The following is a 72089-nucleotide window of genomic DNA, read 5'->3' on the forward strand; positions in this document are numbered from 1 at the left end:
CTAGGTTGGGAGGGTGGGCTGTAGGGGGGCGTGGGCGTAGACCTGACCAGGTAGTCACGGAGGGAACGGTCTTTGCGGAATGTGGAAAGGGGTGGGGAGGGAAATATATCCCTGGTGGTGGGGTCTGTTTGGAGGTGGCGGAAATGTCGGCCGATGATTTGGTTTATGCGAAGGTTGGTGGGGTGGAAAGTGAGCACAAGGGCGTTCTGTCCTTGTTACGGTTGGAGGGGTGGGGTCTGAGGGCGGAGGCGCGGGATGTGGACGAGGTGCGTTGGAGGGCATCTTTAACCACGTGGAAAGGGAAATTGTGGTTTCTAAAGAAGGAGGCCACCTGGTGTGTTCTGTGGTGGAACTGATCTTCCTGGGAGCAGATACGGCAGAGGTGGAGGGATTGGGAATACGGAATGGTATTTTTGCAAGAGGTAGGGTGGGGAGAGGTGTAATCCAGGTAGCTGTGGGAGTCGGTAGGGTGTAAAAAATGTCAGTGTCAACTCGGTCGGCATGAATGGAGATGGAGAGGTCCAGAAAGGGGAGGGAGGTGTCAGAGATAATCCAGGTAAATTTAAGGTCAGGGTGGAAGGTGTTGGTGAAGTTGATGAATTGCTCAACCTCCTCGCAGGTGCACGAGGTGGCACCAATTCAGTCATCAATGTAGCGAAGGAAGAGGTGGGGAGTGGTTCCAGTGTAATTACGGAAGATCGACTGTTCTACGTAGCCAACAAAGAGACAGGCATAGCTGGGGCCCATATGTGTTCCCATGACTACCCCTTTGTTCTGGACGAAGTGGGAGGATTCAAAGGAGAAATTATTAAGGGTGAGGACCAGTTCGGCCAAACGAATGAGAGTGTCGGTGGAAGGGTACTGTTGGGGACGTCGGGAGAGGTAAAAACGGAGGGCTTGGAGGCCCTGGTCATGGCGGATGGAGGTGTAGAGGGATTGGATATCCATGGTGAAGATGGGGCGTTGGGGGCCGGGGAAACGGCAGTCTTGGAGGAGGTGGAGGGCGTTGGTGGTGTCTCAAATGTATGTGGGGAGTTCCTGGACTAGGGAGGATAGGAGAGTGTCGAGGTAGGTAGAGATGAGTTCAGTGGGGCAGGAGCATGCTGAGACAATGGGTTGTCCAGAATGGTCAGGCTTGTGGATCTTGGGAAGGAGGTAGAACCGGGCAGTGTGGGGTTCCCGGACTATGAGGTTGGAAGCTGTGGGTGGGAGATCTCGAGGTTATGAGGTTCTGTATGGTCTGGGAGATGATGGTTTGGTGATGGGGGTGGGGTCATGATCGAAGGGGCAGTTGGAAGAGGTGTCCTCAAGTTGGCGTTTGGCTTCAGCGGTTTAGAGGTCAGTGTGCCAGACTATCACTCCGCCCCCTTGATCTGCTGGCTTGACGATGAGGTTGGGATTGGAGGGCTGCGCGTTGTGAGGGTGAGAGGTTGGAGTGGGGGAGGGGGGTAGACAGGTTGAGGCGGTTAATGTCCCGGCGGCAGTTGGAAATGAAGAGGTCGAGGGCATGTAATAGGCCAGCGCGGGGTGACCAGGTGGATGCAGTGTGTTGGAGGTGGGCAAAGGGGTCCTCGGAAGGTGGGCGGGAGTCCTGATTGCGAAAGTAAGCTCGGAGGCGGTGGAAGAAGTGTTCGACGTCACGGCGTGTATTAAATTCATTGATGCGTGGACGGAGGGGGATGAAGGTGAGGCCTTTGCTGAGAACTGATCGTTCGTCCTCAGTGAGGGGAAGGGCTGGAGGGATGGTGAAAACTCGGCAGGGCTGGGAGCTGGGATCTGGTGTGGGTGTGGAGCTGAGAGTGGGGGCGGAGCCTGTAACTGGAGTGGGGGGAATGGGGGTGGAGTCATGAGCAGGGTTCCACCCCCATTCCCCCAACGCTGACATCATCATCCTAGGAAAAATACTTCCACTGTCTACCTTTGTAATCCTCTAATCATCTTGTATGTCTCTATCAAATCCCCTCTCGCCTTATTCTTGCTAATGAGAAGAGTTTCAAGTCTCTCAGCCTTTCCTCACAAGACCTTCTCTCCAGACCAGGCAACATTCTGGTAAATCTCCTCTGCACCTTTTCCAATGTTTCCAGATCCTTCTGGAAATATGGGCACCAGAACTGAACACAATATTCCAAGTGTGGCTGCACCAGCGTTTTGTATAGTTGCAGTATGGTATTTCAAATTCGGAACTCAATCCCTCCACGAATGAAACCTAATACACCGTATGCCGCCTTAACAGCACTATCAACCTGGGTGGCAACTTTCAGGGATCTATGTACATGGATTAAAAGATCCCTTTGCACACCACACTACCAAGAATCTTTCCATTGACCCAGTATTCCGCCTTCCTGTCATTCTTCTCAAAGTGCATCACCTCACATTTAGTTGCATTGAACTCTATTTGCCACCTCTCAGCCCAATTCTGCAGTTTATCCAAGTCCCCTTGCAACCTGTAACATTCTTCCACACTGTCCAATACTACACTGACTTTAGTGACGTCTGAAAATTTCCTAATCCATTCACCTATACCTGCAGTGGTCCCAAAACAGATCCTGGTGGCACGTGACTAGTAACTGGATTCCAGTCTGAATATTTTCCATCAACCATCACTCGCTGCCTTCTTTCAGAAAGCAAGTTTCTAATCCAAACTGCTAAATCACCCTCGATTCTATGCCTCTGCATTTTCTCCAACAGCTTACCATGTGGAACCTTGTCAAAAGCTTTACTTTTGTCCATGTGTATCATGTCAAATGCCCTACCCTCAACTACAAGCTTGGTGACCTTCTCAAAAAACTGTATGAGATTTCTGAGACATGACCTGTGAGACAAAACCAAGTTGACTATCTGAAATCAAATTGATGTTTGACAGATGAGTATAAATCTTATCTCTCATAATCCTTTCCTAAACCTTTCCTACAACAGAAGTAAGGCTCACTGGTCTATAATTACCTGGGTCATCTCTACTGCCTTTCTTGAACAAGGGCACAACATTTGCAATCTTCCAGTGCTCTGGTACCAAATCTGCAGACAATGACAACTCAAATATCCAAGCCAAAGGCTATGCTACCTCCTCCCTAGCTTCCCAGAGAATTCTCGGATAAATCCCATCCAGCCCAGGGGACTTGTCTATTTTCACTCCTTCCAGCATTGATAACACCTGTTCGTATCTAACCTTGATAATTTCTAGTCTAATATCTCATACCTCATTCTTCTCCTCTACAATATTCTCCTTTTCCTGAGTGAAAACCGATGAGAAATGTTCATTTAGCCTCTCTCCGATCTCCACAGGGTCAACACTCATCTTCCCATTCTGTCTGTGATTGGACCTATTCCTACCCTAATCATGTTTTTATTTCTCACATACCTATAGAAAGCTTTAGGGTTCTCCTTTATTCTATTTGTTAAAGACTGCTTGTGTCCTCTCTTTGCTCTTTTTAACTCTCTCTTTAAATCCTTCTTAGCTGACCTGTAATTCTCCATCGCCTCATCTGAACCATCTTGTCTCATCAACACCTAAACCTCCTTCTTCTTCGTAACAAGAGATGCAGTTTCCGCAGTGAACCAAGGTTCCCTTACCTTATCACTTCCTCCTGCCTGACAGGGACATACCTATCAAGGACACGCAATATCTGTTCCTTAAACGAGCTCCATATTTCCATTGTCTGCATCCCCAGCATTTTACTACCCCATTCTGTGCATCTAATTCTTGCCTAATAGCATTATAATTGCCCTTGCCCCATCAATAACCTGTGGTATGTACTTATTCCTTTCCATCGCTAAACTAAACTTAACTGAATTATGGTCACTCTCTCCAAAGTGCTCACCTACAACTAAATCAAACACCTAGTCTGGTTCATTACCAAGGACCAGATCCAATGTGGCCTTCCCTCTTGTCCGCCCTTTAACATACTGTGTCAGGAAACCCTCCTGTACACATTGGATAAAAATCGATTCATTCAACGTATTAGAGTTATAGCATTTCCAGTCAATGTTGGGGAAGTTAAAGTCCCCCTTAATGACCACCCTGTTACTTTCACTCCTATCCAGAATAATTTTGCTAATCCTCTCTTCCACAACCCTGGTACTCTGTGGAGGCCTATAAAAAAAACTCCAAGCAGTGTGACCTCTCCTCTTCTGTTTCTAACCTCAGCCCACACTACCTCAGGAGACGAGTCCTCATCAAAAGTTCTCTCAGCCACCGTTATACTCTCCTCGACTAACATGACATGCATGGACCCATTGCAGAGCTTCAAACTCCATGAGGCAGCCATACTCTCTGACAGACAGACTCAGTCTGGAACCTCCTCTGTCCTTAAGACCTTATGCACTGCCTGTGCTCCTCCATTTCCCCTTGGCACGGTCCCTTTTCAACCCACCCTGCATCACTCCATGAATGGTGCTGTCAAGGGCAGAAGTCTGTAGAATACCCTCCCTAACCTTCTCTATCCTCCTTTAAGAGGTATTTTAAAATCATTCTCTTTAATCAACGTTTTAATCATCCATGAAGCACCTTAGGAGATTTGCCATTGTGAAAGATTCCATACAATGCAAGTAGTTGTTGTTATTGCTGTACATTAGGAGAATGTACAGCAAAATTCTAACAAGAAAGTCACTGACAGGTGTAGTGTGCAGGCCACCAAATAATAACATCACATTGGGATGGGCAATAAACAAAGAAATAACTATTGCCTGTAAAAATGGTACGGCTATTACCACAACTGATTGTAATCTACATGTAGATTGATCGAACCAGCTCAGTCAGGGTAGCCTTGAGTTTATTAAGTGTATCCATGATAGTTTTCTTGAACTGTTGAAATGGAATTGACAAGGGAGCAATCTATCCAGCATCTGGCCCTGTGCAATGAGACAGGAATAATTAATGACCTCAGAGTTAGGGATCCTCTTGAAAGAAGTGATCACTGTATGGTTGAATTTAGAATACATATGGAGAGCATGAAGATAAAATCTAATACCTGGGTCCTGTGCTTCAACACAGGGAACTACAATAGAATGAGGGAGAACCTGGATAAAGTAGACTGGAAACAAAGATTTTATAGAGGGACAGTTGATGAGCAGTGGAAGATTTTCAAAGGCACTTTACAAAGTGCTCCGCAATGGTATATTCCAGTGAAAAGGAAGGATTGTAAGAAAAGGCATACTCTGTGATGGGTATCTAAGGAAAGCGATCAAATTGAAAGAGAAGACATGCAAAGTGGCCAAAAACAACCTGAAACTAGAACTGGGAAAACTTTAAAGGTCAACAGAAAGCCACAGAAGAGCTATAAAGAAAAGTAAGATAGAACATGAGAAAAATAAACTAGCACAGACTATAAAGATAGCAAAATTTTATATTGAATGAGAAAATAGTGGCTAAAGTAAATGTTGGTCCTTTGGAAAAGGAGAAGGAACATTTAATTATGGGATATCACAGTGGAGGACACTAATATCTTGCCAATAATTAGCAAAGAGACAAAGATAGGTGAGGATTTGGAAACGATCATTATTAGGGAACAGCTAGTGTTGGACTGTTGGAGTTAATTGAGCTAATGACAGAAAAGTCTTCTGACCCTGATGGAATGCATCCCAGGGTAATAAAGGAGATGCCAGGAGAAATAGCAAATGCACTGGCAGTAATTTTCCAAAATTCTCTGGACTCTATGGCAGTCCCAGCAAATTGGAAAGCAGCAAAATTGACGCCACTTTTTTTAAAAAGGAGGTGGACAAAAGGTGGGGAATTATACACAAGTTAGCATATTCTCTGTAGTGGGAAAGATGCTTGGGTCTATTATCAAGAAAGAAATAGCAGGGAATCTCGATAGAAATTGTCCCATTGGACAGACAGAGCATGGGTTCATGTAGGGCAGTTCCTACTTCACAAATCTTTTGGAATTCTATGAAGACATTTTGAGCAAGGTGGACAACGGGGACCCAGTGGATGCGGTGTACCTGGATTTCCAAAAGGCCTTCAACAAGGTGCTGTGCAAGAGGCTGTTGAATAATATAAAGGTGCATGGCGTTAGGAGTAGAGTATTAGCATGGATAGAAGATTGGTTGACTAACAGGAAGCAAAGTGTGGGGATAAATGAGTACTATTCTGGCTGGCAATCAGTGACTAATAGTGCGCCTCAGGGATCAGTGTTGCGACTGCAAATATTTAGAATTGATACAGATGATTTGGAGTTGGCGACCACATGTAGGGTGTCAAAGTTTGCATATGACACTAAGATGAGTAGCAGAACAATGTGTGCGGAGGACTGTGAAACTTTGCAGAGGAACATAAATACATTGAGTGAGTGGGCAATGGTCTGGCATTTGGAATAGAATGTTCATAAATGTAAAGTCCGACTGTTTGGTTGGAGTAACATTAAAAAAGAGATTATTACTTGAGTTTTTAAAACTTGCATCATTTGCTATGCAGGGGTCACCTGAGTATCCTTCTGCATGAAGGTTGGTCACCAGGTACAACAATCAATTCAGACAGCAAATGGAATTTTGGCCTTCATTGCTGAAGGGATTGTGCTTAAAAGCAGAGGTTATGTTCCAGCTTTATTTGGGTGCTGGTGAGGCCACACCTGGAGTGCTGCATGCAGTTTATGTCTCCTTACTTGAGAAAGGATGTACCGGCACTAGAGGGGGTGCAGAGGAGGTTAACTCGGTTGATTCTGGAGTTGAGGTGGTTAGCTTAAGAGAGACTGAGTAGATTGAGATTATATTCATTGGAATTCAGAAGAATGGAAACATATAAAATAATGAATGGAATGGATAAAATAGAAGTAGAGAGAATGTTTCCACTGGCAGGCGAAGCTAGGACAAGAGGGCATCACCTCAAGATTAGAGGCAGCAAATTTAGGACTGAATTGGGAAGGAATTTCTTGACCTCTATGGAATTCATTGCCCAGGGAAGTAGTTGATGCTAGTTTAGTAAACGTTTTTAAAGCTAAGGTAACATTTTTTTAAAAGAATTAATTAATTAAGGGATATGGTGAGAACGTTGGTAAATGGTTCTGCGCCCACGAAATGATCAGCCATGATCTTAATGAATGGCAGAGCAAGCTCAAAGGGCAGGGCGGCCTTCTCCTGTTCCTAGTTCTTTTGTTGTTGTATTTTGCATTCCTCCCGCACTCTTGACTTTCAGGTGCTGGTGTTGGATTAGGATGGACAAAATTGAAATTCACAGAACACCAGGTTATAGTCCAACAGGTTTATTTGGAAGCACTCACGTTGCAGCTTCTTCCTCAGATGGTTGTGTGATTTTGAACTTTGTGTCTCACTCTTGTAACTGATAAACAGCAACAAAAGCCACAAAGCAGTGCACATGCACCAGCCAACAATGGGCCCCTGGTGGTTGATGTCAGCGGAAGACCAATGGAAAGGCAGGGGCAGAGCTGGAGGACCTGGCGGGGCATTTGGTCCTCCGACCAATCAGAGTAAATGAGGGACGGGACTAGACTATACCACGTGATCATCCTCACGGTGGGCGCGGATGTGCGGGACGTGTGGATGGAGAGCTGTTGGGAAGGAAAGAAATAAACAGCAGGAAGTGGGACGGAAATGGTGTTGGTATGGGCTGAGAGGTTTTACAAACATTTAGTGCACATCGGAAAATACAAATTTGAAACTTACAGTCCCGTTTTTGCAGTAAACTGGAAAATAACCTCATCGTGTGATTGCCGCCATCTTTATTCGGGGCAAAGATTCACTTGGCACATGCGTGGCCGCCAGCTTTGTCGGGGGCAAAGTTCAGAGGGGTGTATGTAGAGCCCTCCCTGGTAGAGAGTCATAGGGCAGGATTTACCCAGAGCACATTCAAACCCAGAGAAATTGATTTTTTTTTCTGGATTTGTTTCTTCATCCATTTAAATGATTTGGATGTGAATAGAGCCAATACGTTTCGTAGGTTTGCAGATGACACCAAAATTGGAGGTATTGTGGACAGTGATAAAGATTGTCTCAGAATACAATGGGATAATGATCAGATGGGCCAATGGGCTGTGGAGTGGCAGATAGGCTTTAATTTAGAAAAATGTGAGGTGCTGCATTTTAGAAAAGCAAATCACACTGAATTGTAAGGTCTTGGAGAGTCTTGCTGAACAAAGAGACTTTGGAGTGCATGTTCATAGCTCCTTGAAAGTAGAGTCACAGGTAGATAGGATAGTGAAGAAATTGTTTGGTATTCTTCCCTTTGTTGGTCAGAGCATTGAGTAAAGGAGCTGTACAGGACATTGGTTGGGCCACTTTTGGAATATGGTGCGCAATTCTGGTCTCCCTGTTATCAGAAAGAGGCACTGAAACATGGAAGGCTTGAGAATTGATTTTGTAAGGATGTTGCCAGGGTTGGAGGATTTGAGTTGCAAGGAGAGGCATAATAGGCTGGGGCCATTTTCCCTGGAGTGTCATAGGCTGAGGTGTGATGTTGAAGAGGTATATAAAATTGTGAGGAGCATGGATAGCGTAAATAGACAAAGTGTTTACCCTGAGGTGGTGGAGCCCAGAACTAGAGGATATAGGTTTAGGGTGAGAGGAGAAAATTCAAAAGGTGCCTAAAGGGAAACCAAAATTGTAACATTTAAAAGGCATTTGAATAGGAAGGGTTCAGAGGGATGTCGGTCAATTGCTGGTAAATGGGAATAGTTTAGGTTAGAATATCTGGTTTGCATAGATAGGTTGGACTGAAGAGTCTGTTTTTGTGCTAGACATTTCTGACTGTGGGATCATAAAAGTGAACACTGCTCTGATTCACCTCTGGGCTCCTTGATGTCCACTTGTTCGTTATCTAGCTTCCTCAGTCTCACATGAGTGTATTTTTGCCATGTTTAGTATTTTACTACTACGTTCACAGATCTTTTTGTAAATGGATTGTCCACTGCTGCCTGACTCTTGACCGTATGCTGCTCCATTATCAGGTTATTTTTTCCACAATATCTTTGACAGTCAAGAATTCTTTTTTCCAATAGTGAGTGGATTTTTCTTCCATTTCTGACAGTCAAATTCTGCACCGTTTTCATTTCCTATAATTCATATTGCACTCCCTGAAACATCATGTGTATTTCTCCTTCCACAGATACCAGTGATCATTACCAAAGCCCTGTTGCCTGTGGAGAGGGTGATGTTCGACTTCCTTGTACAGCTGCAGTTTGAATGGTGAAGGCGCTCCCACAACGTGGTTGGGTAAGAGACATTACAGATTATTCACTCAGCGATAGTGAAAAGTCGAAGATATCTGTACAAATCAACATGTTTTTAATTTCACAAAAATATTGAAAACTTTTGACATAAGGCCACAGCTGGAGAATATTATGTCCGGTGACCAAAACCATTGCCAAATAAGCAATTTTTCAGGAATGCCTTAAAGGAAGAAAGCAGATGTTAGAGGGTGGGAATTCCAGACCGTGTTGCCTTGGAATCTATAGAAACAGTCACACAGCTGAACTCAAATAAACACATCATTGGGAGTCTAAACTAAAATGAGTTATTGAGATGTGAAAGTGTGTCTGTTGCATGGAGATAGGAATGATTACAGCCAGGAATTAAATCAAGTGTGTGAAAGTAAATTGTTGTTGCTTATAAATGGGAGCCTTTTGATGGATCAGCAAGTTCTAGTACAAGTGAACACTTGGGCGGTAGAGCTTTCAATATTCTGGAGATTATAGGGAGGGTGATTGTGGGATGCTGGCCAGGAGTGGGTTTAGATCATGAAATCTAGAGTTAACAAAATGAATGAATGAGAGTTTCAGTAACTGAGCTGAGACTGTGGTGAGTTCAGGTGATATCACTGAATTCGAAATAGTGGTCTTGGAGTGGGAATGGGCTATCACCCTCACCTCACCTCTGGAATTCAGCTGTTTGTCAGTTTGTGAATCAAGTCTGCAACAAGATCAGGAGCTGAGTGGCCCTGGCAGAACCCCAACTGGGTGTCACAGAAGGTTATTGCTGAGCAGCTGCGTGACAGCACTGTTGGTGACTCCTTCCATCACTTCACTGCTGAGGGAGTGTGGACTGATGGAGGGAAATTGGCTGGGTTGGCTCTGTCCTGCGTTTTTGTGTTGGAACATCCATGGGAAATGTTCCACAATGTCAGTAGGTGCCAGTACTGGACTTGTCTTGGTGGGCAGCAAGTTCTGGAGCACAGCCATCAGTATTATTGCCACAATGTTGGTAGGGCCGACAGCCTTTACACTACTTCTCCATTTCTTGATCTGATTTGAAATAAGTTTTCAACCAAGTTGATTCATATCTGTGATGTCAGGGACCAATGGAGAAGGCTCATCCACTTGGCACTGCTGGCTGAAGATTGCTGCAAATGCTGTTGTCTTGTCTGTTGCCTGGATGTGTGAGACCCCTCCATCAGTGAGGGTGGGGATATCTGTGATGCTTCCTGCAGTGAGTTGTTTAATTGCCCATCACCATTCCTGACTAGGTGTGGCAGAACTGCAGAGTTCAGATCTGATCCATTGGTTGTTGGATCACAGTTCTATTTGGTGTTGCTTGCGCTATTTGGCATGCAGGTTGGGTAGCTTCACCAGGTTGGCACCACACTTTTAGGTATGCCTGGTATTGTTCCTGGCATGCCCTGCGGAACTCTCCATTGAGCCAGGGTTGATCCACTGGCTTGATGTTAATAGTTGAATGGGGGATATACCAGGCCATGAGGTTTCAGATTGGGCTGGAGTACAGTTCTGCTGTTTTGGCCCACAGTGAGACAGAAGTTGCAGGGTCAAGAGGGCTAATTGTGTTGTATTTTCCAGTGCATTGGTAGCTGCAATGTGGTCCATACAGTTTCATTCCTTTGTTGAGACTGTGCAGTGATTAATACAATGAGTGATTTGATGGACCATTGTCAGGAATTCAACTTTTTAAAAAAGGTTTTGTGGTTTACACATGAAAGAAGTGAAACTATCATGGTATTCGAACAGATGAAAGACTCAACAGACAATCAAGGTATTTTTCAATGGATAATTTCAGTTACATCACACTACATTTTTGCTATAAATTCTGTGCCTTAGAATTGTGCCCTCCACAATCACCTGATGAAGGAGCGTCGCTCTGTTAGCTAATGTGCTTCCAATTAAACCTGTCGGACTATAACCTGGTGTTCTGTGATTCTTAACTGAGAATATGACAGCACTACTAACAGGGCTGCATGTAAACAGGCTCAGTGCAGTTAATCAATACATTCGGAAGGATTTCCTCCAAGTTTGATGACACAATATTCGTCAAATCCGTCAACTTCAATCTGCAATGTTGTTATTAACAAAAACTTCAGGCTGACACAAAGCTCCCCACCCCACTGCAATGTGGTAACTGGGCCCGGCCCAGGAATTGGAACTGGGACATTTGTGGACTGTGATCTCAAAGGAAGTGAGCAAACACAATTCTGACAGATTAGTCCTCAAAGATGAGTAGCAAGTTTGAGACAAGGCCAGTGGTATACCATCTTGCACGTAGCTTAATTGCATTTCTTATTTACAGTCGTGTTTTGCAAAGTATAAAGAACTATGTGTTTTTTTTTCATGGTTGGGGAGTTATATCCCAGTTGATCACAGTTGCTGCCTCTCGCTCCCCAAGTCAAATCATAGGATCGAAAACAAAACAATAAACTGCAGGTGCTGGAGATCTGAACCCAGAAACAAGTGCTGGAGAATCTGAGCAGTTCTGAGGGCATCGGTGAAGAGAAATAATGTTACATTTCAAGTTTACTGACTCTTCCTCTGAATGGACAAATGGTCATGAGACTTGGAGCTTACAATGTTTTCCCCCCTCAAAGATGCTGCAGGGCCTGCAGTTCTCCAGCACTGTGCGTTCTATATTGAACTTTATTTACAAACAGATCGGAAAAATACTGATCTCCAAAAGTGAAAGGTTCAATGCAAACATGAGCATAGTTTCCACACTTGAGTTACACAAGCACGTCTCGGTTTAAAAACAAGATTTAACTCAAAGTAATATTCCATCTCAAAATTAGCCGAGTTACACCAGTAATAAAGCTCATCCACCCAATGAGGCACTTCAGCACAACATCCTGAAGTGTTGCACACAGCCAATTTTACCAAAGAATGATCACATGTCACAAAATTGAAGGCCAAGAGCATGTCTCTTTAAAGGAGCTGAAGTCAAACTCTCAATTTTTGGAAGGATTTTTATTAAAGCTGATTGAATATTTAAATCTCAGAGCATAATCTTTGTTTAAAAAAGCAAAGTGTGTGGGAAACATCCCACATCTTGGTAAAGGTTCAGTTCGGCCTGATACAAAGGTCAAGCAAACATCACACTTTCCATTCACTTCTACTACATCACAGTTCTTCAGGATTTAATGTATTTTATAAATTGTTTGTAAAATCATTTGTCACATTAAAGAACTGGACAATAAATGTCATTGTATGCAATAAGAGTGAAGCCTGTGACAGCAGATTGAGCTTTGGAGGGCAGTATGTGCACTTTCTAAATTCTGGGAGCACTTTGGGAGACTGCTCCCAGATGGTGATAATGAGCATATCTGGAATGCACTGTTCAGATTTGGGAATCCTTGGGAGACAATCTGTGGTTTCACTAATACTTGGTTTGCGTTGTTGGTGTACAGTAAGCAATTCATAAAGTTACTTATGTATTGTTGTTGACTACCTGAATGGTATTCAAATCTGCCAGGTTACCTTCAATAGTGTGAATGCATCTATTGGAAATATTTGGAATATTCCAGAACTGCCCAGTGCTTGGCAAATTCAGGGGGGATAAAAAATCACTGAGTAATTTGAAATTAAGAATCCAAGAGGACTTAACCACTGAAGTATTCAATTCAAATAGTTAAATGGAGTGCTCACATTTAAATTACCTCTTATCCATAGGAATGGATGGACTGACAGAATTGGGATCAAATTCCTAGCTGGGGAGTGTGAAATGTGTTTTCATAAAGTCACCTGCATTTATCAACAATAATTTGGCAAGCTCGGAAATTTAAAAAACAATACGAGCTTCATTGCTGCTCCAGTCGGTTCCTAAGCTCTGTGAAAAAAATAACAATGTTCAGGTTTATTGTTTACAGTCTGAAACATGTGTTCCTTCTACAGATCTTGCAAGTTTCCCCAATGCGCATAGTCCATCTAAATGATGTTGCTAACTTTGGCCAACTCATTTCTTTCCTAGCCTCTATAGCCTGAAGAGTGACCAGAAGCAATTACTCCCCATATGTGGGAACATTACCAACGAGGAATTTTTCCTTCAGCATTGACTTCCATATATTCAGTGCCCAGAAAAAATAAAAAGCTTGTTACCTTTTATAGAGCAATGATTCCGTGGGAGTAAAACACCAACATTTTCTTGCTTAACAATCACGCTGCCTACATTTAAACATGAACACTTCTTAATAGTTCACTAGATCCTAATGAAATATTTTGTGCAAAACAAATCACATGATACATAGTTATTCAGATAACAAAACAAGTTTGTTCATTGAAGAACCCAGAGGAAAAGGTCATGAAATAATGTGAGTTTGATACACCTCAATCATCATTTCAAGTGCATTCTCTGCATAAATTCTCCTTTTCCTCCTAGAAGTATTCAACTTCTTGAATAATTGAGAGAATGAAGTCACAGTTGTACAACACAAAATCAGACCCTTCAGTCCAACTTGCCCATGCTGACCAGATATCAAAAATTAATCTAATCCCATTTGCCAGCATTTGTTCCATATCCATCTTAAACCCTTTCTACTGATTATCAGTTTTATTTTACTTTATCAGCACTTCAAATACTGACATTTCCTTCTCCCATCATTGGCTAAAGAAATCATAAGTTCATTCATCCAAGTTAATTTTGTAATCTTTCACAAAGAAACAAGTGAGAACAACATATAGCTGAGTGCAAAACAAAATACTACAGCTGTGTGATATCTGGAAACACTCTAAAGCTGAGGCACTGATACTGCACAAGTTTGTCAGCACGGTTTCAATTATTGACAATAATTTAGTAATGTCTTAGCCTTCACATAGTTAAGGTAAATGTGAGATATCTGAATTTCATGAATTCAGATTAAACCAAGAATAATTTTTGTTGATCAAAGGAGAAAGTGATGACCAATAAAGCTGGACATCAGAGTCGAAAAGTGTCATGCTGGAAAAGCACAGCAAGTCAGGCAGCATCCGAGAAGCAGGAGAGTTGATGTTTCGGGCATAAGCCCTTCATCAGGAATCACAATCTTCAGAAAATTAACTGGCATAAACTTATGCCAATGCATATGTAGAACGGGTCAGAGCATGTTACTATCAGATTAGAGACTAATTTCAGATTTGGTACCATTCAGTGCAACATTTTAGTATGATATTTACATATGTACATAAAAGAGAAGTTGTCTAAAATTACAAGCTCTAGAACGATTATACGATTAAACCTGGAAATAAAGCTGGTGAACAAGAATGGCAAAGTGAAGTCCCATCAGTGGCGCCTTGGGCAGTGTCAGGTAAGAATTTGACAACAGGGTTGCCACTTTGGTGTAACCTGCAGTCTGGCCAAATTGCAGCAAATATCTGTTCAATTTTATCTGCAAACTATTGCATGCAAAATCCTCCTTGCACAATAATGAGGCAGCATTTTGGGATGTCATTTTTAAAATATATTATTTTCAAAGTTACTCACAATTAAGAGTGATCACTTGGTGCTGTCTGCATAACACAGTACGAAAAGGAATAAACAGAAAAAAACATTATAACCCAAATTCAGAGTCATTGATTATTGCATGGGTCCAGCATTTATAAGTAATCGATTTTTAAAATTAATACAGATACATTTACTAACTATATTGGAGTACAGTCAAGTTTCTTACTGAACACTGACAGGATTGGACAGAGTCCGCATGGATTTAAGAGAGGGGAATCATACTTAGCAAATCTACTGAAAGAATCTACAGAGTTGAATATTAAAGAAAAAAATTGCAGGACATTTAGAAAAGCTTATCATTAAACATGGGAGACTGGGTTTTGTGAAAGAGAAACTATATTTGACAAATTTACGACAGTTCATTGAGGAGACAACAAGCAGGGCTGATAAAGGGCAATCCAATGATGTTCTGTATTTGGATTTTAAAAATGTAAATGATAAGGTGCTACATAAAAGTTAATTGCACAATTTAGGAGCTCATGGTATCAGGGTAATGTATTAGCATGGACTCAGGATTGGTTAACCACACTGGCTTTTGCTGAGTCCTCACTTGGAGTACTGTATACAATGTTAGCTCCCATATTTAATAAAGGATAAACCAACACCTGAGACCATTCAAAAAAGATTCACTTAGCTGCTTTGAGGACGAAAGGGTTGACATATCAAGAATAGATAAGCAGGGGTGATCTTATGGAAACAAGATTCTGAGGAGCTTGACAGGGTAGATGTTAACTCGATCTTCCAGCACCAGTGAAGTCTCAAAACAGGGGACATTACATAAGGGAACATTCATTTTAGAAAAAGTAAAGAATTTTTTCTCTCAGTGAATGGCTAGAGTTTTCTCGCCCAAACAATTGTGAAAGTTAAATGTGGGAGGGGAATGGTTGGGTTACTCTTCAGAGGGTTGTTCTGGCTTGTTGGGCTGAAGGGCCTGTTTCTACACAGTAGGGAATCTGTGATTCTATCTCAAATTATTTTAAAAGACGGCAGATAGATTTTTGAAATATTGAGCAGTTGAGGGCTATGCGGATCAAGCATAAAAGAGCTGTTGAGGCCTGGGTTGGCCCAGCTGTGATCTGATAGAATGGGGGAACAAGCTGAAGGCGATGAATGCCCTATTCCTGCTCCGATTCCTTGAGGCTCCATTTCATGTTTTTTTTGTTTCCCAGGAAGAGCGTTATACAATGTGCGAAAGATCTCAGATGTTGTGAAAATGGGGTGTTTATGTACTGATTCAGATGGCATTGATTCATCAATCACAGCTATGCAGTCATGAGTAGGAAGGCAATTCCCTCCATGAATAAAGGAAATCTACTGCAGAGCTCACACAAAGGGAATTCTTAGCCTCAGTAAACTCTCCCATCACATTACCCAACATATCAGCTAAAGCAGGACGCACTGCGCATGTTCTCGCCAACAAAGTGACCCGAAGTTGATTGATGTCAGCACCGGACCAATGAAAGGACGGTGGGCGGTATTGGAGGACCTGGCGGGGCGGTTGGTCCTCCAAGCAATCAAAGTGAATGATGGGCGGAGCTAAGCTAAACCATGTGATCACGAGGTAAAAACATTGACTGCAGATGCTGGAAACCAGATTCTGGATCAGTGGTGCTGGAAGAGCACAGCAATTCAGGCAGCATCCGAGGACAGGCAGTGCTGCCTGAATTGCTGTGCTCTTCCAGCACCACTGATCCTAAACCATGTGATTACCCTCGCGCGCGGCGCACAGTCGCTGTAATGAATGCTCGGCAAGATATGGAGAGAAAGGATACGGTAAGGAAAGAACTAAACAGGGAAACGGGAGAAAAACTGTGTTGCTATGAGCGGAGAGGTTTTACAAACAAATTGTGCACGTCGGAAAATACAAATTTGAACGTCCCAGTCCCGTGTTTGCAGTAAATGGGGAATTGCCTCAGCGCGGCTGCAGGCCTGAGTGAGCGCCGCCATCTTTATTCGGGACAACGATTCACTGGACATGTGCACCGCCGCCATCTTTGTAGGGGGCAAGGTGCAGCCAGGCGCATGTGCAGCCTTTCTGTTGTATAGAATCTTTGGGATCACAGCAGTCAATACTGCTCTGATTCATCTCTGGGCCCCCTCATCACCACTTTGTCAATATCTAGCTTCCTTAGTCTCGAACCATGAGTGTATTTTTGACCTGTTTACGACTGTATTATTACTATTATAGACCCTTTGCAAATGAGTTATTCACTGCGGCCCAGCCCCTGACCATGTGCTGCTCTATTATCAGATTACTTTTTTTCTTGAATATTTTTGACAGTCAAGAATTCTTTTTTCCAACAAGCAAGTGTATTTTCCTTTCATTTCTGACTATCAAATTTTGCACCATTTTCATTCCCTGTAATCCATTTTGCACTCCATGAAACATCAACTGTGTTTCTCCTTCCACAGATACCAGTGATTAATGCCAAAGCCCTGTTGCCTGTGGAGAGGGTGATGTTTGACTTTCTTGTACAGCTGCAGTTTGTGTGGTGAAGGTGCTCCTACAATGTGGTTGGGTAAGAGACATTATAGATTATTCATTACAGCAACAGTGATGATTTGAAAATAATGTCAAATCAACAACAGTTTGTATTTTTATTATCATGCTTATAATTTCACAAAAAATACTATTGAGAACTTTAGACATAAGGCCAGAGATGGAGATATTAGGTCAGGTGACCAAAAGCAGGTTTTGAGGGATGTCTTCAAGGTGGAAAGCAGACCTGAGAGGTTTTGGCTGCGAATTTCAGACCATGCTGCTTCAGCAACTGTAGAAACAGCCACACAGATGAAGTAATGAATTAACAAATGGTTGGGAGTCTCAAAGAAAATGGGTTGTTGAGGTCTCAAAGTGTGTGTGGTGCAGGGAGCTAGGGATTATCACAGCCAGGAATTAAATCAAGTGTGAGAAATTTAAATTGAGGGATATTGGCCACATGCTGGCAGGTGAGACTAGATTGGGTTGGGATATCTGGTTGGCATGGACGGGTTGGACCGAAGGGTCTGTTCCCATGCTGTACATCTCCATGACTCTATGTTGTTGCTTATGAATAGGAGACTTTTGATGAATCAACAAGCAGATATTCAGATGTTCTTGAGATTACAGGGAGGTTGAATGTGGGAAGTTGGCCAGGGAGTGAGTTTGGATAATGAAGCCTAGAGATAACACAATGTGGATGAAAGTATATGAGCTGAGACAAGGGTGAAATCAGCTTGAAATAGTGGTGTTAGAGTGGGACTGAGCTATCACCCTCACCTCACCTCTGGGATTCAGCTGGTTGTCAGGTTGTGAATCAGGGTGGTAACACAATCGGGAGCTGAGTGGCCCTGGTGGTGCCTAAAATGAGTGTCACTCAGCTGACTGTTGCAGAGCAGCTGCTGATTGATTTCCCGTTAATGACATTTTCCATCACTTTACTGCTGATCGAGTGTAGACTGTTGGAGGGAAATTGCCTCGGTTGGATTGCCCTGTGTTTTTGTGTTGAACATCCCTGGGCAATGTTTTGCATTTTTGGTAGATGCCAGTGCTGGAGCGGTACGTGGCTTGGTGGGTGGCAAGTTCTGGAGCGCAAGCTATCGGTATTATTGCCAAAATGTTGGCAGAATCATAGCCTTTGCACTACTTAACCATTTCTTGATGTTATTCAAACTCAGTCGAACTGACATCTGTGATGTTAGAAGCCACTGGAGAAGGCTGAGATGGATCATCTCACTTTACACTTCTGGATGCAGATTGCTGCAAATGCTGTCATCTTATCTGGTGCATGGATGTGTGAGGCCCCTCCATCAGTAAGGGTGGGGATTTCTGTGATGCTTCCTCCAGTGAGTTGTTTAATTGTTCATCACCGTTCACAACTGGGTGTGGCAGAACTGCAGAGTTCCGATCTGTTCCTATGGATGTAGGATCACGTAGTTCTGTTGCTTGCTGCTGATGCTGTTTGAAAGGCAGATGGTCCTGTTTGGTAGCTTCACCAGGTTGGCACTTCATTTTTAAGTCAGCCTGGTGCTGCTCATGGCATGCCCTGCTTTACTGTCCATTGTGATGGGTGAGTGCGGGATTTACAACCCCATGAGATTACAGATTGTGCAGGAGTACAGTTCTGCTGCTGTTGATGTTCCACAGTACCTCATAGATACGCTGTTTGAGATCCTACATCTCTTTGAAGTCTGTCCCATTTAGAACGGTAATAGTGCCACTCAACACAGTGGAGGTTTTCTCAACTTTAAACCAAGACTTGTGTCTCCAAAAGGAACGTGTGATTGTCGTTCTTACCGATAACTGTCATGGCCAGATGTATCTGCAGCTGGTCAATTCATAACAATGAGATCAAGTATGTTTTTTTCCCTCTTGTTGGTTCCCTCACCACCCGCTGCAGACTCAGTTGAGCAGCTATGTCCTTTAGGACCTGGCCAGCTCAGTCAGTAATTCTGTTGCAGAGCTAGTCTCGATTGTGGACATTGAAATCCTGTACCCAGAGTATGTTTGACACCATTTTGTTGCCTCAGTGCTTCCTCCAAATGTTGTTCAACATGAAGGAGAAGTAATTCATCAGCCAAGGGAGGACGGTACATGGTAATCAGCAGGAGCCATGAGACTCCCAGGGCGAATCCTCCCTGTCTGTACACCACTGTGCCACCACCTCTGTCTGGTCTGTGCTGCCGGTGGGACAGGACATATCCAGAGATTTTAGGAGAAATTGAAGACTGCAGATGCTGGAGGTCAGAGTCGAGAGTGTGGTGCTGGAAAAGCATACCAGATCAGACTGATGAAGGGCTGAGGTTCAAAACGTCGATTCTCCTCCTCTGATGCTGCCTGACCTGTTGTGCTTTTCCAGCACCACACTCTCGATATCTAGGATGGTGATGGTGGTGTCTGGTCTTTGTTTGTAAGGGATCATTCCGTGAGTATGAATATGTCAGGCTGCTTCTTGACTAGTCTGAGGTACAGCTCTCCACATTTTGGCACCAAAAACTAGATGTTAGTGAGGAGGACATTGCACCATCTAGAGGGCTGATTCTGTGGTTGTAATTTCTAGTGCCTTGTTAGATGCCACATGGTCCATCCAGTTTCATTACTGTGTTGAGACTTTGCAGTGATTAGTACAGTGAGTCGCTGGCTGGGCTGCTGTCAGGTTGGCAGGATTTTTTTTCACCATTGACAATGGTTTCATGGAAATCAGGAGATTCGTAATTCCAGTTATTTTTTTCGTGAATTCAGATTCCACCATCTGCCAAGATGGGATTCGAACCAGGACTTCAGTCGCTTGTTTTAATATTCTGGATAAAAGCTAAATACATCAGGTTTGTTCACTCATTTTAAATATCACTAACCCTGAATTTGTTTCTTGTAAAACACTGTCCATCATCCTGTCTCCTCTATCCTCCCCTCCAACAACATGAGTGAGGAGCACATGGAGTTTCTCTGTCACCATGACTGAGATAATCCGATCTGCTGCTTCCCTCCCTCCCACTAGCCCACTGAGCCAAACTGCCTCACGTAGTGTTCCTGGTTTTTGTCCTAAACCTACATCTTTCTCCAGTCTCTTGTTAAGCCTTATCAGAGCTCCTCTTTACAATTTTCCCAAAGCTCGCTAAACCACAGACTTTCCAACACTCTGTCTCCTCCTTCTCACCGATTCACAGATATTGTTCCTTGTTCTGTCTGTCTGTCTTTTCTGGTTATGCCCTTCTCTCCCCTTCTTTGAAAAACTTCCTTTTGACCTCACGGTTTTTGGAAAATCCTGCTCCATTTCCACTCTCCCTTTCCTTTCTGAATTCCTTGCATTTGGTGTCCCTCCAGTATCTATCCTTGCTCTCTCCTGTATCTCACCTACATACTGCCAGGAGTTGACATTGTGAAAAAGCACCATGTTAGGTTTCACATGGACAATGACACTGCCCAGCTCTCCCTCCCCACCATCCCTCTCCATTACTCCACTGTTACTCAGTTACCAAACTGCTTATCACATTCCCACTACTCGATTAGCTGCAGTTTCCTCCAATGAAACATTGTCATGGTTAAACCCATTGCCTTCAGTTGTTATTCCAAATTCCTTTCTCTTACTGCTGAGCCTCTCCCTCTCCCTGGTAACTGTCTGAGGCAGAAATACGTTCTTCACAATATTGCTGTAATATCTGACCCCAAGATGACCTTCTGATCAGACATCTGCACAATCCCAAACACCAGGAATTCCAATCTCTTAAACATTGTTTGTCTCCTCCTCACCCCAGCTTCATTGCTACTGAAACCCCTTACCTGCCTCTGTGTCGCCTTAAACTTGATGAATCTGAAGCAGAACCCTTGATTCCGCGACTGACCCAGAATTTGGTTCCAGACTCCCTTTTCAGTATTAACACTCGGAAACGTCCACTCAGTATTTATCCTGTCAAACCCCTTAAGAATCCCATCTGTCTCAATGAGATCACCTCTCTTTCTCCAAACTCCAGTGAGTAGTGTCCCAACCTGTTCAGCCTTTATTTAAAAGATAATCCCTCCAAACCAGGGATCATCCCAGTGAATCTCCCCTGCTGAAAAATGTGTTGCTGGAAAAGCACAGCAAGTCAGGCAGCATCCAAGGAGCAGGAGAATCAATGTTTCGGGCATAAGCCCTTCAGCTTATGCCCAAAACGTTGATTCTCCTTCTGCTTGGATGCTGCCTGACCTGCTGCGCTTTTCCAGCAACACATTTTTCAGCTCTGATCTCCAGCATCTGCAGTCCGCACTTTCTACGAGTGAATCTTCCCTGAAATGCCTCCAATAAAGTGACACATTTCCTTATCTAAAGGGACCAAAACTGCTCACTTTACTCCAGATATGGTGGTCTCACCACCACTTCCTCACGTTACTCTCAGGTATATACTCCAAACTCTCATACTGAAAACCCTCTGAACAAAACACTCCATTCCCCTTCCTGATGACCTGTTGTAACTATGTGCAGTAATCCTGCGCCAGGAGGAGGGGATGGTGTGGGTTTCTAACTTGAACTGAGAGTGACAGATTTTATAAACTTGTATTACAGGATATTACAGGTGGACATTCAGATGGTAATCTCAGTAAATGTTCTGCCAAACTCTGATTGAATTACTCAGTACATCAGGACCTGGATATTCGCATTGTGAGTATTGCATTCCAGATCAATCCCCTTTGCTGCTTAAAATTTCTCCTTTGAATCATCACATTCTCTCAAAAGGTCTCCCCAAACCATCATGTGTTATGTAATCCTTTTATGATGATGTGATGAATGTAATGTTTATTATTCGAATGTGTAATTTTTGTACAAGGATGCCTCAGAGAGGGGGCAGAATATTCTTAAAGGGGAGAATAACCATTTTGAGGGGTGGCTGTTGTTTATTGGTATCAATGACATAGGAATAGAAGAGTTCACATTGTTGGATCATTCGAATCTCTTGTGGGGTAGAATTGACCTCCGTCAGAAGGATGGATTGTACCTGCACTGAAAGGGAAGAGTTGCTAGTGCTATTCAGGAGGCATTAAACCAGTGAAGGAATGGAGGTAAACTCAAAAGAGTGAGGAAAGAGCCAAGTCTGAGGCTGGTACAGTTCAGGCGTCAAACAGTCAAGGCAGGCAAAGGCAAGGCACAGAATGAGGTAGGACTGAGCAGTTACACTGCATTTATTTCAATGCAGGAGGCCCGATAGCTCAGGGTATGGTTTTGAACATGGCACTGGGATATTACAGCAATTACAGAGGTATGACTTAAGCTGCTGGTCCTAACCATTCCTAATGTTCCAAGGTATAGATGCTATAGCAAGGATAGAAAGGGGGCAACAGAGCGGGGGGGGGGGGGGGGGGGGGGTGAGGTGGTTTTGATGAGGGATAACATTATGTCTGGGCTTCAGGAGGATATTTCTGGAAGTATATCCAGGCAAGTTGTACAGGTGGAACTGAGAAATAAATAGTCAGCCGGGAATTGAGAAGCAAATTTACTAACAGATCACTTGTCTGTAAGAATAGTATGATTGTTTCCAATACTTGACCTTTTTTAATTCATTCACAGGATGAGGGTGTCACTGGCTGGGCCTCAGGGGCAGTTAAGATTCAACCACGTTGCTGTGGGTCTGGAGTCACATGTAGGCCAGACCAGGTAAGGATGGCAGATTCCTTCCCTGAAGGATATTAGTGAATCTCATGGTTTTTTTTTTTGCAACAATCAACAATGGATTCATGGTCTTTAATAGATTCTTACTTCCAAATTTTTATTGAATTCACATTCCACTGTCTGCTGTGACGGGATCCAAACTCTGAGCCCCAGAACGTTATCTGGGTGTCTGGATTATCCATCTAGCGATAGTATTACTAGACCATTGGGCAGGGTGAGTGACTGAGGTATCAATGGGGCAGCACATCAGCACCAAATATCCCATGGTCTCCGTGGAACATAGAAAGGGCTGGGGAGGGAGATATATCCCTGGTGGTGGGGTCTGACTGTAGGTAGTGGAAATTGCAGAGGTTAATGCGCTGTATCTGGAGATTCGTGGGGTGGCAGGTGAGGACCGGTGGATTATATTCTTATTGTGGTTGGAAGGGTGGGGGGAAGGTGGAGCTACGGGATGTGGAGGATATGCATTGGAGGGAATTTTTGATCACGTGGGAGGGAAATGCAGTCCTTGAAATAGGAATCCTTTCTGGGATGTCCTGGAGTGGAATTGCTTCTCCTGGAAGCAGATATGGCAGAGGCGGAGGAATTGGGAGTACAGGTTCATGTTCTTACAGGAATATACTCAAGGGAAATCAGATGAGCAAAAAGGGAACATGAAATATCTCTAGGAAATGGTTTAAGTAGAATCCAAAGCGATTCTACAAATATATCAAGGATAAAAGAAAAAATAGACAAAGAATACAACTTCTTAAAGATCAAGAAGGCCATCTATGGAACAACAAGAGGTGGGAGAGATACTATGCTACTCTTTTCTGGAGAGTTTGGAGAACTTGATACTTAACAACAGTGATAACTTGAAAAGTGTCCATGTTACAGAGGAGGTGGTACTGGATGTCTTAAATGGCATCAAGGTGGATAAATCCCTGGGTCCTGATCAGGTGTATCCCAGAAATTTGTGGGAAGCTAGGAAAACAGTGCCCCTCCCTGAGGTATTTATATCATCGTTTGTGACAGGTGAGGTGCTGGAAGACAGGTGTTGTTATTTTAAAAAGGTGGTAAGGAAAGGCCAGGGAACAACAGAACAGGCAGCCTGAAGTCAGTGGTAGGCAAGTTATTGGAAGGGATTCTGAGGGATAGGATTTACATGTATTTGGAAAGACCAGGAAAGATTAAGGATAGTCAACATGACTTTGTGTGAGTAATTCTCTCTTTCTAACTTGATTGAGTTTTTTTGAAGATGTGACAAAGATGATTGATGAAGGTAGACTGTGGACGTTGTCTATATGGACACTGAAAGATGTTCCACAAAGCAGACTGGTTAGCAAGATGAAGTAGTGGAGGCTGATACAATTACAACATTTGAAAGGCATCTGATTGGGTACATGAATAGGAACGGTTTCGAGGGATACGGATCAATAGCTGGGAATAGGATTCCATTAGTTTAGGATTCCTAGTTGGCATGGACAAATTGGACCAAAGGTCTGTTTCTGTGCTGTACATCTCTATGACACGAATAAATGAAAATAAGATGTGTTCCTCTTTTGTAGAGAGCTATCAGAAGCACAGATAATTGTATTTAGAGCTGAGAAGGTTAAGCAGTGAGTTTGACCAGTTGCAAATTTGTGTCTTGGATATTTAATTTGCAGAGAGAAGGGAATTGTGAACAATGCCACAATTTTAGTAACTATTTTCAGGTAATTGGCAAATAATATGTGAACATGTGAACATTATTTTATTCAGTAAAGTCTGAGCATCTGGAACTGTCTGATTGGCAGCTGGACACAGACTCAGCAGTTATTCATAAACAGATTTGGAATTTTACTTTTTAGGGGAAGATTTGGGGGGCTATGGGCAAATGGGAAGGGAATTGGGACAGATGTGCAGCATCTCCAGAGGGAGAGAGTACAGTCCCAATGGGCTGAATAGCCCCCAGCCCCTGTGCTCTGTGATACTGCCCCATTCACTGTGAATGATGAAGCTCTTCCCAGGGCAGAGAGAGGGAGGATCCCACCACTCACCTCAATATGGGCCCCGATGATTGATGTCAGCGCAGGCCAATAGGGGGCAGAGGGCAGTACTAGAGGACCAGGTCATACCAGTTTGTCTTCCAACCAATTGGAGTGAATGAGGGCATCCTCAAGGCTGGAACTAAAGAAAGGCACATGTAGCAGAGATTTGAGAAACTGGAGGACATGAGATAGGGAGCGTTCTGTGGCTGGTGAGGAATTATATAAATAAGGAAGAGTTGTGAGGCTGGATGAGGTGACAGTGATCAGGAGAGTTGAGGATGGAGGAATTTAGAGTTAGTGAGGATTAGAGTCATAATGTTATACAGGAAGGAAACAGGCCCTGTGGTGCAACCAGTCCATGCCAACTATAATTCCAAACTGAACTAATTGTACCTGCCTCCGCTTGGTCCACATCCATCCAAATATTTCCTATTTATGTACTTATCTGAATGTATTTTAAATATTGTAATTGTATTCACAGCTACCACTTCCTCTGGTAATTCATTCCACACGTATATATTTTTTAAAAACCCTTATGTCTTTTCTCAAACCTTTCTCATTTCTTCTCAAAATGAATGCACCCGAGTTTTGAATCCCCCTCTCCTCCGGCTATTCACCTTATCTGCACTTTTTTTCTGATTTTATAAACCTCTAATAAGGTCACCCCTCAACCTCATGCACTGCAGTGGAAAAAATTCCCAGCCTATCCAGCCTCTCCTTAGAACACAATCCCTCCATTCATGGCAACATGCTGGTAAATCTCTCCTGAACCTGGTCCAATTTAATAATATCCTTCCTATAACAGCACAACCAGAACTGGACAGAGTATTCCAGAAGAGGCCTCTCCAACATCCTGTACGTTCTCAACATAACGTCCCAACTCCTGTACTCAAAGGTCTGAACAATGACGGTAAGTGTGCTAAGCACCTTAACCACCCTGTCGACATGTGACACAAACTTCCAAGACGTGAAGCCCTCTGTCTCTTCGTTCCCATATCACTACTCAAGGTCCTACTTTTATTGAGTGTCAGTCCTACCCTCGTTTGTTTTATCAAGATGTAATATTTTGCATTTATTCCAATCCAAAACATTTTCAAGTATAAAGGCAGCAGGAGTATAATTAAGAGGGAAATCAGGAGGCAAAAAGGGGACGTGAGATAGCTTTGGCGAATAGGGTTAAGGATAATCCAAAGGGCTTTTGTAAATACATTAAGAACAAAAGGCTAACTAGGAGAAAATAGAGATCAGCAAGGCAGTCTTTGTGTGGGGCTTCAGGCGATGGGTGAGATAGGGAAACAAGTACTTTGCATCAGTGTTTACTGTGAAGAAGTACATGGGAGATATAGAATGTGGTGAAATAAATGGTGATATCTTGAAAAATGTCCATATTACAGAGGAGGAGGAGGTGTTGGAAGGAGCTGGTGCAGGGGAAAATGATTCACATTTTTGCATCATTGTGATCTCCTCTGGAGTAGAGTTGACCTGCATAAGAAGGATGGATTGTACCTGATTTGGAAGGTGTCTAATATCTGGGCAGGGAGATTTGTTAATGCTACTCAGGAGGCATTAAACCAGTGAGGGAGTGGGTGTGATTGCAAATAGATAGTGAGAAAAGAGGTATGTCTGAGGCTGGTGCAGTTCTGAGGTCAAATAGTCAAGGCAGGCAAGGGCAAAGCAGAGAATGAGGTCAGACTGAGTAGTTACACTGCATTTATTTCAATGCAAGAGGCCTGACAGGGAAGGCAGGTGGGCTTAGGGTATGGTTTTGAACATGCCACTGGGATATCATGGGTATTACAGAAAAGTGGCTCAGGGATGGATAGGACTGGCAGCTTAATGTTTCAGAGTATAGATGCTATAGGCAGAATAGAAACGGGGCCAAGAGAGGAGGGGGAGTAGTGTTTTTGATTAGGGATAGCATTATGTTTGAGCTTAGGGAGGATATTCATGGGAGTACGCCCAGTGAAGTTATTTGGGTGGAACTGAGAAATAAGAAAGGGATGATCACCTTATTGGGGTTGTCTGCGTGGATTTCATCCGGGTTCTCTGGTTTCCTCCCACAGTCCAAAGATGTGCAGGGTAGATTGGATTATCCAGGCTGAATTGCCTGTAGTGCTCAGGGATGTGTAGGTTAGGTGACCCTGGAAAATGCAACGTTACAGGGGGAGGTTAGGAGGCTCTGAGCGTCAGTATCGATGTGATGGGCCGAGTGGTCTCATTCCACACTGTTGGGATTCTGGGATTCTCTGATAATTCTACTAGTTTTAAAATAGTTACAGAAAATAATAGACCAGATTGTCCAATTTAGAAACTTAACTTTTCAAAGGTCAATTTTGATGGCAAAGGCAAAAACTTTCATCTGGCCCCTCAAACCTGCTCTGCCATTCAATAAGATCAGGGTTGATCTTTTCATGGCCTCCGCTCCACATTCCTGCTCTCTCACCATAACCCTTAATTCCTTTCCTGTTCACAAATCTACCTTTTGCCTTAAAGGAAATAAAGTTGATAGCTCAACTGCTTCACTCAGCAGGGAATTCCACAGATTCACAACCCTTTAGCTGAAGAAGTTACTCCTGAACTCAGTCCTAAATCTGCTCCATCTTATTTTGACGCTATGTTCTCTAGTTTCACCCACCCCTGGTGAAAATAAACTCCCTGCTTCTATCTTACTTACTCCCTTCATAATTTTGTTTTTTTACCCCATCCAACCTCCCATTCTTCTAAATTACAATGAGTATAGAACCAGTTTTCTCAATCTCTCCACATACACCAACCCTCAACTCCAGGCCCAAACTTGTGACCCTCCTCTGCACCCCCTCCAGTGCTAGTACATCCTTGCTGAAGTAAGGAGACCAAACCTGTACCCAGTACTCCAGGTGTGGCCTGTACAGCTGCAGCATAACCATCCCTCTAGCAAGGAAGCACAATATTCCGTTCACTGCCTTAATTACCTGCTGCACCTGCAAACCAACTTCCTGTGATTCATGCAGAAGGACACCCAGCTCCCTCTGTACAGCAACCTGCTGCACGTTTTCACCATTTCATCATCCAGTTTGCTGTTAGTTCAACCAAAGTGGATGACCCCACATTTCCCAACATTGTCCTCCATCTGCCAGATCCTTACCCACTCACTCAACCTATCTGTATCCCTGTGCAGACTTACGGTGGCCTCTGCACACCTTGCTCTACCTCATCTTTGTATCAAATCTGAACTCTGACACCGTACACTTGGTCCTCAACTCCAAAACATTTGTGTAAATTGTAAACAGTTGTAGTGCCATCACTAATCCAAACACCCATTTATCCCCATTCTTTACTTTTTGTTGGTTAACCCATCCTGTATCCATGCTAATATATTACCCATAATGCCGTGCAGCCTTTATCTTATACAGCAGCCTTTCATGTGGCAACTTGTCGATTACTTTCTGGAAATCCAGATACAGCACATCCACCGGGTCCCCCTTGTCCAACGCATTTGTGATGTCCTCAAATAGTTCAAGTAAATGCGTTAAACATGAGCTGCCTTTCATGAATCCATGCTGTGTCTGCTCAATGGGATAGTTTCTGCCCAGATAACTCGCTACTACTTCCTTGAGAGGTTCAAGCATTTTCCCCACTACAGAAGTTAAACTAATGGGTGTTTTTTTTTTAAATAGTGGCATCACATTTGCAGCTTTCCAATCTGTCAGATACGTCCCAGAGTCCAGCAAATTTTCGCGAATTATCATGAACACATTTGCTATTTTCCCGGCCATCTCTTTTAGCCCCTGGGATGCATTCCATCACGGCCAGGCACCCTTTTTACCTTTAGGCTGTTACTTTTCCCAGCACTTCCTCTTTACTGAGAATGATTGAATCTCTGTCCATATCTGCCATTGCCTCCGTAGACCTGTAAAAATGAGACAATGAGAGTACACAGACAGTATGTTCCTGTTAAGGGCAAGGCTGGGAGGCGTAGAGAATGCTGCCTGTCAAGAGAAATTGACGCTCTGGTCAAGAAAATGAAGGAGGGATATGGCAGGTACAGACAGCTGGGTTTGAGTGGATCCCTGGAGGAGTATAGAGACAGTAGGAGAATACTTGAGGGAAACCAGGAGGGCAAAAAGGGGACAAGCGATGGCTTTGGGAAATAGGTTTAAGGAGAATCCAAAGAGATTCTAGAAATACACTAAGGACAAAGAGTGACCAGGCAGAGAATAGGGACCCTCAAAGATCAACAAGACTGACTATGGAACCGCAGGAGGTTGGAAAGATTCTATATGAATATTACACATTGGTTTTTACTGAAAAACGGTATGGAAGCTAGAGAATTTGCACAAGTAAATAGTGATAACTTGGCAAGTGTCCATGTTACAGAGGAGGATACCCTGAATCTCTTAAAATGCATAAAGGTGGATAAATCCCTGGGACCTGATCAGATGTATCCCACGAATTTGTGGGAAGCTAGGGAAGTGATTGTTGGGCCCCTCCCTGAGATATTTGTGTCATCAATAACCACAGGTGAGGTCCTGGAAGATGTGTGCCATTATTTGAGAAAGGTGGTAAGGAAAAGTCAGAGAACTATAGACCGGTGAGCCTGAAGTCAGTGGCAGACACGTTGTTGGAAGGGATTCTAAGGGACAGGATTTGCATGTAATTGGAAAGGCAAATAATTGGGGAGAATCAGCATGGCTTTGTGCATGGACATCGTTAACTCGGACTTCAGGAAGACACAATGTTCCACATAACAACAGACTGGTTAGCAAGTTCAACATCATAGAATACGGGGAGAACTAGCTATTTGGATAAAAAAAAAGGCTGAAAGGTCATTCATCACAGAGATATACAGCACAGAAACATCCCTTCGGTCCAACCTATCCATGCCAACCAGGTATTCCAGCCCAATCTATCCCACCTTCCAGCACCCGGCCCCTATCCCTCCAAATCTTTCCTATTCATATACGTATCTAGATGCCTTTTAAATGTTGCAATTGTACTGGCCTCCACCACTTCCTCTGGCCACTCATTCCACACACGTACCACCCTCTGTGTGTAAACGTTGCCCCTCAGGTCTCTTTTATATATTTCCCCTCCCACCCTAAACCTATGCCCTCTAGTTCTGGAAGCCCCCACTCCAGGGAGGAGACTTTGTTTATTTATCTTATTTATCCTGTCCATGCCGCTCATGATTTTATGTACCTCTGTGAGGTCACCCCTCAGCCTCTGACACGCCAGGGAAAACAGCCCCAGTCTATTCAACCTCCCCCTATCGTGATTTCGACCAGGAGCAGATTTGTCTCCAGGATATTTAGTTGACAGAGAGGGAAAGTAGAAGGTTTCTCACAATTTTTAGTAACTACATTCATGTAACTGGCAAATAATGCAAGGTAAAAATGAGAAGATTATTTTACTGAGTCAGTTCTGAGCATCTGGAACAGTTGAACAACAGCTGAATGCAGATTCAACAGTTACTGTCAAAACAAATTTGGAATTCAACTTTTTAAGGAAAGATTTGGAGGGCTATGGACAGATGGGAGGGGAGTTGGGACAGATTTGCAGCATCTGCAGAGGGAGAGAGTACAGCCCAAATGGGCTGAATAGCCCCCAGCCCCTATGCTCTGTGATACTGCCCCATTCACTGTGAATGATGAAGCTCATCCCACCGCAGAGCCATAGAGATGTACTGCACAGAAACAGACCCTTTGGTCAAACTCGTCCATGCTGACCAGATGTCTTAACCTAATCAAGTCCTATTTGCCAGCACTTGGCATATATCCCTCTATACCCTTCCTATTCATATACCCATTCAGATGCGTTTCAGATGGTGTAATTGTACCAGGCTCCACCACTTGTCCTGACCGAAAATTCCATGCATGCAGCATCCTCTGATTGACAGAAGTTGCCCCTTAGGTCCCTTTTAAATATTTTCCCTGTCAACTTAAACCTATGCCCTCTCGTTCTGGACCTGTCTATTTATCCCATTCATGCCCCTCATGGTTTTATAAAACTCAATGAGGTCACCCTTCAGCCTCCAACACGTATGGGAGGATCCCACCAACATGACACAATGGGGCCCAGGTGATTGACAGCAGCTGCAGACCAGTAGGAGAGTTGGCGTGATCCTCCAGCCAATAGAAGTGAATGAGGGGTGTGGCCAGCAGGCCAACACGTGACCATGAGCTGTGCAGGCGCAGTGTCACTGTGAGGGGGGGGGGGGGGGACTCTGAGTGTGGTGGGAGTGGCAAAGACTGGGAGAACAATGGATTTTGTCGGTACTGGGGCGGTTTATAAACACACGGTGTAGGCTGCTTGACATGAATTACAAGCTCCCGCTAAATAAAAACCAGAAAACACTGTGGATGATGGAAATGATGAACAACAACCAGAAAGTGCTGGAAAAGCTCAGCAGGTCTGGCAGCATCGGTGAAGACAAGTCAGAGTTAGCATTTCTGATCCTATGAATGTTCCTCAGAACTGATGTGACTGAGAAAAAAATGTTGGTTTATATGCAGAAGGTATAGGTTAAAGAGTAAATGATTGGGAATAGAGCCCAAAGAGAGAGATAGGAGAAATTGGGCAAAGGAGTGTATATCGATCTGGCTGGGGGAGGGTGAATAGCTGTTTATGGGGACTGTTAGTGGCTAATCACAGATAGTGTGTAATAGCAGGCTATGTAATAACAAGGCCTAGTGTGTGGGGTAGGGAGCTAGGACGCTAGGACGTGGGAGAGTTCAGCATCTGAAATTATTGAATTTGATATTGAGGCCAAAAGGCTGAAGGGTACCCGAGTGGGTGATGCGGTTTTGTTCTTCTAGCTTCGTTAACATGTGGCACTGGAAACGCACAGCAGGTCAGGCAGCATCCAAGTAGCTGGAGAATCGACGTTTTAGGTATATGCCCTTCATCAGGAATGTGCGGTGTGGGAAAGAGTGCTGAGAGATAAATAGGACAGTGGGGGGGAAGGGTTAGGGGGAGGGGAGCTAGGAAGGCAATAGGTAGATGCAGATGGGAGGTAATGGTGAGAGGGTGGAGTCGATAATGGGGAAGGAAGATGGACAGGTGGGTCAGTTCAAGAGGCCAGTGCCGAGTTGGAGGGTTGGAGCTAGGATAAGGTGGAGTGAGGGGAGATGAGGAAACATTGATGCTGTGTGGTTGAAGGGTCCCAAGGCGGACGATGTGGTGTTATTCCTCCAGGCTTCGGATGGCTCGATTTGGCAATGGAGGCAGCCCAGAATCTGCATGTCCTTGGCGGAGTGGGAGGGGCCGTTGAAGTTGTCGGCCACAGGGCAGTGTGGTTGGTTGGTACGTGTCCCAGAAATGTTCCCTGAAATATTCCGCAAGTTGGCGTCCTGTCTCCCCACTGTAGAGGAGACCACATCGAGAGCAAAGGACTCAATAGGTGAAATGTTTGAATGTAAGAACTATCTCTGCTGAATGTGGAAGGATCCTGTGGTGCCTTGGATGGAGGTGAGGGGAAGGTGTGGGCACAGGTTTTCCACCTCTTGCAATGGCGAGCGAAGGTGCTGGGAGTAGAGGATGGGTTGGTGGGGAGCGTGGATCTAACAAGGTAGTCACAGAGAGAATGGTCTCTGAGGAATGCTGAAAGGACTGGGGAGGGAAATATATCTCTGATGGGGTCTGATTGTAGATGGTGGAAATGGTGGAGGAGGATGTGTTGTACCTGGGTGGAATATGAGGACTTGGGGGATTTTATCCTTGTTGCAGTTGAAGGAGTTGGGTTCAAGGGCGGAGGTGTGGGAAGTAGAGGAGATATGGTGGAGGGTATTGTTGACCACATGGGAGGGGAAATTGCTGTAATTGAAATACGGAGCCATTTGGAATGTTCTGGAGTGTTCTGCCAGTTTGTATCAAGCTTCACTGGAACACTGCAGTAAGCATGAGACAGGGATGTTGGCCAGGGAACAGGCTCGTGTGTTGAAGTGGCAGGCAACTGGAAGCTCAGGGTCTTTTTTGCGGCATCAGCCACCATTTCCATCGCATCCACTGAGATGCTGCCAGACACCGGTTCCTGTTCCCTCCATTAACAGCTATGCACTCTCCCAGCCAGATCGCTATCCAGTCCTTTTTCTTTCCAAATGTTCCTTTGGGCTCTGTCCCCACCTATTATTCACTCTTTAACCCCTATCTCCTTTGCCATTGCACTGGGAGCTAAACTGCCCATAGTTTTCAGAGACGTGTAGGTTAGGTGCAAGATAAATATTTGTCTTTACTATTCATCCTGCACTGACTGTGAGTTTTGTTGTGTGAATTCATTTTATGGGATATTAATTGAGACTTGGATCTCAAAAACAGGTTTTTACAGTCAGCAGAGACATCAGGACCTGAATATAATTGGCATTTAACTGTGGAAACAGAAAGGTTTTTCTGTTCTGTCTGAGAGAAAATATCATTTAGTGGGCGGCACGGTGGCACAGTGGTTAGCACTGCTGCCTCACAGTGCCTGAGACCTGGGTTCAATTCCTGCCTCAGGCGACTGACTGTGTGGAGTTTGCACGTTCTCCCCGTGTCTGCGTGGGTTTCCTCCGGGTGCTCCGGTTTCCTCCCACAGTCCAAAGATGTGCAGGGTCAGGTGAATTGGCCATACTAAATTGCCCGTAGTGTTAGGTAAGGGGTAAATGTAGGGGTATGGGTGGGTTTCGCTTCGGCGGGTCGGTGTGGACTTGTTGGGCCGAAGGGCCTGTTTCCACACTGTAAAGTAATCTAAATCTAATCGTCAATGCTTTTGTAAAGCAAAAATCAGAGAGATGGACAAATTTGTGGCTGGATCACCCTTTGGGTGTGTGCTCTGTTCTGGGCCCTGCAGCTGAGGAAGGAGATATTGCCCTGAAAGGGAGCACAGATTTATCCAAATTGCACCTCATCTCTTTGCAGGAACTGTCAGATTTAGTCCCCAATCACCCACTTCGTAATGTTAACCTGTAAACTCCTTATTTTCAGTTCTCTGCAAGCTACCCATTAAAATTCCTTATGGACTAAAATTCCAGCATCTTTTCAGGTGGAATGTTCCAGATTGTGACAACTGAAAATGACAGGGCTGTACTGAGAGTGCTGCTTGGCTCAGTGAGTGTGTTTTGGAGTTGGGTGAAAACAATGAGGTGAGACAGGGAGAAGGTGAAGCTGAAACTCAGGTTTAGTTCAGGCCATTCAGAAATTCACATGGCCCCAATGGGAATAGCCAATTTTTATGAGATACCTGCTGAATATTTTGTAACAGATTTTAAAGTATAACATGTCAGCTTAAGTAAAGGTCGGGGCTTTAGATTATAATGGACATGCTTGAAGTGAAGAAAGGTTGCTAGCTCATTTAAGTTCTCGCGATAGGAGAACTAGCTGAATCTAGAGAGACATTGTTACAGGAGACCTCAGATCCACGGTGTTCTCCTCTTGTACAATGTGGGAAATAAGGGATGCTTCCAGTGTCCCTGGCGACAATATGTGCAGGAAGTGTGCCCATCTGCAGTTACTGGGAAACTGCTTTTCAGATCTGAAGCTGTGAGTGGACTCACTGTAGCTCATCTACAATACTGAGGATGTTATGGACAGCACGTTCAGTGAGTTAGGAAAGGGAATGGATGACTATCAGATCAAGTAAAAGGTTCAGGAAGGAAATGCAGGAGTTCCCAGTGATCATCCCGTTATCAAACAGATACTGTATCCCGCTTCGGATTCTGCAAAGAACAGGAGGAAAGAGAGTGACGGGGATTCAATAGTCAGGGGTACAGACAGGCACTTCTGTGGCCACAGACATGAATCGAGGATAGTATGTTACCTCCCTGGTGCCAGGATCCGCGATAGCATGGATAGGTTATTGGACATTGTGGAGCTGGAGGGTAAACAGCCAGTGGTGGTGGAATCCTCTCACTATGCAGACCGTGTATCATTTACATTCTCCACTGCTTCTCACTCATGTCTGCTTCAAAAAGAGGGAATCACTGAGAAACACGGAATAAAATGGGGTCAGAGTCTCTGGTATTAAACTGTTGAACACAATGCCCCCATCTTCTCCATATTGGTCATCAAGCACACATGCCCGCTGCGATCATCTAATACCTTTTTGATATTAGAATAGATGATAGATGATTGGTTAATGTTTTGGGGAGGCAAATGAGCAGAGAGGTTTAGTAGGAAATTCTGGAGCTCAGGGTGCAGGAATCTGAGTTAAAAATGGGCTATCCTCAAGGCTGGAATTACAGAAATGCACTTAGCAGAGAGATTTGTGGGGATCGAGAGTACAGAGATAGGGAGGATTGTGTGATTGGAGGATGTTACAGAGATGCTTATGATAGCAGAGATAAGGAAGAGTTGTGAAGCTTCATGAGGTGACAGTGATAGGGAAAGTTGTGAGCATGAAGACACCGAGAGTTAGAGTTTCAAAGGTATATATCATGGAAACAGACCCTGTGGTTTAACCAATCCATGTCGACTATAATTCCACCTAAACTAATCACACCTGCCTCTGCTTGGCATATATCCCTCCAAATATTTCCTATTTATGTACTTATCCAAATATCTTTTAAGTATTGTAATTGTATTCACAGCTACCACTTCCTCTGGAAGTTCAACCCATAAGTGCAAAAATAGAAAAGCTCATGTCTTTTTAAAACCTTTGTCATCTCTTCTCAAACTGTATGCACCGGTGTCTTGAATCCCCCTCCCATGCAGCCATTCATCTTATCTACATACTCCATGATTTTATAAACCTCTAATAAGGTCACCCCTCAACCTCCTGCTCTCCAGTGACAGACATCCCAGCCTATCCATCCTCTCCTTCTAAAACAATCCCTCCGTTCATGGCAACATCGTGGGAAACATCTTCTGAACCTTCTCCAATTTAATGACATCCTTCCTCTAACAGGGGGACCAGAATTGAACACAGTGAAGAGGCCTCACCAACATCATGTATAACCTCATGGCAGGGTCCCAACTCCTATACCTAAAGGTCTGAGCAATGAAGGTAAGCGTGCTAAACACCCACTTAACCACCCTGTCTACATGTGATACAAACTGCAAAGACCTGAACTCCTCGGTCTCTTTGTTCCACATCACTTCTCAAGGCCTTACTTTTAATTAGTGTAATTAATTAAATGAGGCTAAAGGAGATGTTTGTTTTATTAAATATAATATCTTACATTTATTCAAATTAAATTCCATCTGCCACATTTCAGCCCATTCACCCAATTGATCAGGATCCCTCTGTATTCGTGGATAACCTTTTGTTACTGTCTACCTTAACAGTTTTTGATGTCACCCACAAACAAACCATGCTTTGTATATTATAATTCAAACCATCTACACACATGACAAACAAAAATGGACCCAGCACCGATTCCTGGAGAACACTGCTGGTCACGGGCCTCCAGTGTGAAAAACAACCCTCCACTATTACTGTCTCCTATTGTTAAGCTAATTTTGTATCCAGTTGGCAAGCTCTTGCTGAATCCCATGGGATCGAACTTTACAACTTCGTCTCCCCTGCACAACCTTTTTAAAGGCTTTACTAAAGTCCAAATAAACAATGTCTGCCACTCTGCCCTCATCGATCTTCTTGGTGACTACCTTAAAAATCTCAATCAAGTCTGTGAGACACCCTGTTAAGTAACCATGTTGAGTGTCCCTAATCATTCCTTAACTCTCCAAATACATGCAAATCCTATCCTTCTGAATCGCCTCCAACGGCTTACCCACCACTGAGGTCTACAGTTCCTGGGCTGCTCCTTATACCCCTTCATTAACAAAGGTACAACATTCGCCACTCTCCAGTCATCAGGCAGCTCACCTGTAGTTATCGATTACACAACTATTTCTCCATGGTGCCCACAATTTCCTCTCACCCAGACTGTTCCCGTCCTATCACTTCAGTCACTTGCCCTGTCTGATCAGACAAGAAAAGGTCAGGTGTTGCTTGCTTCCTGATAGGAACATTTAAATATTGATAAAGAACATTTCTTGAACTCATTTAACACATTCTTTACCAACCAAACCTTTCACACTATCGTAATCACCTACTACTATAACCTAATTGTTGTGACTGTATATCAGAGATCTCTCTGTATATTTGTTCCTTATATTCTCCCTGATTATTGCAGCGTCTATAGTGCCATCTGACCAAGGTGATTTTTTTAAAGTTTGAAAACACCATTTTGTTTTTAAAAAATCTTTCCTCTGCGATTTAAATATAAATCTCTTTTTGTTTATTCACTCAGATGTGGATGTTTACCCTGAGGGCAGTTAGGAGTTAACCACATTGCTGTGGGTCTGGAGTCACATGTTGGCCAGACCGGGTGAGGAAGACAGTTTCCTTCCCTAAAGGGCATTAGTGAACCAGATGGGTTTTTTTCCTAACAGTCGGCAGTAGTTTCATGGTCATCATGAGCCTTTTCATTCGAGATTTTATTGATATCAGATGCCACCATCAGCCATGGTGCTACCATCTAACCGTAATCCTCGGAAGATTGCTCATTTTACTCGTCTAGCAAGAATATCATCTGGCCATTGCCTCCGTTTTTAGCAATGTATTATTTTTAAAAAAGCTCCATCATTCTCCGTGTACAATTTGAGGTAAAATTACACACATGCAATTTCTGAAGCTGGAGAGGGATTACAGAGACAGGGAGGGATGTGGGTCTAGTGGGGGATTGTTGTCCAAACATCACTGTGGTGTACATGGACTGCAACATTTCAGGGAGGCCGTTCACCACCACTTTCTCCAAGACACATAAAGGTGGCCAATAAATACTGGTCTGGGCAGCAAAGGCAACCTCCAGTGAATAAAACCGAGCAGTGACCTCTCCCAGCTGACTGGTTGTGAAGGTATAAACCGCTCGGAAATGCAGCTTGGAGAAAAGAGAAACAAACAGTGACATTTCACAGCTGCCCTCAGAGAGACCTTGCTCTCTGAGCTGCTCACAGCCGGGATCAGCTCAGTGGGTTTCAGTCTCTTGAAACATCAATTTTAGACGGTTTTATTATATTAATAGTGAGAAAGGTGAGGGTTTCTTTTTCATGTCTTTCGGTCTGTTGTTTAAATGTTTAAAATATAAAGCGTAAGCATTAAGTTATTCTCGGGCAGTATTTTTCGAGCAGTAAGACTGTGCCTTTGTCTTGGTCTGTAGATTGTTAAGGCGGAGAGATGGCCTGTTGTAGAGTGGTGTGCTGTTTCTATCGGATGAAGGAGATTAGAGAGAGTTTCAATGATCCTGATGATTGTGTCAGCAGGAAGTGTTTTTGCAAATCTTATCAGATCACATGGATTGGTGGAGGAGTGATTAAAGGCAGTGAGGAATTGACAGGGGTCAGGGGTGTGATAGGTGGCAGTCTCAGGATTGCAGGATACTGCAGATACAGTCAGGTACATGGGTTACCTCCAGGAAAGCTAGGAGGGGTAGGCAAGTACTGCAGGAATATCCAGTGGTTATCCCCAGCTCAAACAAGTGTACTGTTTTGGAAAATGTAGGGGGTAATAGACTTTCAGGGGAATATAGCACTGACTGCCAAGTTACTGCAACTGAGACTGGCTCTAACATAAGGTATATCCAGTTCCACGCAAACGATGGTGATAGGGGACACTCTAGTCAGGGGCACAGTCTGCCATTTCTGCAGCTGACAGTGAGACATCAGAATGGGGTGGTGCCTCCATGATGCTAGGGTCAAGGATGCCTCGGAGAGGGTGCAGAATATTCTCAAAGGGGAGAATAGCCAGTGGGAGGACATTGTACATTGGTACCAATGGCATAGGAAGGGGAAAGCATGGGGTCCTGATGAGCAGGGAGATTTGCTAGTTCCACTCGGGAGGCATTAAACCAGTGAGGGAGTTGGGGCAAACCTAAAGAGATAGTGAGAAAAGAGGGATGTCCGAGGCTGGTACTGTTCAGATTAGACTGTCAAGGCAGGCAAGAGCAAGCCACAGAATAAAGTGGGACGGACTAGTTACACTGAATTTATTTCAGTGCAAGAGGCCTGACAGGTCAGGCAGATGTGCTCAGGGTATGGTTTTGAACATGGCACTGGGATATTATAGCAATTACAGAGGCATCACTCAGGGATGGATAGGACTAGCAGCTTAATATTCCAGGGTGTAGATGCGATAGAAAGGGGGCAACAGTACAGGGGGACTGGCGTCTTTGATTAGGGATAACATTACAGCTGGGCTTCGGGAGGATATTCCTGGGAGTACATCCAGGCAAGTTACTTGGGTGGTACTGAGAAATAAGAAAGGGATGACCATCTTATTGGGATTGTATTATAGACTCTGTCCCAATAGTCAGCGGGGAATTGAGACACAATTTTACCAGGAGACCTCAGTTATCTGTAAGAATAATATGGATACAATGATAAGGGTTTTAACTTTACCAACATGGCCTCGGAGTGCTGTAGTGTGAAGGGCTTGGATGGAAAGGTATTTGTTCAGTGTGTACGAGAACATTTCAGATTCAGTTTGTAGGATGTACCTACTAGAGAAGGAACAAAACTTGACCTGTTTTCTTTATTCATTCACAGGATGAGGCTGTCACTGGCTCGGCCAGCATTTATTGCTTCGTTTAACCAGAGGGCAGTTAAGAATCAACCACGTTGCTATAGGTCTGGAGTCACATGCAGACCAGACCAGGTAAGGATGGCATTTTCCTTCCCTAAAGCTCATGAGTGAACCAGATGGGATTTCCCAACAATTGACAATGGATTCATTGTCGTCACAAAATTAATTTTTCCAGATATTTATTGAATTCACGTTCAAAAATCTGCCGTGATGGGATTCAAACCCACGTCGCCAGAACGTTATCTGGTTCTCGGGATTAACAGTCTAGCGATAATTTCACTCCATCACTGCCACTTAGAAAATGAGGCAGGGTGAGTGACTGAGTTATCAGTGGGGCAGCACATCAGCACCAAAAATATTGTGGCTTAGTGGTTAGCGCTGCTTCCTCAGCACCAGGGACCTGGGTTTGATTCCAGCCTCGGGCCACTCTGTGTTGGAGTTGGCACGTTCTCCCCAGTGTCTGTGAGGGTTTCCTTCGGGTGTTCCAGCTTGTTCCCAGAGTCCAAAGATGTGTAGGTTAGTTGGATGAACCATGTTAAATTTCCCATAGTGTCCAGATGCAGTATATGAGGTTTTGGGATGTGCGGAGAAATCTCTGCCTAATGTGAAAAGATCCTTTTCAGGTCTTAGACAGAGGTCAGAAGGAGGTGTGGCCGCATGTTTTACATCTCCCGTGGCGGCAAGGGAGGGTCAAGGGTGTGGAGCATGGGTTGGTTGGAGGGGGTGGGCCTAACAAGGATGTTGCTGAGGGAATGGTCTCTGTGGAACGCAGATAGGGGTGGAGAGGGAAATATATTTGTGGTGGTGGGATCAGACTTTAGGTAGCAGAAATAACAGAGGTTAATGCACTGTATCTGGAGATTAGTGAGGTGGAAGGTGAAGATTGCAGGGTTATAATCTTATTGTGGTTGAAGTGGTGGGATAAAGGTGGAGGTGCAGGAAGTGGAGGGTACGCATTGGAGGGCATTGTTGATCAAGTGAGAGGGAAATTGTGGTCCTTGAAGTAGGAGGCCTTTCTGGGATGTCCTGGGGTGGAATTGCTCCTCCTGGGAGCAGATATGGCAGAGGCAGAGGAATTGGGAGTACAGGATCACGCTTTTATACTTGAGGGAAATCAGGAGAGCAAAAAGAAGACATGAAATAGCTTCAGGCACTGGTTTAAGTAGAATCCAAAGAGATTAAACAAATATATCACAGACAAAAGATTAACTGGACCAGAGAATAGGACCCCTTAAAGATCAACAAGGCTGTCTATGGAACCACAGGGAGTGGGAAAGATATGTGAATATTTCATGTCATTTTTTACTGGAGAAGGATATGGAAACTCGAGAGTTTGGAGAAATAAACAGAGAGAACTTGAAAAGTGTCCATGTTACAGAGGAGGTAGTACTGGATGTCTTAAATGGCATCAAGGTTGATAAAGTCCTGGGATCTGATCAGGTGTATCCCAGAACTTTCTGGAAATCTAGAAGTGATTGTTGGGCCTCTCCTGAGATATTTGTATCGTTGATAGCGACAGGTGAGGTGCCATTATTTTTAAAAGATTGTAAGGAGAGGCCATGGAACAAGAGAACAGTGAGCCTGAAGTCAGTGGCAGGCAAGTTGTTGGAAGGGATTCTGAGGGACAGGATATCCATCTATTAGGAAAAGTAAGGAATGATTAGGGAGAGTCAATGTGGCTTTGTACATGCACAATCATGTCTCACTAACTTAACTGAATGTTTTGAAGTGACAAAGAAAATTGATGAAGCCAGGCGGTGAATGTTGTTTATGTGGACATTCAACAAGGTTCCACAAAGCAGACTGGTTAGCAGGGTTAGATAACATGGAATGCAGGGAGAGCAAGCCATTTGGATACAAAACTGACTTGAAGGTAGGAGACAGAGGGTGGTGATGGACGGTTGCTTTGCGGACTAGAGGCCTGTGGGCAGCAGTGTGTTACAAGGATCGATATTGGGTCCTTAAATAATTGACTTGGATGTGAATGTGTAAGGTATGGTCAGTAGGTTTACAGAAGGCACCAAAATTGGAGATGTAGTGGACAGTGAAGAAGGTTAGTTCAGAATTCAACAGGATCTTGATCAGATGGGCCAATGGAGCAAGGAATGGCAGATGGAGTTCAATTTAGATAAATGTGAGCTGTTGGATTTTGGAAAGGCAAGTCAGGGCAGGACTTGTGCACTTAATGGTAAGGTCTGGGGAGCATTGCTGAACAAAGAGACCTTGGAGTCCAGGTTCATAGTTCCTTGAAAGTCGAGTCACAGGTAGGCGGGGTAGTGAATGCAGTGTTTGGTACATTCCCCGTTATTGGTCAATGCATTGAATGCAGGTGTTGTGACACCATATTGTGGTTGTACAGGACATTGATTAATGCTCTTCTGGGATTCTGTTTTCAGTTCCAATCTCCCTGTTCTAGGAATGATGTTGTGAAACTTCAAAGGTTTCAGAAAAGGTTTGCAAGGACTTTGCCAGGGTTGGACGCGTTGAGCTATTGGGAAATGCTGAATAGGTTGGGACTATTTTCCTGGAGAGTTAGAGACTGAGAGGTGACCTTAAATGTTTATAAAATCATGATGGATCTGGATAAGGTGAGCAGTCAGGGACTTTTTCCCAGGTTCTGTGGGTTCAGAACTAGAGGGCACAGGCTTAAGATGAGAGGGAAAAGATTTAAAAGGGATCTTAGGGCATCTTTTTCTCAATGAACAGAGTTATCAGAATTTGGAACATTCCACCTGTAAAGGTGCTAGGATTTGAGTCCATAAGGAGTTTACAGGTTAACATTATGAATTGGGTGATTGGGACTAAATCTGACAGTTCCTACAAAGAAATGAAGTGCAATTTGGATCATTCTGTGCTCTCTCTCAGGCAAAAAAAGACCCTGAGCTCCCGGTTGCCTGCCACTTTAACACATGAGTGTGTTCCCTGGCCAACATCTGTCTCATGCTTAGGTGCAGTGTTCCAGTGAAGCTTGATGCAAGCTGGCAGAACACTCCAGAACATACCAAATGGACCATATTTCAAGGACTGCAATTTCCCCTCTCATGTGGTCAACAATGCCCTCCAGTGTATCTCCTCTACTTCCGACACCACTGCCCTTGAACCCCACCCCTCCAACCTTAACTCACACACATTGTTATCACATTGCCTGCCATTACACACTACCCACGATTAACCACTAATTGTCTCCGTTGACAGCTATTCCCCACCTACATCACTCCACGATTGGAGCTGCCAAGGACACAAACCTCTGGAATATCCTCCTTAACCCCCTCTGTCCTCCATTAAGATTGTTGGGCCTCTCCTGAGACATTTGTATCATTGATAGCGACAGGTGAGGTGCCATTATTTTTAAAAAGGTGGTAAGGAAAGGCCATGGAACAAGAGAACAGTGAGCCTGAAGTCAGTGGCAGGCAGGTTGTTGGAAGGGATTCTAAAGGGCAGGATATACGTGTATTTGGAAATGATTAGGGAGAGTTAAAGTGGCTTTGTTTGTGCAAAATCGGGTCTCACTAACTTGAGTGTGTTTTGTTTCTTGAAGAAGTGACAAAGACAATTGATGATGGCAGCCTGTGAACGTTGTCTCCATGGGAATTGAACAGGGTTCCACAAAGCAGACTGGTTAGCAAGGTTAGATAACATGGAATGCTGGGAGAACGAGCCATTTAGATACAAAACTGGCTTGAAGGTAGGAGACAGAGAGTGGTGATGTACGGTTGCTTTGTGGACTGGAGGCCTGTGAGCAGCAGTGTGCTGCAGCAATGGATATTGGGGCCTTCAATAAATGACTTGGATGTGCATATATGAGATATGGTCAGAAGGCACTAAAATTGGAGGTGTAGTGGGCAGTGTAGAAAGTTAGTTCAGAATACAACAGGATCTTGTTCAGATGGGCCATTGGAACGAAAAATGGCAGACTGAGTTCAATTTAGATAAATGTGAGCTATTGTATTTTGGAAAGGCAAATCAGGACAGGACTTATGCACTTAATGGTAAAGTCCTGGGGAGTGTTGCTGAACAAAGAGACATTGGAGTTCAGGTTCATTGTTCCTTGAAAGTAGAGTCGCAGGTAGGCAGACTAGTGAAGGTGGTGTATGGTATGCTTATATTTATTAGTCAATGCATTGAATACGGAAGCTGGGAAGTCATATTGTGGCTTCACAGGACATTGATTAAGCCATTTCAGGAATTCTGCTTTCAGTTCGAATATCCCTGTTCTGGGAAGGATGTTATGAAATTTGAAAGGAGTCAGACAAGATTTGCAAAAACATTGCCAGGGTTGAAGGATTTGGGCTACAGGGAGAGACTGGGGCTATTTTCCCTGAAGAGTCAAAGACAGAGGTGACTTTATGGAGATTTATAAATCATGAGGGGCATGGATACGGTGACCAGCCAGGGTCTTTTTCCCCCCCAGGTGAGGTGGGTCCAAAACAAGAGCACATGGGCTTAAGTTGAGAGGGCAAAGATTTAAAAGGGATCGAAGGGGCAACGTTTTCAAGCTGAGTGTGGTGTGTGTGTGGAATGAGCTGCCAGATGAAGTAGTGGAGACTGATGCCATTACAACATTTGAAAGGCATCCGTGAATGGGATGGGTTTTGAGGGATAGGGCCCAATAGCTGGCAAATGGGACTCCAGTAGTTTAGGATTCCGAGTCGGCATGAACGAATTGGACCGAAGGTCTGTTTCTGTGCTGTCCATCTCTATGACACTAATAAATTAAGATGCGTTCCTCTTTTGTGGAGAGCTAGCAGAAGCACAGATAATTGTCCTTGGAGCTGAGACGATTAAGCAGTGATTTGGACCAGGTGCAGATTTGTTTCCAAACAATTAATTTGCAGAGAGAGAGGAATTGTTAGCACGATCACAATTTTTCGTAACTACTTTCAGGTAACTGGCAAATAATGCAGAGTGAAAATGGGAACATTATTTCACTCAGTAAGTTCTGCACACCTGGAATAGGCTGAACGGCAGCGACACAGATTCAGCAGGTGTTCTCAAACAGATTTATAATTTTACCTTTTAAGGAAAGACTTAGTGGGCTTTGGGCAAGTGAGAGGGGAGTTGGGACAGATTTGCAGCATCTCCAGAGGGAGAGAGTACAGTCCCAATGGGCTGAATAGCCCCCAGAACCTGTGCTCTGTGATACTGCCCCATTCACTGTGAATGATGAACCTCATCACAGGGCAGAGAGAGAGAGGATCCCACCACTTACCTCACAATGGGGTCCGGCTGATTGATCTCAAACAAGTACACTGTTTCGGAAAGCGTCGGAGGTCGCACTCTCAGGGGCATATCGCACTGACAAGCAAGGTACTGGTACAGAGACTGGCTCCAATGTAATGTGAGGTATATGAGGTTCCTGGTGATCGATGGTGATAGGGGATTCTCTGGTATAGGGCACAGACTGCCGTTTCTGCAGCTGACAGTGAGACATCAGAATGGGTGGTACCTCCCTGCTGCCAGGGACAAGGATGTCTCGGAGAGGGAGCAGAGTATTCTCAAAAGGGAGTATGATCAGTGGGAGCTCATTGTACATTAGGAAGAGGAAAGGATGAGGTTCTGACGAGAGAATATAGCAAATTATCCTGGAGGATAAAAAGTAGGTCTTCGTGGGTAGTAATATCTGGATTACTCTTAATACCGCATGCTAGTGAGAGTAGGAACAGCAGGATAGAGCAGATGAATGTGTGGCTAAGGATCTGGTGCAGGGGAGAAGGATTGCCATGTTTGGATCATTGGAATCTCTGCTGGGGTAGAATTGACGTGCATAAGTAGGATGGATTGTACCTGAATTGGAAGGTGTCTAATATCCAGGCAGGGAGATTTGCTAGTGCTACTCAGGAGGCATTAAACCAGTGAGGGAGTGGGGGGTAAACCTAAAGAGATAGTGAGAGAAGAGGTATGTCTGAGGCTGGTACAGTTGAGAAGTTAGACAGTCAAGGCAAGCAAGGGCAAGGCACAGAATGAGGTGGGACAGAGCAGTTTCACTGCATTTATTTCAGTGCAAGATGCCCATCAGGGAAGGCAGATGAGTTGAGGATATAGTTTTGAACATGGGACTGGGATATCATGGATATTACAGAAACGTGGCTCAGTGATGGATAGGACTGGCAGCTTAATGTTCTAGGGTGCAATGGGAAGGATAGAAAGGGGGATGAGAGGAGGCAGAATGGCGTTTTGGATTAGGGATACCTTTATGATTGTGCTCAGGGAGGATATTGGGAATATTTCCAGTGAAGTTATTTGGATAGAATTGGGAAATAAGAAAGGGATGATCACCTTGTTGTGGTTGTCTGCGTGGGTTTCGTCTGGTTGCTCTGGTTTCCTCCCACAGTCCAAAGATGTGTAGGATGGGTGGGTTATCCAGGCTGAATTGCCCATAGTGTTCAGGGATGTGCTGGCCAGGTGGATTGCTCATTGGAATTGCAATGTTATAGGGGTAGGGTAGAAGGCTCTGATGTTCAGTGTGGATGTGATGGGCTGAATGGCCCGCTTCCACGCTGTCTGGATTCTCTGATAATTCTACTAGCTTTAAAATAGTTACAGAAAATAATAGACCAGATCTAATAGGTAGCCTTCTAATTTGGACAATTTCGATGGCACAAGGTAAGAACTTGCAAAATTTGTTTGCGGGTGGTTATTTCCAGGGAAAGGGATGGCTGGACAAAAGAGTAACCAGGCAGAGAATAGCAACCCTCAAAAATCAGTAAGGCTGTCTCTGGAACCGCAGGCGGTGGGAGAGATTCTGTAAGTATTTCACATCAGTTTTTATTGAAAAATGATATGGAAGCTAGAGAGTTTGGAGAAATAAATAGTGATAATTTGGCAATTGTTCATATTACAGTGGAGGAGGTACTGGATGTCTTAAAAAGCAGAAAGGTGGATAAATCCCAGGAGTCTGAGCAGGTGTATCCCAGAACTTTGTGGGAAGCCAGGGAAGTGATTGCTGGGCCCCTCGCTGAGATATTTGTATCATCAATTGCCACAGACAAGGTGCTGGAAGATGGGTGCCATTATTTGAGAAAGTTAAAAATCACACACTAGGTTATAGTCAAACAGGTTTATTTGGAAGTGTGCTTCCAATCAAACCGTTTGGACTATAACCTGGTGTTGTGTGATTTCTAACTTTGTACACCCCAGTCCAACACTGGCATCTCCAAATCATTATTTGAGAAAGGTAGTAAGGAAAAGCCCGGTAACTATAGACCGGTGAGCCTGAAGTCAGTGGCAGGCAAGTTGTTGGAAGGGATTCTCAGGGACAGGATTTACATGTCATTGGAAAGGCAAGAAAAGATTAGGGAGAGTCAGCATGGCTTTGTGCATGGAAGTCATTAACTTGGACTTGAGAAAGACACAAGGTTCCACATAACAGGCTGGTTAGCAAGTTCAACACCATAGAATACAGGCGGAATTAGCTATTTGGATACAAAATTGTTTGGAAGATCAAAGAGTCATAGATGTACAACACAGAAGCAGAGACCCTTCGGTCCAACCAGTACATGCTGACCAGATATCCCAACTGCCTGCACCCGGCCCTTATCCTTCCTATTCATATACCCAATAAGATGCCTTATAAATGTTGCATTCGTCCAACCTCCACCACTTCCTCTGGCAGCTCATTCCATACACGTACCACCCTCTGTGAAAACGTTGCCACACAAGTCTCTTTAAATTCTTTCCCCTCTCACCCTAAACCTATGCCCTCTAGTGCTGGGATCCACCACCCCAGGGAAGAGACTTTGTCTATTTATCCTATCCATGCCCCTCATGATTTTATATACCTCTATAAGCTCACCTCTCAGCTTCCGACGCTCCAGGGAAAATAGCCCCATTCTATTCAAAATCTATTCAACCCCCAGCTGAGCTCAAATCCTCCAATCCTGGTAACTTTCTTGTAAATCTTTTCTGAACCCTTTCAAGTTTCACAACATTTTTCCGATAGGAAGGAGACCAGATTTGTAAGCAATATTCCAATAGTGGCCTCACCAATGCCCTGTACAGCCACAACATGACCTCCCAACTCCTGTACTTAACGTTCTAACCATATGCCGCCTTCACTATCCTATCTACCTGTGGCTACACTTTCAAGGAGCTATGAACCCGCACTCCAAGGTCTCTTTGTTCAGTAACACTCCTCAGGACCTTACCATTAAGTGTATAAGTCCTGCTAAGATTTGATTTCCACAAATGCCACTCCTCAGCCCATTCACTCATCTGATCAAGATCCCGTTGTACTCTGAGGTAATTGTTTTCACTGTCCACTACACCTCCAACTTTGGTGTCATCTCACTAACTATGCCTGCTATGTTCACATCCAAGTCATTCATATAAATGACGAAAAGTAGTGGATCCAGCACTGACCCTTGTGGCACTCCACTGGTCACAGGCCTCCAGTCTGAAAAACAACCCTCCACCACTACCCTCTGTCTTCTGCCTTTGAGCCAGTTTTGGATCCCAATTGGCTAGTTCTCCCTGTATTCCATGAGCTCTAACCTTGCTGAGCAGTCAGTGTCTTGGTGGAGGGTGCTTTTAGGACTGGAAGCCTGTGGTGAGCAAAATGCTGTCAGGCTGGGTGCTGGGTCCATTGCTTTTTGTCATTTATATCAATGATTTCCATGTGAATATAGGAGCTATGGTTAGTAGGTTTACAGTAGACACCAAAATTAGAGGTGCAGTGGACAGTAAAGTTACCTCAGAGTACAATGAGACTCCGATCAAATGGGCTGAGGAGTGGCATGAAGTTTAATTTTGATAAATGTGAGGTTCTGCATTTTGGAAAAGCAAATCAGGGCCGGACTTCTACACTTAATGGGAAGGTCCTGGGCAGTGTTGCTGAACAAAGACACCTTGGAGTGCAGGTTCATAGTTCCTTGAAAGTGGAATCATAGATAGGCAGGGTAGTGAAGAAGGTGTTTAGTATCCTTGCCTTTATCGGTCAGTGTATTGAGTACAGGAGTTGTGACGTCATTTTGCAGCTGTACAGGACATTGATTCAGTCACTTCTGGAATTCTGCTTTCAGTCCTTGTCGGAATGATATTGTGAAACTTGAAAGGATTCAGAAAAGATGTGCAAAGATGTTGCCAGAATTGAGGGATTGAGCTATAGGGAGAGGCTGAATAGGCTGAGGCTGTTTTCACTGGAGAATCGGATGCTGAGGGGTGACCATAGAGGTTGATAAAATCGTGAGGGGCATGGATAGGGTAAACAGCCAGGGTCTTATTCCTGTTTAGGTTAGTCCAAAACTAGAAAGCACAGGCGTGAGGGAAAAGATTGAAAAGGGATATTAGGGGCAAAGTTTCAAGCTAAACATGATACGTATATGGAATAAGCTGCCAGAGAAAGTGTGGAGGCTGATACAGTTACAACATTTAAAAGGCATCTCATTGGATATGTGATTGGGAAAGGGTTAGAAGGTTATGGGCCAAGTGCTGGCATATGGGACGAGATTAATTTGGGATATCTGGTCAGCATGGACAATTTGGACTGAAGGGTTTGTTTCTGTGTTGTACATCTCTATGACACTAATAAATTAAAATTAAGGTAGGTTTCTCTTTTATGGAGAGTTAGCAGGTCAGACAATTCTCCTTGGAGCTGAGAAGGATAAGCAGTGATTTCGACCAGTAGTTGATTTGTTTCCAGGATATTTCATTTACAGAGAGACAGAGTGAGAAATTTTTAACGTCACAATTTTTAATGACTACTTTCAGGTAACTGGCAAATAATACAGGTTAAAAATGTGAAGATTATTTCACTCACTAAGTTCTGAGCATCTGGAACAGTTTGAAAGACAGCTGGATGCAGATTCAGTAGCTATTGTCAAAACAAATTTGAAATTTAACTTTTTAAAGGAAGGATTTGGAAGGCTATGTCCAAATGGGAGGTGAGTTGGGACTGACTGGCACCATCTTCAGAGGGAGAGAGTACAGCCCCAATGGGCTGAATAGCCCCCAGCCCCTGTGCTCTGTGATACTGCCCCATTCAATGTGAATGATGAAGCTCATCACAGGGCAGAGCCGTAGAGATGTACAGCATGAAAATACACCCTTTGGTTAAACTGGTCCATGCCAACCAGATATCCCAACCTAATCTAAGTCCCATTTGCCAACACTTGGCACATATCACTCTACACCTTTCCTATTCATATACCCATCCAGATGCCAAATTTGTATAATTGTGCCAACATCCTCCACTTCCCGACAGAAGATTCCATACACGCACCAACCTCAATGGGAAAAACAATTGCCCCTAAGATCCATTTTAAATTCTTCCCCTCTCATGTTAAACCCATGCCCTCTCATTCTGGACTCCCCCTCCCCAGGGAAACGACCTTGTCTATTTATCCTACCCATGCCCCTCCTGATTTTATAAACCTCTGAGGTCACCCCTCAGCCTCTGATGCACCTGGGAGGATCCCACCACTCGGGTCACAATGGGGCCTGGCTGATTGACACAGCTTCATACCAATAGGAGAGTTGGCGTGATCCTCCAGCCAATGGGAGTGAATGATGGGTGGGTCCAGCAGGCCAACACATGACCATCAGCTTTGCAGGCGCAGTGTCACTGTGAGGGGGGACTGAATGTGAAGGAGTGGGAGAGACAGCAGATACTGGGAGAGAGATGGAGTTAGTGTGGACTGGGAGGGTTGATAAACACTGTTTCCGTCTGCTGGACCTGAATTAGATACTACGAGTAAATTAAAACCAAAAGAACTGCGGATGCTGTAACTCACACACAACAACCAGAAGGTACTGGAAAAGCTCAGCAGATCGGGCAGCATCTGTGAAGAGAAATCGGTTCGCATTTTGGATTCAGTGACACATCCTCAGGAACTGACGTTACTGAGAAAAAAATGTTGGTTTTTATGCAGAAGGTAGGGGTTAAGGAGTAAATGATAGGGGGGAATAGAGTCCAAAGAGAGAGATAAGAGCAGTTGGACAAAGGAGTGGATAATGATTTGGCTGGCGGGGGGAGGGTGAATAGCTGTTTATGGGGACTGTTAGTAGCTAACCATAGATGGTGTGTAATGCCAGGCTATGTAAAAAAAAGACTGGTGTGTGGGGTGAGGGGCAAAGACACTAGGACGTGGGAGAGTTCAGGACCTAAAATTATTGAATTTGATGTTGAAGCCAGAGGATTGCAGGGTCCCCGAGTGGGAAATGAGGTGTTGTTCTTCCAGCTTGTGTTAAAGTGTGGCGCTGGAAAAGCACAGCAGGTTAGGCAGCATCCAAGGAGCAGGAGAATCGACATATTGGGCATGTAAGCACTTCATCAGAAATGTGGGAGTGGGGGAAGAGGGCTGAGAGATAAATAGGGAGGGGTGTTTGGGGTTGGGGGGAAGGGAGCTACGAAGAGAGTAGGTAGATGTAGATGGGGTAGTGGAATGGATAATTGGGAAGGAAGATGGACAGGTGGGACAGTTCAGGAGGCCAGTGCCGAGTTGGAGGGTTGAATCTGTGATAAGGTGGGGGAGAGGAGATGAGGAAACCGTGTGGTTGAAAGGTTCCAAGGTAGAGGATGAGGTGTTCTTCCTCCAGGCATCGGGTGGCTCGGATTTGGGGGTGGAGGACACCCAGGACTTGCATGTCCTTGGCAGCGTGGTGGCGGAGGGCATGTTGCTGAAGTGGTCAGCCACAGGGCGGTGGGGTTGGTTGGTGCATATGTCCCAGAAATATTCCTTGAAATATTCCATAAGTTGGTGTCCTGACTCCCCGGTGTAGAGGAGACCACATTGAGAGCAAAGGACACAATAGTTGAGGTGTTTGGGTGGGCAGGGAATTCTCTGCTGGATGTGGGAGGATCCTTTGGTGCCTTGGATGGAGGTGAGGGGGAGGTGTGGGCACAGGTTTTACACCACTTGCAGTGGCAAGCGAAGGTGCTGGGAGTGGAGGATGGGTTGGTGGGGAGCATGGACCTAACGAGGAAGTCACAGAGGGAATGGTCTCTGTGGAATGCTGAAAGGGGAGGGGAGGGAAACATATCTCTGATGGTGGGGTCTGATTGTAGGTGGTGGAAATGGCAGAGGATGATGTGTTGTATCTGGGTGGAAGGTGAGGAGTGGGGGGGATCCCATCCTTGTTGGGGTTGGAAGGGTGGGGTTCAAAGGCAGTGATGTGAGAAGGGGAGGAGATACACTGGAGGGCATTGTTGACCACGTGGGAGGGGAAATTGCAGTCCTTGAAATAGGAGACCATTTGGTATGTTCTGGAGTGTTCTGCCAGCTTGTATCAAGCTTCACTGGAACACCGCAGTAAGCATGAGACAGATGTTGGACAGGGAACAGTCTTGTGTGTTAAAGTGACAGGCAACTTGAAGCTCCGGGACCTTTTTGCAGCCACAATGTAACTCATCAGTCACCATTTCCACCACAGCCACTCAGATGCTACCAGGTTCCTGTCTCCTCCACTAACAGCTTTCCACCCTCCCACCAGATCGTTATTCACTCCTTTGTCTTTACAAATGTTCCTGTCTCTCTTTGCACTCTATCCCCACCTATTATTTACTCTTTAACCCCTATCTCCTGTCGTCCAAAGATGTGCAGGTTCAGTGAATTGGCCCAGCTAAATTTCCCGTAGTGTTCAGGGATGTGCATTAGTCCGGGGAAATGGAGAGTAATAGGGAGGGGAATGGGTCTGAGTGAGATGAACTTCGGAAGGTGGGTGTATAATTGTTGGGCCGAAGAGCCCGTTTCCACGCTATAGGGATTCTACTTTTCCCAGCTGTCTTCGGTTCTTCTGAAGAGTCACAGAACCCGTGATGACCCTTGGTGTGTGCAGGAGGCGGAAAGGGAAGAGTGGCAGCAGAAACCGGATGAGATGTATCAGTGTAGACTGGGAGGGTTTAGTTACACTCTGTGTAGGTCGTTAATCTGAATTAGAAAATCTTGGTCCCACGTTTGCAGCAAAGAGGAAAACAGCTGTGGGCCTCAGGCAGTGAGCGGTCCTGGGTTATGGCCGCCATCTTTATTTGGGGCAAGGTACAGCAAGGCGCAGGCACATGTCCTCTTTTGGGGAGGGGGGCGGGGTGATTTCAAGAGGAGTGTTTACACATCAAACACATACCAAGAGAAGTGTTCGCCTTCACTATTCACCTTGCACTGATTGTGAGCTTTGTTTTGCGAATTCATTTTCTAGGATATTAATTGAGAATAATTGAGACTGGGATCTCAAAAACAAGTTTCTACAGTCAGCGGAGTCATCAGGGTCTGAATAGCATTGGCATTTAACTGTGGAACGAGAAAGGTTTGTTCATTCTGGGAAAATGTCACCAATAGTTTTGTCAAGCAAAAAGCAGAAAGATGTTCAAGTTCATGGTCAGAGCACCCTTTGGGTATGTGTTCAATTCTTGGCCCTGCAGCTGTGGAAGGAGGTATTGGCCTGAGAGAGAGCATAGATTTATCCAAATGCCAGATATAGTCCCAGTCACCCACTTCATGATAACCTGTAAACTCCCGACTTCCAATTCCCTGCAAGCTTCTCATAGAATTTCCTTGTGGACTCAAATTCCAACACCATTTCAGGTGGAAAGTTCCAGATTCTGACAACTGTCTGTTCATCCAGAAACTGCTGAAGTCAATGTTGACTCTGTGGTTACAAAGGGCTGAATTGAAAGATGAGATGCTGTTCCTGAGCTCCCATTGAGATGCATTAGAACAGTACAGGAGGCTGAGGGCAATGTAGGTATGAGCAGACATTGAAAACGACAGGGCTGCACTGTGAGGGCTGCTTGGCTCAATGAGAGTATTTTGGAGTTGGGTGTAAACAGAGTGAGGTGAGACTGGGAGAAGGTGAAGCTGAAACTCAAGTTTAGTTCAGGCCATTCAGTAATTCACGTGGTCCCAATGGGAACAGCCAATTTCTCAGTGATACCTGCTGAGTATTTAAGTTTTTAAAGTATGACATATCTGCTGAAGTGAAGATTTTTTTTTTATTATAATGTACATGTTTGAAGTGAAGGAAGGTTGCTCACTCGTTTAAATTTTCTTAATGGGAGTAACGAGATGAATGTAGAGAGATGTTGTGATAGGGCACCTCAGACCCGTGGTGTGGTCCTCTTGTACAGTGTGGGAAATAAGGGACGTTCCAGTGTGCCTGACGGCTATGTGTGCTGCAAGTGTGTCCATCTGCAGTTACTGGGAACCTGCTTTTCAGACCTGGAGCTGTGAGTGGACTCACTGTGGAGCGTCTGAGAATGTTATGGACAGCATGTTTAGTGAGTTAGTCACACTGCAGGTGAGGGCTACACAGGCAGAAAGGGAATGGATGACCATCAGATCAAGGAAAAGGCTCAGGAAGGGGGTGCAGAGGTCCCCAGTGGTCATCCCCTTCTCATACAGATACTGTATCCCGCTTGGGATTCTGTAAGGGCGGGAATGGGTGGGGTAGCTTCTCGGGAAATCAGCACCAGCTAGGGTCATGCCACCACAGAGAGCTCCGCTGCACAGAGCGGGAGGAAAGAGAGGAAACACGGCTATAGTGACAGGGGATTCAATGCTCAGGGTTAGGGCAGGCACTGCTGTAACCACAGACATGAATCCAGGATGGTATGTTACCTCCATAAAGCTAGGATCCGCAATATCATGGGGAGGCTGCAGGACTTTCTGGAGCTGGAGTTAAACAGCCCGTGGTGGTGGAACACACAGATACCAACAACATCGCTAAACAGAGGGATGAGGGCCTGAAAGCTAGATATAGGGAGAGCAGAGATGCATTAAAATGTAGCTCCTGAAATGTAATAATGTCAGACTTACTCCCAGTGCCATGTGCTAGTGAAAGCAGGAATAAGAGGGTAGATCAGCTGGATGTGTGGCTGGGGAAATGGTGTACCAGAGAAAGGTTTAGATTCTTCAGGCACTGGGACTGTTTCTGGGTGGGTCCTATACCAGCGTGATCGGTTACCCCTGGGCAGAGCTGAGACAAATCTGATGGGGGCTTTTGCAGTTCCATTGGTGAGGTTTTAACTAGTCTGGCAGGGGGTTGGGAACTAAAGTGTCGGCTTAGATGGGTACGAATCAGGTCAGGGAATGGGAGGTAGAATATTAGCGATGTAGTCAGCAGCTCAGAAAGCCAAAGAAAAGGAGGATTAAACGAGGATTGAGTCCCTCTTCAGCCATCAGTCCTGCCATCTCAGAAATGTGAGTCAACAAAATATGGAGCTGTATACATGTCTATGACTCTATGTGCTTCAGCAAAATGGTGGAAATCTGCAATAAGAAAATAAATTGCTGGACATCCTCAGCAAGTCTGTCAGCATCTGAAATGGTGACAGATGCAGGAAACATTGCAGCCTTGAAGAAGTGTTTAGATGATCACACCAAGATGTTACACGGAGTGCCAGAACGTGGGACTAGAATAAATAGGCGTTTGATGACCAGCATGGATACGATGGGGCTGGAAAATTGATGTTTCGGGTCAGGACTAGTCATCCGGACTGACAAACTGTCCTGACCCAAAACATCAACTTTCCTGCCCCTCTGATGCTGCCTGACCTGCTGCACTTCCCCAGATCAACATTGTATAAACTCTGACTTCCAGCATCTGCAGCCCTTAACTATCTACACATCTCAGGACTCAGGCAGGTGACCCTCCTTTACTCTTTCTCAGTAACCAGGAGAGTCTTCCTTTGGAAAGGGGAACAAAGGTACACGCAGTACTCAAGGTGTGGTCTCACCAAGGCCCTTCCAGAAAGGGATCCCTGCTCCGGTACTCGAATCCTCTCACTAGGAAGGTCACACATCATTTACATTCTCCACTGCTTCCCACTCCTACCTGCTTCTGAAAAGAGGGAATCTCAGAGAAACACGGAATAAAATGGGGTCAGAGTCTCTGGTATAAAACTGTTGAACACAATGCCCCCATCTTCTCCATATTGGTTATCAAGCGCACGTGCCTGGTGTCATCATCTGAACACTTCTTCAAGGCTGCAATGTTTCCTGCATCTGTCACCATTTCAGATACTGCCAGACCTGCTGAGGATCTGCAGCACTTTTTTTTTCTCTGTTCTGGAGTACTGCAAGGGGGAATTTGTAGTTGAGAAATTCACATTGTATTTCATGTTCAGTTTTGATAGTTACTGGATCCGTGCCGATCTGGATATCATTGGCCTTTTCATCTGGAACGAAAGGTGTGTATTCTGCCTGTGGACGAATATCTAAAATGTCAGCGTGACTGGAAAAAGTACTGAGACAGCGAAGTCCATGTTAGCGTGGGGACTGTGGAGAGAAATTTCATTTGGTTTTTGAAAGTCTAAAAAATCATGGCACATTTCCCAGGAACAGTTAAGCCCCAGATTGGTTTTGTATGAGGACAATTTACCATGAAACCAGAAAGACAAAAGGATTCCTGCATCATGGAAAAAGCTGTGAAAATGGAATTGTTGTAATGGAGTTAATTATCGATCATGGATTGTAATCCATTGGCGGTGTCACGTCGGTTCCAGCGCCGTGGGGAAACACGGGAAATGTGATGGATGCAGTGTAGGTTTCAGTTATTCAACTGGAAAAGTGCAGAAGAAATTTACAAGGATGATGCCAGGTCTCAGGGGTCTGAGTTACAGGGAGAGGTTAGACAAGCGAGGACTCTTTTGTTTATAGCAGAGGAAACCGAGGGGGAATATATTAAAGAAGTGTATAAGATCATGAGAGGCCTGGGTAAGGTGAATGCACTCAGCCTTTTTCCCAGGGAATAAGGACTGGTGGGCATCAGTTTAAGGTTAGAGGAGAAAGACTAAAAGGGAACCTGAGGGGCAACTGTTCTATACAGAGGGTGGTATGTGTACAGACTGAGCTGCCAGTGGAAGTGGTTGAGGCGGGTCTGTTAACAACATGTGAAAGGCATTTGGAAAAATACATGGATAGGAAAGGGTCAGAAGCAGATGAGCCAAGTGCATGGAAATAGGGTTAGCATGGATGGACATTCTGATCGGCATGGCCAGTTTGGACCAAAGGGCCTGTCTCTGCTGTAGGATTCTATGACTAAGTGCATTTGCTATTTCTCCCCTTAACTCTGTTGGTATCCTGGGATGTATTCCATCAGGGCAAAGAGACTTGTCTACCTTTAGCTCCATTAGCTTGCCCAGCTCTAACTCTTTCATGATAATGGTTATTTATAGGTCCTCACCTTCCTCAGTCTCCTTATCAATTATTGGCATGTTCTTCATATCCTCACTGTGAAGCCTGACTGCTGTGTCCTCATATTCCTGACCCCTGCTGGGTAGGAATAACTAGGCACAGAACTCTGAGAGGTCTTCTTTGAATCTTTATTAATGAGACATGGTAGTTACCTGGATATTTTACGTGCAAAATGCCTCCAGGCAGCATCAGGTAACTCCCCGCCTGTCCGGTGTACGGCTCCCATTCTTCTAGCTTTGTGGTTTGTAACTTTGAATAGAGACTATCTCTCAGGATTATCTCCATGGCAACAGCAGTTAAAAAGTCGAGTTCTGTTCAGCACTTTGTGGTTAAACCACACACCCCTCCCCCACGCCCCTTTGGCTCCCTCAAGTGCCTGACAGGCGCTTCAGTTTCAGTGGGGCTGTCTATCAGGATTCTGATTTGGAGGAGCCGGGGTTGAGGTGGGATCAACAAAGTTAAAAACCACACAACACTAGGTTATAGTCCAACAGGTTTATTTGGAAATACAAGTTTTTGGAGTGTGCTGTGATTTTTAACTTGATCAGGATTATCTCTATGGTAACAGTTAAGTGCTTCAACAATTACAGAGGCCATATGTTCCCAACACAATAGGTTCCCCTCTAGCAGGGTAAACTGCTATTCTGGCCCTGGGGATAGCTACTCATCACTTTTCTCCCCCAATCCCATCCAGCTTTCTGTTGAGCTTTAAAGTTTTTCTAATCTCCTAGTTTCTCCTTGGTCTTTGCCAATTTGTATGCTTTCAATTTCAATTTGATAGACTCCCTTATTTCCTTAGCCACCCATGGCAGATTACACCATTTCCGACAGTCCTCCCTTTTCACTGATATATACTTTTGCTGAACAGTTTGAAAAATTCTTTGATATTCCTCCACTGTCTGTCAACTGTCCCACCCTAAAGTCTTTGCTTCCAGTCTACATTAGCCAACTCCTGCCTCATCCTATTGTAGTCTCCTTTGTTCAAGCACAGGATCTTGGGATTGGATTTAATCTTCCCGCTTTCCAACTGTATTCTAAATTCAACCAGACTTATCATAAGTCTTTTCATCAGATTACAAGGTGAGGCTATGTTACCTCGGTGTTTTGGTTTTCATTGTCAGAGACCTTGGCTTTGTCATAAAGTACGGGATAGATATTCTCAACAGAGTATTCTGGACGGTGTGAATAGTACGACACAGTCTAAAACCATAAATCACTGTCTCCCCTCAGTTTACATGATTTGGAGATGCCGGTGTTGGACTGGGGTGTATAAATTTAAAAATCTCAACACCAGGTTATAGTCCTTCAGGTTTAATTGGAAACACACTATCTTTCGGAGCGTTGCTCCTTCGTCGTGATCCAATTAAACCTGTTGGACTATAACCTGTTGTGTGATTTTTAACTCCCTTCAGTTTAAAATTTCAAAATCATTATCTCCTACATGCTTCCGCATTAAGTTTGGAACGCTAATCCACCTGACTATCCTGCATTTTCCGAAAATCTTCTTTGGTGAAGGTGGTGAGTTTTGGATTCAGCTTTCCAGTTATTACTGTAAGAAGATAAGCATTGGGCACAGGAGAGGCAATGCAGCCCTTTCCAGCATTTAATACCATGATGATTAAGCTCACCTCGGTGTCAGCTGGATTTTCCCGCCTGCTCTCTCTCACCCTTCATCTCATTGCAAATTAAACATCTGTATCTCTGCATTAAATTTGCTCATTGTCCTGGCATCCACCGCATTTTGAATAGGGAATTCCACAGATTCACAGCACATTGAGATAGGTACATTCTTCTTCATGAGAATAGAATAGAATCCCTATAGTGCAGAGTCCACACCAACCGAAAAATGACCATTCTATTCAGACTCACCCATTCCCTGTATTTCCCATGGTTAATGGCTTAACCTGCACAGGCATGGACACTGTGGGAATTTAGCATAGCCAATCCACCTAACCAGCACATCTTTGGACTGTGGGATGAAACTGGAGCACCTAGAGGAAACCCGCACAGACATGGGGAGAACATGTAAACTCCACACAGTCGCCTAAGGCTGGAATCAAATCCAGGTCCCTGACGCTGTGAGTCAGCAATGCTAACTATTGAGCCACCTCTGCTTAAAACCTGCTCCTCCAATTAACCACCCCACGCCCCAGTTGGCTGAATCTATATTCCTTACATCAGAAAATCAGGTTGTGGAAGCAGATGTCTCAGTAAAACCCAGTGACAGTCCATATGTTCAGTGTGTCTGAATGGGGATCCTATACACAACACCCTCCAGTCCACACTTTTCATTCACTTTCCAGAGACAGGGCTCCAGTGGCTTCATGGGGACTACAACTCCCACAATCCCTGAGGCAAGGACCACACGTGTGCGGAGAAACCCAGCATTGTACATGCACAGAATGTGGGCGGGTTTTGGAGCATGTGCTTTGGGTAGGTATACTTTGCGGAAAGTATTTCACACTGTGATTGGCTGGAGGAGGAATGCATCTGCTTATAGTATTGATCAGTTGGGGGCTCAAGGTGTCACCACACCCATGTAGGACCACTCTCCATCCCCAATTCATTGTAATGTTGGGAATCAACTAATGGGGAACAAAGAAGGATCTGACCCATTCTCCCAGACTGAAGGTTCCTCTTCTGTCCAGGATCTGCCACCTCCCTGTCTGTTTCCTTTTGTTTCATTCTGCTGTTACATTATTGACTTGCAGCAACTGAAGGGAAAGGAAGTGAACCCAGAAAGGGTGCAGAGTCTAACCAGGGACGGGAAGTGGTGGCATGGATCTGTTTATCAGCAACTCCATGAGAATGTGGAGGGTGTACATTTGGGGGTAGCAGAGTCAGAATGGTGGGAGAGAGTAAGTGGCCTGGAGGGTTACAGCTTTGAGGGAAGAAAGGAAAATAAGATATTCCAGAGAAACAGTCTATTCTGAATTTCTAATCTGTACATATTCCTTTATACAGGGTGCTAGATGGTGAAGATTTGCAGACTGAAATCTCAAAATCATGTGCCGATCGTGATTACGTTAACCAGCATTTGAAGATCCAAAGATAGAGAATCACTCGACCAAAATCCTGCAACACTCTCCCTCCCAGCATTGTCGGTTTATCTGCACCAAATGACTGTGAATGGTACAAGACAGCAGCCTACGACCATCTTCTCAAGGGTAACTAGAGATGGGGAATAAATGCTGGCTGAGCCAGTGATGCCCATATACTGGAAATGGGTTCTATCTCTAGTTGCTGAAACCCAGTTGATGTTACTGCAGGATAATGAGGGACGCTGAGTGCATCCTCCAGGAGGCAGCACCATCACATTACTCCTGCCTACACCCACACAGTAACACCGCAACATCACTGGAACAAAAGGCAGTGAAACCAAAGGAGGACTTAGATATAGTTCTTCGAGGTAAAGTCATGAAAGGGGATTGGAACACAGCAGGAACAGGAGACTGAGCTGGATGGTCAGCTGTTTCCCATTGAATGGTGGAGCAGGATTGAAAGGCCGAATAGCCTCCTCCTGCTGCTATCTCCCAGGTATGTATATAGCCATAGAGCCCGGGTAGGAAGGAGTAGGCAGGGCAGGGATTCTCCAGGAGATTGCACTTGCACAACAGTTTTCAGTGAGGGATGGTTTGATGGATTGTATTTCACATTTATCTTTAACACAAGGTTTGTAAATTTTGGTTTTAAAATGTTGTAAAAGTTTTTTTGCACAGCAAATAAAATTAAAGAAAATAAATTAATCTGTCAGAATATAACAGTTTTAAAACTTTTAATCTTTTGTAAAACAAAATCCTGTCTTCTCCCGGACACCATCACTTTCCAGTTACTCAAACTCCAGGGAAATATTCCCTCCCTTTCTGAACTTTTGGTTTGATTTAACTGCTTTTCAGTTCTTGATCTGTGAATCGTGAAGCGTTCTTTTTCCCTATTTCTCCGACCCAGAAATGTTATCACAGCAACCTTTCCGCCATCAAAATCATCATTACGCCATTTTGCTTTTGGCTAACATATAATCACCAGCAGTGCAAAAGTGAGGACTGCAGATGCTGGAAACCAGAGCCTAGATTAGAGGGATGCTGGAAAAGGGCTTTTGCCAAAATGTTGATTTTCCAGCTCCTCGGATCCTGCCTGACCTGCTGTGCTTTTCCAGCACCACTCTAATCTAGACATGTAATCACCAGCAGTAAACCATTTGTGTAACCGATAGAATATTTCCAAACAAAGCCCATTACGGGCCAAGCAAACCATTACAAGTGACAGAGTGAGAAGGGACTAAATCAAAGTAGAATTGTGCGGAGGGGGCAGCGGTGGAGATAAAGCACTATATCCCCTGCGGTGCCCACCTCTATGTAAAGGCATCAAGAGCATTGATACACACCACATGCTCCTTCTCCAAGGACACCCTGCTGTGTAGCCTTTATCCTCAATCATAGAATAGAATCCCTACAGTGTGGAAGGAGAACATTGGCCCATCAAACCCCATCGACCATGCGAAGAACATCACGCCCAGAGCACTCCATCCCTGTAACACTGCATTTCCCATGGCTGATCCACCTAGTCTGCACATTCCTGGACGCCGTGGACAAGTTAACCTTCGCATCTTTGGGCTGTGGGAGGAAACCAGTGCACCTGGAGGGGACCCACACTATCATAGGGAGAATGTGGGAACTGAAAATGTGTTGCTGGTAAAGCACAGCAGGTCAGGCAGCATCCAAGGAACAGGAGAATCGATGTTTCGGGCATAAGCCCTTCATCAGGAATGAGGAAAGTGTGTTCAGCAGGTTAAGATAAAAGGTAGGGAGGAGGGACTTGGGGAGGGGCATTGGAAATGTGATAGGTGGAAAGAGGTCAAGGTGAGGGTGATAGGTTAGAGTGGGGTGGGGGCGGAGAGGTCGGGAAGAAGATTGCAGGTTAGGAAGGCGGTGCTGAGTTCGAGGGATTTGACTGAGAAGGTGGGGGGAGGGGAAATGAGGAAACTGGTGAAATCCGAGTTCATCCCTTGTGGTTGGAGGGTTCCCAGGTGGAAGATGAGGCGCTCTTCCTCCAACCGTCGTGTTGTTGTGGTCTGGCGGTGGAGGAGTCCAAAGACCTGCATATCCTTGGTGGAGTGGGAGGGGGAGTTGAAGTGTTGGGCCACAGGGTGGTTGGGTTGGTTGGTCTGGGTGTCCCAGAGGTGTTCTCTGAAGCGCTCTGCGAGTAGGCGGCCTGTCTCCCCAATATAGAAGAGGCCACATCGGGTGCAGCGGATGCAATAGATAATGTGTGTGGAGGTGCAGGTGAATTTCTAGCGGATATGGAAGTTTCCTTTGGGGCCTTGGAGGGAAGTGGGGGGAGGTGTGGGCGCAAGTCTTACACCTCCTGCGGTTGCAGGGGAAGGTGCCAGGAGTGGAGGTTGGGTTGGTGAGAGGGGGGGGTGTGTGGATCTGACGAGGAAGTCACGGAGGGAATGGTCTTTACGGAACGCTGATAGGGGAAGGGAGGGAAATATATCCCTGGTGGTGGGGTCCGTTTGGAGGTGGCGGAAATGATGGCGAATGATATACTGTATGTGGAGATTGGTGGGGTGGGAGGTGAGGACCAGTGGGGTTCTATCCTAGTGGTGGTTGGAGGGGCGGGGCTCAAGGGTGGAGGAGCGGGAAGTGGAAGACATACGGTGGAGGGCATTGTCGACTACGTCGGGGGGGGTAATTGCGGTCCTTGAAGAAGGAGACCATCTGGGTTGTACGGTTTTGGAACTGGTCCTCCTGGGAGCAGATGCGGCGGAGACGAAGGAATTGGGAGAATGGGATGGCGTTTTTAAAGGGGGCAGGGTGGGAGGAGATGTAGTCAAGGTAGCTGTGGGAGTCGGTCGGTTTGTAGTAGATGTCGGTGTTGATTCGGTCACCCGAGATAGAAATAGAGAGGTCTAGGAAGGGGAGGGAGGAATCTGATACTGTCCAGGTAAATTTGAGGTCGGGGTGGAAGGTGTTGGTAAAGTAGATGAACTGTTCAACCTCCGCGTGGGAGCACGAGGCGGCACCGATACAGTCATCGATGTAGCGGAGGAAAAGGTGGGGGGTGGGGCCAGTGTAGTTGCGGAAGATGGATTGTTCCACATATCCTATGAAGAGGCAGGCATAGCTGGGGCCCATGCGGGTGCCCATGGCTACTCCTTTGGTTTGGAGGAAGTGGGAGGATTGGAAAGAGAAGTTGTTCAGGGTGAGGACCAGTTCAGTCAGTCGGAGGAGGGTGTCAGTGGAAGGGTACTGGTTGGTATGGCGGGAACGGAAGAAGCGGAGGGCTTTGAGTCCTTCGTGATGGGGGATGGAGTGTAAAGGGACTGGATGTCCATGGTGAAGATAAGGCGTTGGGGACCGGGGAAGCGAAAATCATGGAGCAGGTGGAGGGCATGGGTAGTGTCTCGAACGTAGGTGGGGAGTTCTTGGACTAAGGGGCACAGGACCATGTCGAGGTATGCAGAGATGAGTTCGGTTGGGCAGGAGCAGGCTGAGACAATGGGTCGGCCGGGGCAGTCAGGTTTGTGGATTTTGGGCAGGAGGTAGAAGTGTGCGGTGCGGGGTTGTGGGACTATGAGGTTGGAGGCGGTGGATGGGAGATCCCCCGAGGTGATGAGGTTATGGACGGTCTGGGAGATGATGGTTTGGTGGTGGGAGGTGGGTCATGGTCAAGGGGGCAGTAGGAGAAGGTATCTGTGAGCTGGCGTTTGGCCTCAGCGGTGTAAAGGTCGGTGCGCCAAACTACTATTGCACCTCCCTTGTCTGCCGGTTTGATAGTGAGGTTGGGGTTGGAACGGAGGGAGTGGAGGGCTGCGCGTTCCGAGGGTGAGAGATTGGAGTGGGTGAGAGGGGTGGAGGAGTTCAGGTGGCGGTTAATATCACGGCGGCAGTTGGCTATGAAGAGGTCGAGGGCAGGTAAGAGGCCAGCAAGGGGTGTCCAGGTGGATGGGGTGTGTTGGAGGCGTGAGAAGGGCATCCCCCATCACGAAGGACTCAAAGCCCTCCGCTTCTTCCTTTCCCACCGTACCAACCAGTACGCTTCCACTGACACCCTCCTCCGACTGACTGAACTGGTCCTCACCCTGAACAACTTCTCTTTCCAATCCTCCCACTTCCTCCAAACCAAAGGAGTAGCCATGGGCACCCGCATGGGCCCCAGCTATGCCTGCCTCTTCGTAGGATATGTGGAACAATCCATCTTCCGCAACTACACTGGCCCCACACCTCACCTTTTCCTCCGCTACATCGATGACTGTATCGGCGCTCCCTCGTGCTCCCACGAGGAGGTTGAACAGTTCATCCACTTTACCAACATCTTCCACCCCGACCTCAAATTTACCTGGACAGTATCAGATTCCTCCCTCCCCTTCCTAGACCTCTCTATTTCTATCTCGGGTGACCGAATCAACACCGACATCTACTACAAACCGACTGACTCCCACAGCTACCTTGACTACACCTCCTCCCACCCTGCCCCGTGTAAAAACGCCATCCCATTCTCCCAATTCCTTTGTCTCCGCCGCATCTGCTCCCAGGAGGACCAGTTCCAAAACCGTACAACCCAGATGGCCTCCTTCTTCAAGGACCGCAATTTCCCCCCGACGTAGTCAACGATGCCCTCCACCGCATCTCTTCCACTTCCCGCACCTCCGCCCTTGAGCCCCGCCCCTCCAACCGCCACCAGGACAGAACCCCACTGGTCCTCACCTACCACCCCACCAATCTCCACATACAGCGTGTCATCCGCCGTCGTTTCCGCCACCTCCAAACGGACCTCACCACCAGGGATATATTTCCCTCCCCTCCCCTATCAGCGTTCCGTAAAGACCATTCCCTCCGTGACTCCCTCGTCTGATCCACACACACCCCCCCCCCCCCACCAACCTAACCTCCACTCCTGGCACCTTCCCCTGCAACCGCAGGAGGTGTAAGACTTGCGCCCACACCTCCCCCCTCACTTCCCTCCAAGGCCCCAAAGGAAACTTCCATATCCGCTAGAAATTCACCTGCACCTCCACACACATTATCTATTGCATCCGCTGCACCCGATGTGGCCTCCTCTATATTGGGGAGACAGGCCGCCTACTTGCGGAGCGTTTCAGAGAACACCTCTGGGACACTCAGACCAACCAACCCAACCACCCTGTGGCCCAACACTTCAACTCCTCCTCCCACTCCACCAAGGATATGCAGGTCTTTGGACTCCTCCACCGCCAGACCACAACAACACGACGGTTGGAGGAAGAGCGCCTCATCTTCCGCCTGGGAACCCTCCAACCACAAGGGATGAACTCGGATTTCACCAGTTTCCTCATTTCCCCTCCCCCCACATTGTCTCAGTCAAATCCCTCGAACTCAGCACCGCCTTCCTAACCTGCAATCTTCTTCCTGACCTCTCCGCCCCCACCCCAGTCTGACCTATCAGCCTCACCTTGACCTCTTTCCACCTATCACATTTCCAATGCCCCTCCCCAAGTCCCTCCTCCCTACCTTTTATCTTAACCTGCTGAACACACTTTCCTCATTCCTGATGAAGGGCTTATGCCCGAAACGTCGATTCTCCTGTTCCTTGGATGCTGCCTGACCTGCTGTGCTTTACCAGCAACACATTTTCAGCTGTGATCTCCAGCATCTGCAGACCTCACTTTCTCCTCGAAGAATGTGGGAACTCCACACAGGCTGTTGACCAACCTTGTACCTGATGCTGTGAAGCAGCCGTGCTACAATCACAATTTAAATCAAAACAGATGATCCTTGCTCATTGTCACATTGCTATTTGTGGAGACTTATGCCCAGAGAGACATCCTGAGGTTCAGAAAGTGGCAATATAAATTCAGTCAACTCCAGCCCAGTTATTGTGGTTAACAACAACAACATCAATACTCCAGCAGTGTCATGTACAAGGTCCACTCCTGACTCTGAACAGTAACATCAGAATCAGAGTCCTGCAGTCCACACGAAGCAGGAGGATGACCACTTCCCTGTGAGCACTCACTGGTCTCTCAATCGTATTGAAGATGAAGCAAATCCCTTGTCACATAGCGGGGTGAACAGCTCCTACCCAGTGTGAACCCGCTGGGGCCTCAGGGGCAGGATGAATCACTGAATGCCTTCTACCACACTGAGCATCTGAATGAGCTCCACCCCTGTGTGGGCTCACTGAGATCTCAGTGGGGTAGGATGAATCACTGAATCCCCTCTCACACACTGACGATCTGAATGGCCTCTCCCCCTGTGTGGGCTCACTGGGGACTCAGGGGGGCAGGATGAATCACTGAATCCCCTCTCACACACTGACCATCTGAATGGCCTCTCCACTGTGTGAGCTCACTGGGGTCTCAGTGGGCAGGATGAATCACTGAATCCCCTCTCACACACTGACCATCTGAATGGTCTCTCCCCAGTGTGGGCTCACTGGGGTCTCAGTGGGCAGGATGAATCACTGAATCCGCTCTCACAGACTGACCATCTGAATGGCCTCTCCCCCTGTGTGGGCTCACTGGGGTCTCAGTGGGCAGGATGAATCACTGAATCCCCTCTCACACACTGACCATCTGAATGGCCTCTCCCCCTGTGTGGGCTCACTGGGGTCTCAGTGGGTGGGATGAATCACTGAATCCCCTCTCACACACTGACCATCTGAATGGTCTCTCCCCCTGTGTGGGCTCACTGGGGTCTCAGTGGGCAGGATGAGTCACTGAATCCCCTCTCACACACTGACCATATGAATGGCCTCTCCCCGGTTTGGGCTCACTGGTGTCTCAGTGGGCAGGATGAATCACTGAATCCCCTCTCACACACTGACCATCTGAATGGCCTCTCCCCTGTGTGGGCTCACTGGGGTCTCAGTGGGCAGGATGCATCACTGAATCCCCTCTCACACACTGACCATCTGAATGGCCTCTCCCCTGTGTGGGCTCACTGGGGACTCAGTGGGCAGGATGCATCACTGAATCCCCTCTCACACACTGACCATCTGAATGGCCTCTCTCCTGTGTGGGCTCACTGGGGACTCAGTGGGCAGGATGCATCACTGAATCCCCTCTCACACACTGACCATCTGAATGGCCTCTCTCCTGTGTGGGCTCACTGGGGACTCAGGGGGGCAGGATGCATCACTGAATCCCCTCTCACACACTGACCATCTGAATGGCCTCTTCCCCCTGTGTGGGCTCACTGGGGACTCTGCAGGTGCTGCATTTGAGTGAATCTCCCCCCACACTGGGAACAAGTGAATGATCTTTCCCCAGAGTGAGCTCCCTGGTGTTTCAGCAGGTCAGAGGACTGAGTGATTCCTTTCCCACATACTGACCAGGTGAATGGCCTCTCCCCAGTGGGAATGCACTAATGTCTCCGCTGGTGAGAGATTTGAATGAATCCTTTCTCACACATGGTGGAGGTGACGGGTCTAAATCCACTGTGCTATCTCTGGTGCCTCAGCAGATTGCAAGATCGAATAAATCCCTTCCCATATGTGGGGCAGGTGAACGGCCTCTCCGCAGTGTGACTGTGTCGGTGTGTGTCCCGCTGGGAGGGGTAAGTGAATTCCTAATTCTGATTAATTCCTCCTGTTTTCTCAGTTATTATTAACAATCTCATTCCCCTCGCACCAAAACCTATTCCAGAGAGTGTTACAGAAAAGGCAGAAAGGTCAGCTGCAGCTGGTCACCTGACCAGTCACTGTGTTTTGTGTTTTCACTCTCCACAGATGCTGCCAGATCTGCTGAACTTATCCAGCAATTTCTGTTTTTCTTTCTGATTTCCCAGCATTTGCAGATGTTTAGTTTTGCAATACTCATCTGTTGCAGAGGAGTTTATTGATTAAATTAGAGGGTTTTGAAAGTTGTACGTTAGGTCACGCATCAGCTACGATCATCCTGAATGGCAGAGCAGAGTTGAGGGGCTGAATGGCCTCCTCCTGTTCCAGTGAAAGTTATCAATCGGCAACTTGTGGTAACATTTCCCCTCACTGCTCACTTCACCTCCATGTCTAACACACTGTTACTGAGTGAACAAACCTCCTGTGTTTGAACTAAACCTGCTAATGTTCAGTGGCTCCCTCTCCTGCCACCCGGGTTTAATTCTTATCGTGGAATGCTGTCTTGTATTACTGCGGGAATGCCCACAAGTACTAATCCTGGAGTCTGTATCCCCTGGGATCCACAATCACCGTTTATTTCCTTCTTCCTATTTCATTCTTCCTATTTCATTCTGGCTATTGAACTCTCGGTTTCAATCCATTCTCCTGTCATGCTCTTCAACATGGCCATGTGGGTGGACTAGAGGCAGCTGGGATTTAATGAAGAGAAGTGGGGATTAGGCGGAAGTATGAGGAGAGGTGACAGCAAAGACAGTTCTCAGAGTTTCTCCATGACCCAGTGAGTGGTGAGGCACCTGAGATTGTGGGCGGAGACAGATTCAATCAGGGATTTGGTAAGACCCTCAAACATTGACCTGTCCATCTGATTGTTAACTCACACAGATAGAAAGAAAGAAGCACATTTAGATTGCACCTTTGATGATCTCGGGCAATGAAACATGCTTCCAACCCAATGATTTCAACCACAAATCTCTGAAAACACAGACACAAAGCTTCCTACTTGTACCAGGTTGTCTCTGAGCCTCCTCTTTTCTTGAGAAAAGCATTTTGAGCTGTTCAGCCTTTCCTGGTGATGATAATCGCTATGTTCCTGTAAGATTTGTGACTGAACCTTTATTTCCCTGTTCCTTGTGTGTGATGAAAGTAGCAGAAACAGGTCCTGATCTGTGAGGGGTTTCGGTTGGAGTATTTATATTTACAAAGCCATTCCCACCCTCACATACAGTGTGAAATTGATGTACAACTGAAGGGAAGGAGTGAGTGAGCACCCACAGAATCATATGTGTGAGTTGAATGTTCCTGGCATGAGGAAAATGGGTCAACACTCGCAACTAGTTCGAATCTCAGAATCCACTGGGTGCAGAAAGAGTATATTCGGCCCATCGAGTCTGCAATGACCTGCTCACCCACCCTACCCCCATAACCCCACATTAACCATGGCTAGCCCCATCCACATAAATTGTACACTGCAGCCATGTTAGCATGGCCAATCCAGTAACGTTACACATCTGTGGGAGGGTCACATGTTATGTCTAAGTGCTCAGGATTGTGGATGAAGCCTCACAAATACTTGACTCTGACACAAATGCTCTGCTTCTCAAAATAAAATCTGGCGGAAACTGCAACCGGAAAGATTTCTGATTATCTCAGGAGGAAGAGAATTCAAAACTCGCGCCATTGACCCAGGGGGCGCAGTGATAGTTACAGATGTCTGGGAACCATCAGAAATGTCACAAGTTGTGAGCAAGGTGGGGGTGAGACAAGGACAAAAAGACAGTCTGTCACACGGGGGAAAGCAGGAGAGATTAAACAGCAGAAATGGTCGTCCCGCAAGGCCACGGGGAATGGAGTTAGGGCTGGGAAAGAAACCAGGAAACAAGGTGTGCAGCTGTCAAAGAAATACATTTAAAAAACAGATTATACAAACATATTGGGCAGATTTCACAGGCTGAAATTGTTGCTCTCAATGGTGAGTACAAAAAGCTGTAAAGCCTGGAGAGTTCTATTACATACAGGTGGGCCAAGTGGCCTCGATCTGTGCTGTAACTTCCTGATTTTTTTTTATGACATTTGTAGTTCAAGTCTGATGACGCTAATAACTTTTCAAATTGGACTGGAGTTTAATATTCTGGAGAAATGTGAAATAAATCACATTGATCACATTCTGCAGATCTTAGTCCATAACCCTGCATGTTCCAGCATTTCAGTGACATCCATGTCCTGCCGGTGGGACAGGACATACAGGGATGGCGACGGTGCTGTCTAGGACATTGTAAGCTATAATTCTGTGACTAGTCTGCGTTCCAGCTCACCCAATAAGATGTTGGCAGGGTGAGACACTACAGTTGGAGCTCCTCTATTCGCCAGTTCCTTTCCTTTCTGCTTTTTAAGAATTTCTTTCTCTCTCACTCTCCCCTTTGCAGACTCTGACACAAGTGTCTCAACCTTGAATCATGACAAAATTTAAAAAAAAACGTGTCTCCACAAGAAAACCAATGGACGAAAATATATTATTCTTGCATCAACTGCATTTTAAACAAAAACAATCCTGTTCAATAAACACTGACTCATTTTTCCTTCAATTCTTTCAAGCGAGCTATTATATTTGATGGGAAAGTGAGGTCTGCAGATGCTGGAGATCAGAGCTTAAAATGTGTTGCTGGAAAAGAGCATCAGGTCAGGCAGCATCCAAGGAACAGGAGAATCGACGTTTCGGGCATAAGCCCTTCTTCAGGAATGACGAAAGTTTGTCCAGCAGGCTAAGATAAAAGGTAGGGAGGAGGGACTTGGGGGACGGGCGTCGGAAATGTGATAGGTGGAAAGAGGTCAAGGTGAGGGTGATAGGTCAGACTGGGGTGGGGGCGGAGAGGTCAGGAAGAACCTCAGATCTTTGATCCCTCAGTTTACCGATCTTAATAAATATCCAATCAATTTCAGAGCAACATGCTTACAAAGTATTGAACCAATTTATCTGTTTAGGATTTAGCACTAGTTATTAAGTCATTACAATTACAATAATTGCATAATAATTGGTCTGGGTAACAAGTATACTGAGGTTCACAATTTAATTTATTGACTGTTTGTAAAATGGTACAGTATATCCTTTTTTTCAGGATTCTAACAGTAATTATTAAGGAATTTGCATGACAATAATTATTATATGCTTTAGTTTAGTCTTGCTAACAACTACAGTGAAGTTTATATTTGAATTTAATCCAATATTCCCTAGTACCTATACAGTAATATAAAAATGCATTTTATTTCTAATTAACACACCTACAAAAGAATTAATTATTTCTGCTGCAACACGCACTGTTAAAAATATGACTTTTGCTCATTTGAATGATCTGTGTAATCCCAGCCTTATAAATTTAGAAAAACCTAATTACCCTGCAACAATTCCTGTTCATTTTTGCAGATAGCACAGTCAAATAGCAAGATGAAATTTATCATTAATCGTATCATTATTGCCAAAACACAGTAATCCCTTGCCTCCCTTCCCATAACAACCTAAGTTATATCCTTTCTGGCCCAGGGGACTTATCTATCCCCATGGTTTTTTAATATTTTCAGCACATTCTCCGTCTTAACATCGACCTGTTTGACCATATCAGCCTGTTTCACATTGTTCTCACAAAGGACAAGGTCCCACTCACTCGGGAATACTGAAGCAAAGTACTCATTAAAGACCTCCCCTACCCCCTCTGACTCCTGGCACAAGTTTGCTTCACTATAAGGGGTATAAATGTGGAATTATGTCTCAGCACTGAAATAATGTAAAGATATTGCAGTGTACAATCACTCGATTACTTTGAATATTGAACGGTATTTTAACTGAGAAAACACAGTTGAATTGATTTGTTTATATTTCACTTCATGCGAACATTTATTGTATTTCGAACCACAATAAGAGTTTCATTTTTACATATATAAAACTTATTTAAAATTCATCGCACGTTTATGTACAGAAAATAGAATTACCATCTGCTTGTTCCTTCCTTTATCAATGCCTGTTCAGTTTGAATTTGTGGAAGTTGTACATTGCTGAAAGGAAGGGAAATTGCCTTCAGCTGAATATTCACATTGAGTGACTGATGCATTTTTAAATCAAAGTACAATGATCATGCAGTTTTGTCAATTTGTCTTTCAAAGAATTGTCATGAGATTCCTGTTTATTTAAGACCACCATTCCTTTATTGTTATTGTAAAATATTGTTTAATTTCCAGTCCATTACACACAGAAACTACCTAATTAATTCCCATTCAAATTACAACAATAAACAGCTGATTAGTTTTCATTTGAGAAACCACATGAAACACAATATTGCAGTCCTGCCGTCCGAGGTGGGAACATTATGAAAGGAATTGTGGAGTTGTGGAGCTGTGGTAGTGTCTCTATTACTAGACCCGAGCTGCTCTGAATGGTGATTAGAGAGTATCTAAGCACAGACTGAATTGCTTTTCAATCCAACATTAGATCTGCTTTTATCTATTATATCAATAATCACAAAATCTGATACTTATTTGAGTCAGGTTACCAAGAAATATGTGTTGGAAAATTCGCCTTAGCCACTTTGCTTTTACAAAAGACTTACATCTGTCCCTGTTTTCTCTAACTGAAAAAAATCTGAAGAGAATTTTCACTTTTATGAAAAAAGGGGAGGTGTTTCCCATATAAATGAATGCTTCTTTGACTAACTCCTTTTCAGTTTATGTAACGTTTCATAATAACGCTTTACTTTCGGATAGTGGGGATACCTGTATCTAATTCTGTCGCTTATAAGTTCCTGGAGAATATTTAAAAATGTTGCAGAATTAAAGATTACGATGTCTAAGTAATGAGATTGATTTTTTTTGCTGCAAAGGGGCAAGTCCAAACAATTGAAACACATTAAACATTATTCTCTCGTGCTATAAATTTGAAATAAAGTTGATATCTTCTTCAGTAAACTAACAAATGCTACTTGTCAGTCAGCTGGTTACCTACTTTGTTACTAAATGTTGTGATTTATATAAATATTACTTTGTCCTTTGATCAAAGTGAATTTGTAATTGTTCA

General features: G+C 45.0%; 1 protein-coding gene across 4 annotated transcripts; it reads left to right on the plus strand.

Moving 5' to 3' along the window:
- The first annotated feature begins 9076 nt into the window (after positions 1-9076).
- LOC148138596 (uncharacterized) lies at positions 9077-60151 on the plus strand. 4 transcript variants are annotated; one of them, XM_087981579.1, is made up of 8 exons: positions 9077-9162; positions 17053-17159; positions 19862-19944; positions 21663-21758; positions 22662-22748; positions 39269-39377; positions 58732-58861; positions 59393-60151. In XM_087981579.1, the coding sequence occupies exons 5-8, from the start codon at positions 22663-22665 to the stop codon at positions 59398-59400; spliced, it is 333 nt and encodes a 110-aa protein (XP_087837705.1). In that variant the 5' UTR covers positions 9077-9162; positions 17053-17159; positions 19862-19944; positions 21663-21758; position 22662; the 3' UTR covers positions 59401-60151. The 4 variants fall into 4 exon arrangements, 2 of the variants coding, with proteins under 2 accessions (XP_087837705.1, XP_087837706.1); XR_015753940.1 differs by lacking the exon at positions 58732-58861; XM_087981580.1 differs by lacking the exon at positions 19862-19944.
- The last annotated feature ends 11938 nt before the right edge of the window (positions 60152-72089 follow it).

The sequence above is a fragment of the Chiloscyllium plagiosum genome, unplaced genomic scaffold (genome assembly GCF_037043375.1).
Source record: "Chiloscyllium plagiosum isolate Xiang-an unplaced genomic scaffold, Cpla_swu_hap1 HiC_scaffold_40, whole genome shotgun sequence".
Taxonomy (NCBI): domain Eukaryota; kingdom Metazoa; phylum Chordata; class Chondrichthyes; order Orectolobiformes; family Hemiscylliidae; genus Chiloscyllium; species Chiloscyllium plagiosum.

What these genes read in the sequence shown, in the direction of transcription:
- LOC148138596 (XM_087981579.1), top strand. Translation starts at nt 22,663, where the DNA reads ATGAGGGTGTCACTGGCTGGGCCTCAGGGGCAGTTAAGATTCAACCAC. An exon ending in TCACATGTAGGCCAGACCAG is followed by an intron (nt 22,749 to 39,268) that starts GTAAGGATGGCA and finishes ATTCATTCACAG; the next exon opens with GATGAGGCTGTCACTGGCTC. An exon ending in TCACATGCAGACCAGACCAG is followed by an intron (nt 39,378 to 58,731) that starts GTAAGGATGGCA and finishes TTCACTTTCCAG; the next exon opens with AGACAGGGCTCCAGTGGCTT.